The following is a 72,089-nucleotide window of genomic DNA, read 5'->3' on the forward strand; positions in this document are numbered from 1 at the left end:
TGATTGATCTTTATTTAAAGGGGCTAGATGCAAGTTAGTAGAGATGCGCGGGTCGGCATTTTTTCTGACCCGCACCAACCTGACCCACCCGACCCGGAGAAAGGCCTCTCAGTTTGCCGACCCGACCCGCGCACATTAAAAAACTGCTGCATGAGTAACGCTGCAGCTGGATATCACTCAAACGGGAGCGCGTCACGTGACGGCAAGTTTACAGGAGAATTAGCACTTGATGCTTTGTTTTGCTCCTCACTGCACCGCTGAGGAACCTTTGAAATCGCGAATGGACTTATCAGGAAACGAGGAGCAGAAACTATCATGAGGCTTCACTTCCACCACGTCATGACGAGTCTTTCTGTCAAGTATACGGGGTTTGGACTAAAGTGGAGCAGCTTTACCTGACGCTAAGAAGTTGCCCTCCTCAGGTCAGTAAGATGCTATGTCTTTTATTTTAGTTTCACCTTGCTTCTTGTTGATGCATTACTTTCATCACATGTGCGTGTCATTATGTGCTTGGGCACGGCTATTGTGACGCTTTTGTAGCGATGATAAAAGTTATACAGAAGCGATAGGCCAGGTGACATCTAAACATAACATGCTAATGATACATTTACCCCATAAAACTAAACATTCAACTAAACACAGTCGACTTTTGTGGCATTTATGGATAAGAATGCACTGTATGTAGTAAGCCAACAATATAAGGACAAAACCAAAAAAAGTGCGCTTTGTAACCCGACCCACCCGCACCCGAAGTTTGCCGTAATTTTGAGGTACCCAACCCGACCGAATCCGCGGGTTTCGGGTCGACCAGCGCATCTCTACAAGCTAGCCATTTTATGCTCACTACTGCCACCTCAGGTTATACATGTAACTGCACCTTCTATATTAAGCTCGTACGTGACGGCAATTTGGACCCGAAGTAACACATCTCTTTTTCAGGGTAGTCCCGGCCCCAGAGTGGAACCTATTGTACATGGTTTTAGTGGTAGAGGAAACCTACGCAGACATGGGCAGAACATGCAAACTCCACACAGAATGACCCGTCCAGGTGGGAATTGAACCAGGGACCTGTCGTTGAGAAGCACGAGAGCTAACCACTGCGCCACCGTGCTGCCGTAAGAGTGTGGTGACCCCTTCCGTCTCTTGGTGCGATGAACTCCTGCCTCTCGGTCTGTGATTGGACCGATATTGGTAAAATCGGGAAATGATTGGCTGCAGTAATATCTTCACTTTACTCCGCGGACGTCGAAGTGCTCCTACGGTGTTATTACGCCTTACAATATAGTACTTTTTAATCCGCTTAAAAAATCGACACGTTTAATTTTGTGCAACTATACTTGGATCGTGTAACTACTCACGTAACCGTATTTAAATAGGGGAAACGTGAAAGAACTTGGTCGCTTCTACCTTCACCCCCGTTTGCTCCCATAGAGGAGAGGAGGAGATGCTAAACAGGTACGCATCGTCTAAGCTCAGGTAAAAACAAATCTCAGTATGGAAAATCCGCGGCCTGTTCCTTTAAGTAGAAAACATTTGTGCCATTTAGAACATTGGACATCAAAGTATTACGACATACGATGCACAACATATGGCGACGTATTGCTAAAGCGCCATCTTGACCAAACCCTCCAATATCGCCTTTTGTTTTTACAATACTAGGTGAGGCTGAGGCATTGATACAAACCACAAAATGCAAAATCACTGAGGTCTTTCATTTGACTGAAATTTGCACAGTCTTGGCCAACACAGCCTAAAAGAAACATGCATGGTAACTTAAACAATGTGTATAAGTTTACTTTATCACTCAGTTGCCCTATTTTAGTTCCATTTTAGCCTTGAAGTAGTTTTGTCGCTGTTTGGGAAATGCATTGCTTCTGATGTTTACTGGAACACACTGCGTTGAAGCGGTTTAGCAAAAATACGTAAAAAAGCATCGTTACCGCGATTGTTTAACATAATTATCGAATATCGCTTTTTTTCACATTGCATAACCCGACGACTACTGGAACCATAAATGTACATCACGTCCAATCTGTCAAGCCATGCACAGACATTTGACACACTATTGCCTATTTCTATTGTGTGAACTTCGTTTTTTGAGGTTCTTCTGTGCCTCCAGTGCCTTAAAATGCAAATACGAGCCAAAAAAGCAGCGCTCAATTCAGAAATACGACACGTCTATTGTAACAGGAAGCCGATGATTGACATGATAAAGGCGTGTCGTGAGTACAATACGTGACATGGTTATCTCCCCGCGATAACGACCATGTACAGTGGCTTAATAAATAAAACATCGGAATAAATGGCATTGTTTCTCACCTATTGAAGCTGTTCACGCGCCTCATCTTTCCGTTTCGACACAAGGTTTCCATGCACGAAAAGAAATCAACAAACCAGCGAAAAAATACCGGTTGAAAATAAGGCGGAATGCGCAATTAAATGTCCCAAAACAATAAATAAATACAACGCAAAAAAAGAAAAAGAAAAAAAAAAGAAGGTTAGCGTTAGCTCCTGCTTAGCATCGCAGCCTCCCACTACAATCACACGCTTTTAGTCGTTTTCTCAACACCATTATGTGACAAATGCTGTTCATTCCTACGCGGTTTTGTCTCGGGTGTCCATAAAAGAAGCGGCGGTGGTGGTCAGGCCAAGCCGAAAAGAAGCGAGCGCAGCCGGGGAAAGGACTTCCAGACCCCCCCCGTGCAACAGCGAGTCCGTCTGTTCCTCCGAGCCGACGGCAGTGACTGATTTTCGGTAGATGATCTCTTGTCACTCCGTCGTCGGAGAGAGTGGAGATGGAGGAGTGCAGCGGCCAATCAGAGGCGAGGAAACCGGCACACGAGCCAATCAGAGACGAGGTAGGCGGGACTTGGAGAAAATACGGGAAAGTACTGTTATATAAAATAAATTCTAAAAAGATATGATAAAATATAATATAAGAAAGTATAAATAAATTATGGCATGAAAGTAAAAATAAATTGTTCATTCTCCTCCTGTAAGCGCTGTGCAATTAAGTTGAATTATTACGTTTTTAATTTTCTTCACGTGCAGTATGTTTTGGATAAAGGGAACAACATGATGTGGTTAAAAGTCAAAAATCTCGCCAAAAGAGTAAAATATTTAGCTAAGTCTTCGGAAATTGTTAAGTAATTTCTATGTGATGAAGGCGCTCTTTGTTATTCACAGAGCACAAAGTTGAAACTGAAAACAAAAGAAAAACTAAGGCACTTACATTAAAATTTCCCCTATGTACATTTTCTTCTATGATCTTTATTTCAAGGGGCTGATTCATTTAAAATCTATATTGCATGCTGGAGAGCTAAATGTAACTGTCTTTGATTCATAAAAACAGAAAAAAAGAAAAAGAAAAAAAAACCTTTTCAGTAATGCACAGTTAGCACAAGCTATTTAGCCTCCATCGAGCTTTTAAAAATATTCTTTTTTTTTTTTTTAGGAAAATCGATGATGATTTTCTACAGGATTTTTTACTTCTAGCACCGACAAGAGGCAGGACAGTTGAGCTCCATTTGGTATCAAGATGGGGGGGTGCCATTACGAGTTAAGGCGAGACACCGCAGGTGATTATATAGAGATATTGATATCATCGATATCAATGAAACGTTTGCGCAACATTACTGACTTAAATATGACAAAAAATGTCACCTTAATGTGGTGGAGGGGTTTGAGCACCCAAATAATCCTGGGAGTTAAGTTGTTAGGGGCTTCGTGGTAGGGTCTCCCATGGCAAACAGGTCCTAAGTGACGGGTCAGACAAAGAGCGTTTCAGAAGCCCCTTATGAGAGACCAACAGGCCCGGTTAGAACCATGTGTAGCCACCACCTACAGGAGGAGCCATAAGGGGCTGGTGCAATGGCTCCAACGGCTGCCCCCACAACCCGGAAACGAAAAAGAAAATGGATGCATGGATTGCAAGCTTTCTGTCATTAGATGTTATATTTAAGGCATTTTGTGCATAAAAATGGCCAAATTTGCCTATATTTTCAGCGACAAAATAAAAATAATCGATAGATCCAGATTCAAATTTATTGTTTTATTTATTTGACTTATTAGTAACAAAGATTTTGTCAGTGGGGGTTTTGGATCTTTGGAGTTTTTGAACAAGCTAATCATAAGTGAAAAAATCTTTAAAAAGTAAAATTTTGCCTTGTTCAAAGCTGAATAAATCAGGCTCGGAATTAGATATTTAAAAATCCCATGGCGCTATAGCGGAAAAAAAAAGAAGTCATTTGTCATTCTTATACTCTGACAAACTGAGATGTTATGGGAGGAAGCTTGCTACAAAATCTCCACTTCGACCACTGCGTGAATACTCTATACTCTCACCTGCCATGTCTCGGCTTAAACCCCTCCCACTGCATAAGTATGCCATTAGTTGCTGACAAAGCTTCTCAGATGCAAGGCAAGACACAACATTTAAACTACCAACTAGAGATTCAATGAATGCTGTGAACTTTTCTCTCTGAGCTTGGATGTTATAAAAATAGAAATATTGGCTGCAGTGCAATATACAATTCAACATCATGGACTCTTGTTTCCTCTCGTCATGGAAACACAGACAGCCCCATGTTTCCAGTCTGACCCTCAGTGTCAGTTCCGTCATTGATCCTTGTCTCGTCTTCGTTCGGACCTGGTCTGAACTTGATCCCGGGCTGTCCCTGGTCTGGGCAGGACTCGCACTTTGGCGTCTCAGGTGGCGACTGTGGTGTGTTTAAGGTCCACTCCCGCAAACAGAATCCCCGGTTTCACTCACACGGATCTTGTTTACGTAAATGGCCTTTATGCAACGGTCGGACAAAGGAGCCGGGGTCAGGGAGAGGTCAATCTAATTCAGACTCTTGGAGGGATGTGGAAAGCTAAAAATAGCCATCCACTAAAGATCCTCATGTAAGAATGAAATGTAGATAAGAGAGGGGAGTAAGTTTGAGTCAAACTTTTATGTTTTAGTCATAACAACAGAGATCCTTCCTATATAGGCCTACATGAACAAATGTTATATTGACTACACATAACAGAGCAACACTAACAGCAATGCTTTTTGGTAAATGGGTAAACAACGCAATGCTACAGACATCCATGTTGTTATTTGATTCTGAACAGAAAGTGCTCTTCCACTTTGCCTCATAAATTGTCGAGAAGCATTGATTCAGCCAATGGTCGCTTCCATGAGGGCCACACCTCCATCTCAGCCATCAGCATAAGAGCCGCACCTCCGTAGCAGCCAATCATCGCCCTCGGTCCCGCTTTTAAGCCCCAGCAATTCGTTCGCGTCCCAGCTGTGCTGCGACCCGCCTCCGCCCCATCTCCGCCTCTTCCGTCCACGGCTTCTACCTGCTGCCTCTTCACAGGTCTTCCATGCCACCACCAGTGTCCAGGCTCCGGGGGAAGACATCTCTAACTCCATGCTGCTCATCCATAATGACTTTCATACATCAATGTCTAAATAAATCTTCCTAATCGCTGCTTTTTTCTGTTTGAGTCAATCCAGGTTGAATTGTTGTCTGCATAAGAGTCTTGCCTTTTGCGTTTGGGCGCAAACCACTGTTTCCCCCTTTTCCTCAAGACACGGTACAGCAGTAGGACTTGTCTTCCCACCCAGGTCTTAGGGAACAGGATCTTCAGGATTTCAACTTGACCTCAAACTTTAACCCTAACATACATCCGAAAAGAATGTTCTTGTTAAAGGAACAGGCCACCGTTTTTCCATACTGAAATATGTTCTTACCTGAGCTTAGACGAGTTGTACCTGTCTGGTCTTTGTGCGTGCCCTCAGTCACACAAAACGACCAAAGATGTTGTTAGCATTTGGCCTCCCCCAATGTATTCCTATAGCTCCAAACGGGGGTGGAGTTGGAAGCTACCAAACTCTTCCAAGGGCACAAAGACCAGACAGGTACGTATGAACTCGTCTAAGCTCAGGGAAGAACATATCTCAGTATGGAACAACGGTGGCCTGTTCCTTTAACTGTTCCCCGATGCTCCCAGAGAAAAACCCTCTGCATTTGACCCATCCTTCATCCATTAACCCACTGACATCAAACCTGCCAAGAGCAAAGGTCAAGTGGACCAAGGCCCCACCAAGGTGTGATCTCTCGTCATGGAGAAAATCCAAAGCCATAGCTCAAAAAACGGATTGTACAGTCGGACACAGAGCTGTTGTTCGACCAAAGATGACGTGTCTGAAGTTTTGGAACCCTAGCCGCATAAGTGAGCCTCTTCTCTCTGCAGCGTTGATCTCTCTACGACAGACTTTGGTCGTAGCTACAATTCTCTCTTCGACCCATCACACTGCGGAGACGAGGCCAAGTTCATGATTTTACACTCTTCACATCTTCTGCCATCTAAAAATCTGAAAGATGAAAACACTTGTGCTGGGTACACTGGGCTTTAGGGAACCTTACCTTTGCTATAGAAACCAACGCAGACACAAAGAGAACATGCAGACTCCTCACAGAAAGCCCTCACTCGGTTCCAGATCAAACCTCCCGACCTGAGCCACAGTGTAATCCTCGTCCATAAGCCACAGTGCAGTTCTGGGTTGATGTGGGAAACCGATGAAGTCAGAGGAAAAACATTCAGAAACAGGAAGAAAACTTAAACTCTGATCCTGGAATGAAACTGCCAACCGTCTCGCTGTGAACCAAGACCAACCCCTGCTCCACCACAGTGTGAAGCATTTGCTCAAATCCTCTGCAAACGTAGCAGCTTATAGCTTATATTTTTGTCTTCTTTAATTGTTTTCCCTGAATCTTGACATGTTTTATTCCAACGATTATCTGAAAAATTGCGATTGTTCTTTTTCTTTCCTCGAGGTTCCGCGTCCTGTATCGGGAGGAAAGTGTGCGTTGTTATCCGCCCTTGGTGGCGCCCTTTGACCTTTCTAACCGTCTTCATTGACCTGATTAAACTGTAATCCTTCTCAGCAGAGAACACGGGTGGGAGCAGTGACAAACTCGGGCTAAAGGCGCCTGAACACTGTTAAAACGAGCATCGTAAGTCTGTCTTGTTACGTGAGGGAGAACCTGATTTTAAATGTCGACTGAACAACAATCCCCTCCTGGAACCACCACCTTAACGTGGTGGAGTGGTGTGAGCGCCTGAATGATCCTGGGAGCTCTGTTGTCGGGGTTTCGTGCCCCTGGTAGGGTCTCCCAGGTCAAACAGGTCCTAGGTGACGGGTCAGACAAAGAGCGGTTCAGAAGCAGGTTGTGAGAGACCAACAGGGCCGGTTTGAACCATGAGGCCGTCCTTCTGTGGACCCACCACCTGTAGGAGGAGCCATAGGGGCTGGTGCAATGTGATTCCCACAACCCAGCAATGTGGAAGAAGATGGATGGATGGATGGATGGATGGATGGATGGATGGATGGATGGATGGATGGATGGATGGACAACAATGAGGATTTCTAAAGGTCCTGTCTAAGTTTTCCCTATTTCAGTTGGTGTCGAAGTTATTTTGACAAAATTCTCTTTTTGTCTACATACCAAATGATATACCCTTAGTCTTTGTATATTAACAAGGTGGTGGTTCACAACTGTTGGGCCGAGACCCCAAAGTGGATCGTGAAACATTTTCAGAGAAAAACTGCATGATATTAAAAAAACGTATTGTACGGATGTGCAATATTGCGATGACGATGTGAAGAGTTTGTTTTTTGTTACTATATTTCAGAGGTGACACTTGTGGGAGAGAAACTTCGCACATCCATTACCAGAGGCAGGTGCGTAGGAGATGAGGGAAATCCCAGCGTACATGAGCAATAATAATAATAGTTCCCACACACTGCCAACCTTGCAAAAATAGTTTATTAGGATTAGTCAACGTTTGGGTCCTGAGACCTTCATCAGGCAAATTGCTGAGGGGACACTTGTGAAGCTAAAGCTTAATGGATTCGATTCAAAACATGTGACTTTCAGTGTTAATTTTGACAACACATTTTAATTTAGTTTTAGTCTTAGTCTTTAGTCGACTAAAATATCTAGACATTTTAGTCATAGTTTTAGTCTCATGAGAAACTTTTAATTTAGTTTTAGTCCAATTTAGTCATCAAAAATATCACTTTGACTAAAATTAAGACTAAATATTTTAGTCGACGAAATTAACACTGCTGATTTTTATAGCACAAAAACAGATCTCTGGTCATAAAAAACACTAAAAACTGAACCTTTGCGCACTTTCCAAGAAAAAAGTGCCATACAGATATTTCATCACTTTATATTCAGCCCCTCCAGGATTTTACAAGACATTTTTCCAAAAGTTGCAAAAAAAAGTTGTGTTTTTTCCCCCTATCTTAATACAATTTATTTGTACAGTACATCTTTTTTTCCTCTTTTTTCTTGTGCGATACATTGTGCAGCCCCGGTCACAGACAGGGCACCTCATTGATTGACCACATCAATCAATAACGAGTATCTATGGGCTCAGATTGATGTTCTTGCAGTATCAGGGTCACAGCCATTTGTGACCTGAATACGAATGAAACCACTGCTCTAGATCTGTCTCATTTCCCCACAATCTAATACATTTTACAATAAACTGTGTTGCAAAAGGTGACTCTTTACTCTGTCTTCCTCCATAACCCTGTTAACAAAGACTCCACTGACGACACAAACAGTGGCGTGCTGCTGCCGCCGTCCTCCCTCTTGTCGGATTAATGACGCCGCATCTCACACAAATGCTTCTTAAAGAGACAGGAGGGTAAACGTTGGACGGATCTTGTATATTGCTCAGTGAGGCCGGCCCTCTGTGTTCTCCCTATACCGCTCTGCCCTACTTCGACCTGGGCTTTTATGAATGGGCTGCATTTGTAGTTCATTTCTCAGAACTGAAAGGATTACGTGACGCAGCGTAAAGCTTCCTCTACACGGTAAATGTACACAGGAGACATCGGCGCTAATGCTATTTAGAGCTAGAAGAGTTTGTGAGCCAGTGGGGGAAAAAGCTTTTAGTTTCGCAGAATCGCACTCGCGGAGGGAAATCTGAGAGGAATGCATTGCTCTCTGCATAACTCTGAACTTTGGAATGACTTTAAAGCTGAACTTGACGAGATTTGTCTCTGCCATCCCATCCTTCAATGCAACAGTGCAGCACTCACATAAATAGATTTTTACTTTTACTGTTGCATTCTGTTGTGTTGCCATATATGGGTAGTGAGTTGGCCACAATTGTAAGATATTCTACAACTTGCAGAGTCACTGTCAGAGAAGTGTCAGAAAACTTCCCTGTCGCTTTATGACATTGATACGTTTGCTTTAAAGCAGTACTAAGTAACGTGTTTACCTTAATAAATCCTTTTTGTAGTCCCTGTGGGGGTAATACAAGTATTTATGGGATGATTGGAGGGTCTTTCATCTCCCCCTGGTGTCTCTGGACAGAAAACCATGTTTGCAACTTGACTGCCACCGGTCCGGAGAAAGCATTACACGCTAATGGAATCACGAAGAAGAAGCTAACATGCTAACAGGCAAAGCTAACTGCGGGCTAACGTCACTTTAAACAGTATTTACAGCCAAGTTTGAGTGAAAAAAACAATTTCCATTGTATAATTGGATGCACAGTATCCCTCTCTCCCTTCGCCTTTCCTGTCAGCGGAGTATTTACTCTCCAAGACAATTAATAAGTTAAAAAAATCGCAACTTGCTACTACACCTGCAGTTGCGCTTATGGCCTCTAGGGGGAAGAGTTACTTAGTACTGCTTTAAACTTACATGCTCAGTGTATTTTCCCACCAATGTCTGACAATATATAACTGTTTCTCCACTGGGGGAAAAATCAGGTATAGATATGTCTATAGATTGTCTCATTCCCCATGTAAAGCGTCCTTGAGTGTCCACTTATTATTATTATTATTCAGTTTTCTGGCGGACTATGAACATATTTATCACACACCAATAAAGTCAAGCCAAAATCGGGTCCATACGGATGTTTTTGTCACCGCAAATTGTTCATTCGAGGCGAAAAACTGCACTTGTTGCTAACGTTAGCATCATGTAGCATAAAGCTAACATAGCTCCCTGGTTCACATTGCCTGTTTTTTAAGTGATTGTTCATTAGAAGCGCATTTATATGACTGCCCCAACTCAAGTATTGAAACTGCTTGACTGTCTACACTGCTCTGGAAACTCACAGACTCACTCACTGGTTTATGTTCATTTATGAGGGCGTTCTGCGTCTGCTCTCACCATATCTCTGTGAATTTATTCGACCATGAGCGGCTGTTCTCAAGGATCAGTGCTACTGTCTTTACCAAGCGTTCGCACAGAATCTGGTGAGGTGGCATTTCAGGGTTTTGCCCCCACAACATGGAACAATTTACAAAAAAGACTCTATAGCAGGGGTAGGCAACTTCAGGCCCGGGGGCCAAATCTGGCCCTCCAGCACAGAACCTCTGGCCCCAAGATGATTTTGAGAAATGTTATTATGCAAATAAGAGAGGAAATACCTGTTAAAGTACCTTAAAAATGTGAGAAATAGTGTCAGTATTTTAAAAATGTCCTGGCAGAACATCCCACTTGGTCATTTTATATAATGTAAAACAGGGATTCTAGACCCAAACGTGGGTCGCGGAATCAATTTCAGTGATTCGCGAGTCTAAAGGGAACTTTTAGTCAATATTTTCCATCTGAAACTGCATGGGAACACTAACAGAGTTTGTTAAAATGTTGTTTTGATCATAATTTCAGTCTTGTTCAACAAAATGTTGTGTGGGCTTAATAATGGGTCCCGAAGCCATGCCACTTAAGATCCAACCACTGATGTTAAACATTGGTATTTGCAGAAAAAAGTTCTACTTTCGGCTACAATGGTGAGGTTCGGCCCCTGGTGTTTTGGCGAAGATGAAAATCGGCCCTCCACTACGCAAACTTGCTCTATAGGGTTGTCCGGATGGGTGCAACTCATACTAGGAGTGCAGGACGTAAGGATGGATCTGAAATCATTTTCCTTGCTTGTTTGATGACAACCTCCTCAAATATGTGCTAATGATGGATATTCTTTTAGTTCCATCACTGTGTGTGCCGTTGCGCCAGCCTAGTCAACTCTGATTTTTTTTTTTGACTGTCAAATTACCGAACCACACAGACAGTCTGTATCTGATTAAGGTCCTATAGAGTTTAGGGTTGTGATGTCATATCATTGAGCAGCTAGCAGCATTAATAAACAAATACAGATTTTAAAAGGTATCATATTGTGCTACATTGTTCACATTAAAACACATGTATTTACCCATTGGAGCTAACAGAGTTGTTACACTGCTTTTCCTTCACTTTTATACTCTTAGCTGATGCTAGTCTATGGAACATGTGCTAACAGCCACAAACATGGTACCGAAATCTATCTATGTTGCTCCTGCTGAATCTGTACTTTTCCACCACTGTTGGGAAAAAGCCTGAGCATCCGGACACAAGGAGAACATGCAAACGTCCAGAAATCCCTCGCACAGTCTCCGTGAGTCTCACATTGTGACCAGACAGAAAACCCCGCCCATGCAAAGTGGTTCATGCAAACTCCGCACGGGAGGGTCATGCAAGTACAGGCCAGACCTAAATCCCGCTAGTTCTTTGCCGACTGTTGTTGACATTTCTCCGTGTTGACACAAAGCATTGAAATCCACTGAATCCACACCAGACCTGCAGATATCAGGTCTGTTTGCCTTACAGTGGCCCGGAGCTAAAGCTAAACTTCCCAGTAAAGATTACAGAGGCCGCTTTTAAATAAGACTGAGACTCTGACTTTAACGCGCTGGTCAGTGGGTATCATGGCGGAGCAGGAGAATACTGTAGATTACACTCCACATATGCCTGAATGTGCAGCACTGACATCCTGCAGTTACGTAACAAAACCAAATGATGAACAGTAATCCCTGAACATCGGCCAATTCAGAGAGAAAATCTGAAATCGCATCAGAAACATGTCAGAGAGACAAAAGCAAAGATCAGGGCGAAAGAGGGGCCTTTTCAAGCACAAGTAAATATAGTGACTGTATGAAGGTTGAATCTCAATACTTTTTTGCTTCATTTTGAAAACATTACACAACATAATACTAATAAATCTGAGTTTAGTGGATCATTTTCAAAATAATTGGCTGCAGCGTAGAGTTTAGGGGTACTTTAAGTAGAAATGAAAGACTCAAAGGGTGCACGAGACAAAAAAGATTGGGAACCACTGGTCTACAAGGTGGGCAGAATCCATACAATAAATCCTTAAAGGGATGCAGACGGCAACTCGTCATAGAAGGGGGAGTGGCTTCCCCCCTTTGAATATTTTAGCCATTTTCTGGTGGAAAATAAACTTATTTATTACATACAAATAAAGTCAAGTCTAAATCAGGTCCATATGGATGTTTATTCACAGCAGATTGTTCTGCAGAAGTGAAAAAACGGTAGTCGTAGCAAGCGTTTGCATTAGCACGATGCTAACATGTAGCATCATGTTAGCATTCTCCGTTTTTTTATGCATTTATGGGCTGTTGAACCACTTTGCTCCTCTTCATGTCTTTGTATCTTTGTATGTCTTTGTATTTAGTTTAAAACTATATTCATAATTCAGCATTTGTTAAAGTAGTTTTTGAATAATTAGAGAAAATTTAGATTTTTTTCAAAATTGTTTTTCCCCCTTAACTGTTTTCAAACATGACCATATATGGGTATCTATAGATACAGACGGCGTCTCTGGAATCGCCCATATATGGTCATGTTTGAAAACAGTTAAGGGGGAAAACAATTTTCTCTAATTATTCAAAAACTACTTTAACAAATGCTGAATTATGAATATAGTTTTCTACTAAATAAAGGTACAAAGACATGGAGAGGAGCAAAGTGGTTCAACAGCCCATAAATACTTGAATGACGGAGAATGCTAACACAATGCTACATGTTAGCATCGTGCTAATGCTAACAGTTAGCTAGCGCTTGCTATGACTGCCATTATTTCACTTCTACTGATCAATCTGCTGTGAGAAAATATCCATATGGGCCCGATTTAGGCTTGACTTTATTTGTATGTGATAAATAAGTTATATTATATATTCCACCAGAAAATGGCTAAAAAGAGTGAAAAACTGTGTTTCCCAAAAGATTGTTTTCCCCCTCGGCGAAGCCACGCCCCCTCTACGACGAGATGCCGTCTGTATCTATTGCGTTCATGACATTCCAGATTGAAACTCAACAGGTGAGACACAGTTTTGGAAAGAATCGCAAACCTGCCACATTCATTCGACCAACATCGAGCAAATCATTTTGAACATTGTCTCCACTTTTGCACACATTTGTGAGAGAGTCATTCGAGCTCAGCGTACATGTTCTGAGAGAGAAGACGCTGAACTTAATGACAGTTTTTATTTCATGTGGATAAGTCCAGCCGTTACGGAGATGTTAATCGAAAAACAAATCCAAAATTCAGCATTTTGACGGTTACCATAGTTACAATAGAAATCTTAGCTGCACCAACTCCATTTTAAGTAATTAGCTGTTTCTATTTGTGCTTCACTAAAATTAGAGCCGATGTATCGGGCCGATATTTGGGTAAATTTCTATATTGGCTATCGACCGATCTAATAAATATATAAATATATCTCCGGAATCATAATTAATGCAACTTTTTTTTTGTTTTGGAATCTGCTGATTTTTGTGTTTCAAACAAGCTCCCTCTGGTAGCTATGGATATTTGATATATCCATTAACAGTTAGACATTTGTTTATTGTTACTATGACAACAGTTACAATGGGAATAGATTAGAATCTAGCTTCCCGCCTACAGCTATGTACGGAATATTTACAATAATAATAATCAAAGGTTATAGACCCGAGCGCCCCCTGCTGTCATTGTTCAACACTGCCACATTTTACAGTTTAGAAGCTTCATACATAAGATTACAGACGAGACAATTGGAAAAATCAGCCAAAAATATCGCCTGTAGAAAAACCCATATCGGTCTATCTCTAACCAAAATATATTTTTCTTACCGTCCAAGTCTGGTGCGATGCAAATCCAAATGCATCATAGTCCGGTCGGCGAGCTGCGGCGACGTCCAAGAGTTCTCTCACAACAAATCACCACAAGTACAAAAAAAACTCTTATATTTACAAAAGAATCCGCAAGTCTTTAGTTCGCATCGCGCTGGATCTGTCCTCGACCACAGGCGGGTTTTCACGTTTGCTGCATTTGGGCCCGACCTCCCAATGCCGGTGGTGGTTTCTCTGAATCAGGAGCAGAGAACATCCAGCAGAAAGTCCAGAAATGGGGCATGACCAATCGAATCTCCTTTAAACTCTGACCACAGTAGTTTTTAGTCTCTGTTTGGGGCGTCCACTGAATGTCCCAACCCAAAAATTACATTTCCAACATTTCCTACGGGAATCTCATGACATCATTGTGCTCCTGGAAGGTGGTCATCAAGCAAAAGTATGAAAAAAGAAAATGTCGGGACTTCTTCTCCATGAAAACATTGCTCTTGTGGTGTGTTTGCAGAAGAGAAAGACCGATAATCGGGCCGATATTTGCCCTTTGTTGGCTATAGGATATCGGCTTTGAATAGTGTTCTGGTGATTTGAGTGAACCAGATCCACACAGATGAATATGGAAGTGTTACGTCCTCAGTGAGTGCAGAAAAACCCTGCTACTGACATTGCTTTGCCATGTTAATAAACTTTTCTGATGAACTTTATCTACACAAATGTGAATCGGCGCTAAAATATCGGCATTGCGGTGGAGTTTGTTGTATAAATATAGGCGGGGAAGTTGGAAAACGGTACAAAAATAGTCACTCTTGTATTTACATGAAATCCCCCCCCCCCCCCCCCCCCAGAAGGTCCGGCTCAGACCATGGTGGACTTCTTCTCCCTGAAGTCGTTGTGCTCGTGGTAGGTGGTGATCATGTTGGCCGTGTCCCAGCGGGCCACGGGGGCGGGCGAGCTCTGCATCACCACCAGGCGGATGGGCGACTGGGTGGGGGCCGGGTCGGGCGCGTACTCCTTGGTGGGGTCCTTGCCGCGGCAGTCGTACATGATGCAGGAGATCAGGAAGACCAGCAGCAGCATGACGTAGCTGGCGATGAGGATGCAGAGGTTGAGCGTGACCGGGTCGATCTCCTGGTAGTTCTCCAGAAAACCCATGGCGCCGGGAGCATAGCGCGGGGGGCGTGGCTTCCGCGGCCTGCCCCCGAGACGAGACGAGACGAGACGAGACGAGGAGGGAGAGAGAGAGAGCGCCGCGAGGGCCGGAGGGACTGCAGGAGGAGAGAGAGATGGTCAGAAATCAGCAGTAAATACGACGGTGCGTAATGTTAAGCAATGTGTATGTTTTAACCTCTTAACCCCGACCTGAACCGAGCACATTTTCTCCAGTTTGGCTTTACCCGAATCTAAAAGCTTCTGGAAAATGAGCGCCAAAATAGAGATGACAACGTAGAGACGTCAAGTTACAAAAACGCCATAGAACACTTACAAAAAAGCGGCAAAAAATTGTAAAAAAGCAGAAAAAATGATTTTTAAAAAGCAGAAAAATGGTCAAAAAAGCCAAAAAAATGGTCAAAAAAGCAGAAAAAAAAATGTCAAAAAAGAAGAAAAAAAATGTCCAAAAAAAGCAGAAAAATAGTCAAAAAAGCAGAAAAAAATGTCAAAAAAGAAGAAAAAAATGGTCAAAAAAGCAAAAAAAATGGTAATTAAAACTGAAAAAATGGTCAAAAAAGCAGAAAAAAATGTCAAAAAAGCAGAAAAAAATAGTCAAAAAAGAAAAGAAAAAGAAAAAAAAACAGAAAAAATGATCAAAAGCAGAAAAAAATGGTCAAAAAAGCAGAAAAATATTGCCAAAAAAGCAGAAAACGTGGAAGAGCTTGGCCGCTTCTACCTTCACCCCGTTTGGCCCCATTGAGGAGAGGAGGAGAGGCTAAATACCTACAACATCTTTGGTCGTTTTGCGTGAGCGCACACGTAAAGACCAGACAGGTACACATCAACTCGTCTAAGCTCAGGTAAGAACATATCTCAGTATGGAAAAACAGTGGCCTGTTCCTTTAATGGCCTTGGCTGGGAAAACATCAGGTATAGGGCTTTTAACCTCTTAACCCCCACCTGAACCAAGCACATTTTCTCCAGTTTGGCTTTACCCAAATCTAAAAGCTTTTTGAAAAAAGTGTCAAAATAGCAACAAAATTGAGACAAAAACAAGGATGAAAATGCAACAAAAGAGCGACCAAAAAAGTGACAAAAATGTCAAAAGACAAAAAAAGATCTGTTTAGATGAGTTTTGTAGGTCTCAGCTTTCAAATCAGGCATAACACTGGCCTCTTAGATTTGAGATTTTACATTAGATACAAATTACCACATACGACTATCTCTGAGCTAAATGCTAACTAGGGCTGATACGAATATGAATGATATGGACAAAATGTTATACCTCGATATTCATGCCAGATATCTCGATATCGATACGGTAAACTATGGGTTCGGTGAAAACCAAGCATTTTTCAGCCAAATAAAAACATAATACAGAAAATAGTGCAGTTTTATTGATGAAAATCTGTATTGTTTATATTTGGCTTTTTCGATTTTAATGTTTTGTATGTTCATATCTCGATATCAATACGATTACGATATCTTCAGCCCTAATGCTAACTCAAATTCAGCTACGATTTTGCTTTTTGTGGGGTCAGATGCACAGCCAGTGGCCACTACAAATCATCTTATAATATGTTCATGATCAAGAAACCACAGAAAGTAGATCCTGTAAATGCCATGAAAAGGACAAGACATACCTCGCCACACTTCAGTATTGCAACTGTCTTTCCAATTCATGTGTATGAGGGATGGAACGTCTCAGAGCTACAGGCATTTCTGTGATTTCTATGAGTCTGACAAAGACATCGAAATCAGGTTGTGTTTGCATCGTGCTCCTCTGTCCTGCATATTGTAAACTAAACTGCACAAAATGGGCTTTGACTTGTTGTTACTTGTTCTCCTTTCCAGCGTGACTGATGAATTTCCCACACAGACCTTTCCTAAATTACGAACACTTCCACAAGTCAAAACGCGTTGGTGACGTAAATAAATTGCCGATTCCGAGTGCCAGGGGAAGATTCAGAGTATCACGCTCGCCTTCCAGGGAGACTTGCCCCACGAGCCTTTTGTCTGAGCCCTCGGCCTCTTTTCTTCCAGGAATTAACTCCTTAATTCATCTACTGGAAACTCTTAACATCCTGGTGATCTTCAGACACTCCACATCTCTGCAGAACATTCTCTCTCTGTAAAGAAACAAACTTCTGAAGGTGTTTGTAGCCCGATAGTCCTTGATATCTGCGTGATCTCCCTCCCCCCTGCTTGAAACGTTGCGTGCGTGACTTTGTTTTGTGCAATGAAAGATGCCGAGTTGGTCTTTTGTGGATTCTCATTAAACCAATCGCGTCACGCCAAATCACCGCCGCACGTTTCCAAAAACAGACTGACTGTTTGGAATACACAAAAACAGCCGGGTTTATCTTGTTAAAAGTTCACTTTGAGTTGTGTTTGCGCTCTATAAATAAAGCTGAGACAGTGTTCCCTTCAGTTTTCCCCTTTGTTCTTTCTCATTAAAGCAGTTTCCAAAAACAAAAAAACAGACAGGAATATAATGAGTTGTGGTAACAGACAGACATCCTCAGCTGAAAAGACAAAATCCATTTGACTTTTCCAGGGTTTTGATGTGGATAATCAACCCGGGGTGATCCTAATGTGCATGTTTTGACTGATCAGATCCCAGGAACAAACACCAGTGAAAAGTTGGTGCCGATGACTTTTTTTTCTGAGGTGGTCTGGTAACATTTTTATAGCAGCACAACATAAAGTGAGGAATATTAAATTAAAATGGCAGGTTATTTTACAGCTTCAGGTCATATTTTATGGATGAATAATAAAAAAAAAAATAGCCTTTTGGATAATTCTGAAGCATTTACAGAACTGTTCGATCCTTTCCGTCGTCCCTCTGCGGGTAATACAAGTGTTTATGGGATGATTGGAGGGTCTTTAATCTCCCCCTGGTGTCTCTGGCCAGAAAACCACAATTGCAACTTGACTGCCGGACCGGAGCCACCAATACACACTAATGGAATCACAAAGAAGAAGCTAACAGGCTAAGGAGCAAAGCTAACTGTGGGCTAGCGCCACTAAAACAGTATTTACAGCCAAGTTTCAGTGAAATAAAAATATTTCCATGGTGCAATTGGATGAACAATATCCGTCTCTTCCTTTGTCTTTTCTGTCAGAGTAGTATTTACTTTCAAGGACAATTCATAAGTTAAAAAAAATCGCAACATGCTACGACACCTGCAGTGACGCTTATAGCCTCTAGGGGCATGAGTTACTTAGTACTGCTTTAACGTACAGTGATCCTGTCAAATAAATAAAAAAAAACACTGCCCAGATAGTCTTCCTCATGCCTCCTCAGCCCCCCTGAGTGGGGTGGTACCCGGGGTGGCCCAGCAGAAATCAGAGACGCCACTGGTTGGGATGCTTCAAACATAGCCACATTCACACATATGCCCCGGCAGGCTAAAGTCCTTGTTAAGTCTGGATTTTCTTCCAAAAATCCTGACTTCACAAGGACTTTAGCCTGTTGTGTGAATGTGGATATAGTTAGGTAAGTTAGGAATGAGTTTGGACCAACATTTAATTCAGTGTTTCAGTGTTTTCAGGTATAGGGCTTTTAAAACGCTGCATTTTTAACCCCTTACGAGCCCCACAGAGCAGAGAAAATCAGTCAAATCAAATCTTTTTAGCCTCTTTTTTTATTTACAGTCAATGAAAAAGGGAGCGAGTGAATCAACCTGTCTGTGTCCAAACCAATTGGTAACTTTCCTGAGTCTTTCAGGGGAACTGTCATAGAAATGATTCACAAACTATAGGCTGCAAGTTCATGAGTTTCACACTACCGGGGGAAAAAAATAAAATCAGATTCTTTTAAAACACACTTTCATGTCTTTTCTTATATGCAGTGTATTATTCATTTGTTTATTTAGTATTGGTTGCCAATGTTATTAATCTAATGATTTGCTATAATCTGTTTTGTATATAATCCCTGACTGTTTTGCCTGTGTGTTCTTTCTTTGCTGTTTGTTTCATTGATGCTGTTGTTCTGCGCTTTAAAGGAACAGGCCACCGTTTTAGAAGACTCGATGTGTACCTGTCTGGTCTTTGTGCGTGCGCTCAGTCACGCAAAACGACCAAAGATGTTGTCAGCATTTGGCCTCTCCCAACATATCCCTATAGCTCCAAACGGGGGTGAAGTTGGAAGCTCTTCGACGGGCACAAAGACGTATCAACTCGTCTGAGCTCAGGTAAGAACATATCTCAGTATGGAAAAACGGTGGCCTGTTCCTTTAAACTAGTCTTTTAAAAGTGCTTTATGAATAAAGATTGGTTGAATATGCTTTAAGTCTTTACTTCCTTTGCATTTGTGTTAAGAACATATTCATTTTACTCTTCTACATTTCTAAAAAAAAGCTCCAAAGTCCATGTGTTTTGTTTGTTTTAAAAGCCCAATAATGCTCACTTTATGAACAGCAGGTGGCGCTGTGCAGATGTAAAGTCAAACACCACTGACTCACAACAAGGAAGAAGGTTTGTCCCCGCCGTGTTGCCGTACAGACCCTATTTCTGTGTTTGGTCACTTTCCCCAACACGTTTTAAACACGTTTGTACTTTACTTGAACGCTTGAGTATCTACAACTACCAGCCTACGTCAGTACTTTCACTTAAGCACTGATTTGACAGAGCGTCTTTTACTTGTATTGCAGTATGGAGTACATGTACTTTTACCTTGACCCCCTCTGCTTTTGAAAATACAACATATAACACCTCTGCTCCATCTTTGCAATCTACAATCCCAGCAAGTTCACTCAAAGCAAACAAGTAAAGCAAACACAGCACATCAAGTTCACGCAAAACAAACAAGTAAAGCAAACACAGCACATCAAGTTCACGCAAAGCAAAGTCTCACCTTGTAGCGTCGGCTCGGTCGTTCTTCGCTCAATCCGGCGAGCTCCAGTCGGACGGACCTGGATACGACGGTAAAAATACACTAATCTCTCTCCTCTGTCTCCCTCTCTGCTCTGTCCCGAGTCGCAGCGATCAATGTTCCCCTATAATAACTTAATCCCTGTCCTGTGTTGAAATGTGCGCGGATTTGCGGCGGTTATATCAGGGCGGGCGGAGGAGAGACCCCGGCGGAGCTGAGGCCGGGGGGGGAGAGTGAGGCGGGCGGTGTGGTGCGTAGATGAGAGAGTCCTAATCTTGATTGTGAGTGGGATTATCGAGCCATCTGTCTGACCAGGAGGAGCAGAGCGCGACGGATAAAGCGGCCACTCACGGCTAACGCGCTAACCCGGGCGCAGAGGCTAACGCTCAGCTGCTTTTACTGTGACCGAGAGACCAAACACGACAGGACTTTTACTGCTGTCCTTTTCCCCAAAGGACAGCAGCAAATGTCCTGTTGTTTGGTCGCGTTCGAAGCAGCCACAATTAACAAATGCTGAATTATGAAAATAGTTTAAAGATACAGAGACATGGGGAGGAGTAAAGTGGTTCAACAGCCCATAAAACTGGACAATGCTAACCAGGAAAGCTACGTTAGCTTCATGCTACAAGTGCTAACGTTAGCAACAAGTGCCGTTTTTTGCTTCAACTGGTCAATCTACTGTGAAAAAAATTCCATATGGATCTGATTTTGGCTTGACTTTATTGGTGTGTGATGAATATCTTAATAGTCTGGCAGAAAATGGCTAAAAGGAGAGAAAAATTGTGATGAGAGGTTATCTTCCTGAGCCTTTTCCAGGTTTTCTTTCAATAGTATTGTCCTCTATAAAAGGTATTTAAACATCTGAATATGTAAAAATTACAGATTTTTGTTCATAATTTCTGCTGCTGTTTATTATCTTTCATGTTTTTCATGTTTTTTTCGACATTAAAGCCTTTAGTGTTCAGGAATGTGATGTCATATCGCTAATCATCATGGGATTAGAAGCAATTATAAACTAATGGAGATTTTAAAAGGTAAAAACTGGAGTTATTGTACACATTAAAACACCACAGTGTTAGATGTATTTGCCAGCAGTAACTCAATTGTTCCATGGCTTTTTTTCTCCACTTTTTGAACTGTTTTTAGCTAATATTAGTCTGTGGAAAATATATAAGAGCTGCAAACATGGCGGATTTCCATGTTCACTGTGGATTTTCCCAACATTGAAAGAGCAAGACATTAAATCAAAATGTTATTTGTGATCCAAATTCATTCCTAACTTTTCTCGCATATTTGAAGCATCTCATTTCTTCACTGGATGAGTTTGTGAGCACAACTTCCAGGGTCACTTTTCAGGGCCACTTCCAAAGAAATGCTGGAAAAACTAGCCTGAAAGTTCATAAAATAGATGCACAGTAATTTTGAGGCTACATATTTACATATGTTTACTTATTTATTAAACAAATAAAAATGTAAAAAATAGAATCTCCCGCACACTGTGAACCTAGCAAAAAGTGAGGTTTTATTAACAATGGTTCGGCTCTAGGCCTTCAGGCAAATGTGATTTGAGTGGTAAGGAGCCACCTTAAAAGGGGGGGTGGCCGATAACAAAAAAAATGACTGCATCAAAAAGAAAAGGTACACAGGCCATATGACACCCAATACAGTGCATACACAAATACTCATTACATCAATATCAATCATATACTTTATCTATGTGTATATATATTGATATATTGATGTAATGTGTATGTGTCATGAGGCGACCTCCCCCTTTTAAGGTGGCTCCTTCACTCTATAGCCATTTGCCTGAAGGCCGAGAGCCGAAACATTGATTAATAAAACCTCACATTTTGCAGGATTCACAGTGTGCGGGAGATTCTATTTTTTACATGTTATGAGCTATACCCATGACCTCTCCCACGCACCTGGTGTGAAACAGATGTGTGAAGCACCCGCTCTCATCAATTTATTGAACAAATAACATGTTTATATGGTTACTGAAGATATCCAAAAGCCTCTCATCAAAACTCTTTGTATTTAACCGTTTCACCACCAGAGGGCGGTGTATAGCAACAATGACGGCAGGACAATATCGAGTAGGCTGAAGCTGAGTTTCTTTTCCCCCATGATGTGAATATGAATGTTTTAATGACTGTAAAATGAGCACTGACAGAAAACGACAATGTTCGTTGTTGATTGACATGTTATGGATGTGCATGTTTTTCTTTATGTTCTATTTTAAAAAGCTGTGGCTGCAAACTTAATTGCCCTCCTGGGATAAATAAAGGTTTCTGAATCTGAAATGGATTGTAATGCCATGTTATAATTGAGTGGAGAAAAAGAAGAAGAAAAGGCACATTTGCAAATCGACTTCCTAATTGGTCAGATTCATGTGACACCAAAAGGTCAAAATCTTGTTGAACTTTGTCTAAAATACGAGATGCCTTTGAGTAAACTTCACTGTTCTTAAAGGTGCGTTTTGACCTTTCAGAAACCCTAAAAAAACATCCTGGATCCTGGAGTGTCAAGGGGCCACTGTGATGGAAAGTAAAGGTGTGAGAGTCATCATTGATTCATATAATCATGACTGAAGTGTAAAACCTTCCCTCATGTGAAGGCTGATCAGGGTGGAAGTCAGACATGATGATGGAAATGGAACAACCGCAGCCAGAGTCTCCGGCGCACACGGGTGAAGTGAGGGAAAACTGTTCGACATGAGTGCGTACGAGAGGCAGGGGGGGGGGGCGACATCTGGAGAGGTCAGGGGTCGAGGTGACACACTGGAGCTGTTTTCATGTTTCTGCAGCGGTGACGCAGGACGCTGAGGTCGATTACATCAGGACTCGGTGGGAGAGCTCTGGAGCATCAGAAACAGATGTGATGATGCTTCTCAAACCCGTGGGTTTTTCACAGGGTTGTTACAGTTCGCATGTTCTGCTCATGAATCTCCTGGTTTAATTCTGCCTCTAAAAGGTCCAGGGTTTGACAGGTCAAGTGGAGCTTGTCCTCCCGGCGCTCTCGTGCCCGATGGGATAATGTCTCCTGTAAATCGTTGAGGAAGAGGAGGGACTTGAGCTGTTTGTATCAAAAGCAATTTGTTCATTAAACCAATTAAGGGCTGTGTACAGTTAAACAATACAAGTAGAAGAAGAAGAAGAAGAAGAAGAAGAAGAAGAAACTTTATTTATATAGCACCTCTCACAGATAAAATCACAAAGTGCTTCACAGAGAATCACAGAAAACAATACAGAATTTACATAGGAACAATCACAGCATTGTCAACTAAAAGCTCGTCTGAAAAGCAGCGTCTTCAGCTGCTTTTTGAAGGGATCAACAGAGTCGGCTGTACGCAGCGACAAAGGAAGGTCATTCCACAATTTAGGAGCAACGGCTTCAAAGGACAGATCACCTCTGGTTTTAAAGTGGGTTCTTGGGACAGTGAGGAGGTTCTGGCCCGAGGACCTAAGGGTGCGACCCGAGGAGTAAGGGCACAGCAGGTCAGATACATATCTGGGAGCCTGACCATGCAGCGCTCTAAAAGTCAAAACTAAAATTTTGAATTAAATTCGAAATTTGACGGGGAGCCAGTGCAACGAGGATAAAATGGGAGTAATGTGTGACCGTCTGCTAGTTCCTGTTAAAAGCCGCGCTGCAGCATTTTGAACCATTTGAAGACGATTCAAAGTAGGTTTGTTAAAACAAGTAAAAAGGGAGATACAATAATCTAAACGAGACGAGATAAAAGCATGAATCAACAATTCTAGATCAGAGTTGGATAAAATTGGCCTCAACTTGGCGATGTTTCTCAAATGGAAGAAACAGTTTTTCAGCAGGTGCCTCGAGTGGCTGTCAAGAGACAAAGACTGGTCAAACCAAACACCAAGATTTCTGATGCTCGACTGAACCGAGGAGCCCAGAGAACCAAGGTGGTTTACAATCGAGGGGCTTTTCTGCTCTGGAGCAATAATCAAAGACTCAGTTTTTTAAGAATTTAGCTGAAGGCAGTTTTCATGAAGCCACAACTTTACACTTGAAAGACAATCCATTAACTCTGACAGTCTGTGCATCTCTGACTCCTTAAAAGAAAAGTACAGTTGAATATCATCAGCATAGAGGTGATAAGACACATTTTTAAAACGGCTGATGATTTTTCCAAGAGGGCTAGTGTACAACAACAACAAAAATTGGCCCCAAGACGGATCCCTGAGGGACACCATGCAGCAAAGAGTATAGTAAAGTATGTTATAGAAAAAAGTAGGTGGACAAATCTGGTTCTCAAGGACAAAAATCGTTCAGGCATCGGTATCATAAACCAAGTATTGTGACTATACAGAGTTTAAAAATGTTAAAACCAAGTATTTTCCTCTCCCTACATAGGCAACGTCAGGCCCGGGGGCGAAAACCGGCCCTCCATCATCAAACTCTGGCCCTCGAGATGATTTAGAGAAATATTATGATCCAAATCAGAGGTCAAATAGCAGAGCACACGCTTTTAGGCCATAATCCTAAAAGAATATTCATCTATAGGTAGAAATTACTTAAATCTACTTGGATTAAGAGATTAAATCTAAAATTGGAGTAGATTTGGTGTGGCCTTAGAGCAGATAAAACCTATTCTTGCTTTTTTTCTTAATTGTTTTGTATTATTTTAAGTGAATAATACATAATTTTCACAGTAAAAGTTAATTTGTTTGATTTCCAGAGGGATTTCTATTTGTTCCATTGGCATTAGCATTTTTATCTGATCTTAGATTAGTTCAAACCGACTCAAATTTAACATAAACAACCTTTATTCAAGTAATTTTAAGTAATTTATCTAATTTAAGATGGAACATTTTCCAGTGTATACGATGTACAACACTGGCATATGTAGAAAGTGATGCTTTACTTCAACTGCTTTGACGATGAAGAAAACCGGCCCTCCACCGAGCAAACCTGCCGACCCCTGCCCTACATGTTCCAGCCATGTCCTAAGGTGTAGAATGAGCTCAGACCTGTTCACCACAACTGCCTCTAAAATCCTCACTCAAAAAAACGTAGACCTCTCGGAGACCTCGTGAAGACCATGCGGAAACTGCGCTGAAATCAAACCTGTTCATTTTCACTGAGATTACCTTATCTCCAGGGGACGTATCGGAGACATCGCCGTGACCAGTCTCCAGCTAGTCTCCAGGCCGGTGTGATAGGCCCTTTAGTTTTCCCATCTCTGTGGCACATGGAGTCATGCAGCTGGAGAGCTCAGGAACCTGCTGAGGAACATCGGGCCGACCTCGTGACTCACTGTGAGGTCTCCTCGGATAAGACGCAGTCGCACAGGGTGAGGTCATAATGAATTTGACACATACAAAATCCATCCATCCTTTTTCTTCCACGTTTCCGTTTTCGGGTCGTGGGGGCCGCTGTTGGACCTGCCCAAATCACACTGCACCAGCCCCTATGGCTCCTCCTGCAGGTGGTGGGTCCACAGAAGGACGGCCTCACGATTAAACAGGCCTGTTGGTCTCTCAAAAGGGGCTTCTGAACTGCTCTCTGTTTGACCCGTCACCAGAGACCTGTTTGCCCTGGGAGACCCTACAGGGGCACGAAACCCCCGACACCAGAGCTCCAGGATCATTCAGGTGCTCAAACCCCTCCACCACATTAAGACAGCGGTTCCAGGAGGGGCACATCCCCTAAAATTAAAAAGCAAAAAAATATTAAGGCCTTAAAGAGGGGGTATTATGCTTTTTTCAATCACATAGCACCAGTCTATATCACACTACAATGATGACCAAACCTTCCGTTGGTCTGTAAATGCAGTAAATTAGAATAACTGCCTTGTATAAAATTGCTCTCTCAAAATGGCTGTAGTGAATGTCTTGAAATAGGCCTCTGTCTCTTTAAGAACCTCTGAGCCTTTAGACACGCCCCCTCCACACGCTGTCTGTGGCATCAGTGGGGAGGGGGTTCTGCTGAGGAGCAGTGGTTGGTTACTCGGCTGGTGACGAAAGCTCGGAGGCGTCTCCAGGAGGTGGGGGCGTTCCTAGGAGGACTCAGGCAAACCTATCCCTAAAATGGCCGCCATCAGAGTTTTTACAGGTTACTCAAAAATACGTGATTGTGCCAAGGCAACACTTCAGGCATGTTTTTAATGAGGGAATGACATAAAAACATGATGTAAAGCTTGAAAAAGTCGATTTTGCATAATACCCCCCCTTTAAAGCCACAGTGCGTAATATTTTTTATTCTTCTGTTGCAGCAAAACAAAAAATTGCTCCTAATGACCAGCTCGACACAAAATCTAATTGTTCCTCATTCATCTGTGGAATATTTGAACAAACCTTTTGTGTTTGTGAACATGAACATATCTTAACTTGGCATAAAAATGGCTAAAATTATTATATCTGACTCGCTGCTGCCTGCTTTAGTAAGTTATTTAGTGAGTTCAAGCCTTTGAAGCTTCATTTTCTTTTTTTCTCTTTTGATCCAATGAGAAAGTAGTTCTGGCTCAGGCTTGGTCGAGTCCAGGACTGTGGTAGGATTTTATTTATCAGACTCTCCCAGACCCCGGCTCCCGCTGACCCGCCGGCGCTCACTTCAGCGTCTGCAGTGATTTGTGGAGCCCGAGTTTAGCCGCGCTGCCTTCGGGAACAAACGGGCCCCCCTTCTGTGCGTCTGTCACCGCGGCTCACGGGACAGACGGGCGCCGGCACCAGGCTGATCAGCCGCGCAGATACAAAACAATGTGACCCAGCCCCATCCTCCACAAACACATCCTTCACTGGGACAGGTCTTCCTCTGCCCCCTCTGTGCCCCCTCAGAGTAAATCACCTGTCTGTCCCACGGAGATCGAACCGCTCGAGGTAAACAAGGGGACGGCATCGCCAGGACATGTGAGTGAATGCAGTGTGTGTGTGTGTGTTCTTGTAATTACAACATTGTGAGGACATTTCTGAAATTATTTGAAGGATTGTTTGAGGGTCAAGATGTGGTTTTAGGGTTAGGATTAAGGCTAAGATTAGGGGTTAGGATCTGGGTAATACATTATGTCTATGAGTATCCTCACAAAGATAGCATTACAAACATGTGTGCGTGTGTGTGTTCTTGTAATTGCGACATTGTGAGGACATTTTTGAAAAGTGAGGACATTTTGGGTGGTCCTCACTTATTTGAAGGGCTGTTTGAGGGTCAGGATGTGGTTTTGGGGATTAGGGTTAGAATTTAGATTAAGTTTAGGGCTAGGATTAAGGTTAGGTCAGGGGCTTAGGGTTCATGGTTAGGGTCTGGGTAATACATTATGTCTGTGAGTGTCCTCACTAAGATAGCAGTACAAGTTGGTGTGTGTGTTTCTTGTACATCTCACACTGTGAGATGGCCACAGTGTGAGATGGAAAGCTGCTACTTTAGTTTGGGAAAATGTGCCGTGTTTCCAAAGCTCCACCATTTAAACCCGACTCCAGCGTAGAGCAGCAGAGTGAACCTGGTCTGGACTCTGTGGAGCAGGGTCATGGTTTGGTTCTGAACGCTGTAAAATGACAGAGCCCCTGCACCGTGGTCCAGGTAAACCCCGATTCTGGACGAGAACGGACCAGAGACATCAGACTCAACGGAGTTAAAATAAAATGAATGACTGTTTTTCCTTTTGTCGCAGCGTAAGGCCCAGGATTTATCACTGTTTCCAAATCTACTTATATCAGAGCCTTTCCTCTGAATGTCTCCGTATGAAACTGCAACACCAACCCAAGTCCCGCTCCACTCCACCTCCCAGTAACAGCGGCCCGTCAGACTCTCTCTGCTCAGGGCCTGATTCTGCTGACTGAACCTGTCCTGATGATCAGGATAGCTCTGAGCTTCACTCGTTACTGTTGCTCTTCTGTTTCAGACGTGTGTGTGCTGAGTTTGTGTCCAGAGTGAGCTCTGTCGAGTACTGTAAGAAGTCCTCTCTGGTGGTGGGTTCAGCTGGTGGTCCACCCAGAGCCAGTGTGACGTTGGTGGGTTCAGATGGTGGTCCTCTCAGAGCCGATGTGATGTTGGTGGGTTCAGATGGTGGTCCTCTCAGAGCCAGTGAGACGTTGGTGGGTTCAGATGGTGTTCCTCTCAGAGCCAGTGTGACGTTGGTGGGTTCAGATGGTGTTCCTCCCAGAGCCAGTGTGACGTTGGTTGGTTCAGATGGTGTTCCTCCCAGAGCCAGTGTGACGTTGGTTGGTTCAGATGGTGTTCCTCCCAGAGCCAGTGTGACGTTGGTTGGTTCAGATGGTGGTCCTCTCAGAGCCAGTGTGACGTTGGTTGGTTCAGATGGTGGTCCTCTCAGAGCCAGTGTGACGTTGGTTGGTTCAGATGGTGCTCCTCTGCTGCCTGGGCAGAGCGGCTGATGTCCTGGGCCTCCTGCTGGAGCCTCTTCAGGTCTGTCTCTTTGAGCTGGAGGCTCTGGAGCAGCTCCTGCCTCTGGGCTCTCTCCAAGGCTGACACCATGTCATGGCCCTTGTGTTGGTCCACAGAGCAGAGGTAGCAGATGAGCTGCTGGTCAGTGCGGCAGAACATCTTCCTCACTTCGTTGTGTTGAGAGCAGATGTTTTCCTGCAGTTTGTCAGAGGGCGCCACCAGCTGGTGTTTCTGAAGCGCTGCGTCATAATGAGGCTGGAGGTGGCCCTCACAGTAGGAGGCCACACACTGCAGACAGGACTTGACGGCCTTCAGCTTCCTCCCAGTGCAGACGTCACAGGGCACATCCTGAGCTCCAGCATAGCAGCGGTCAGCAGGGGGCGCTGTGAGGCCTTGCTTCTTCAGCTGCTCCACTAAACCTGCCAACATGATGTTTTTGGCCAGCACTGGCCTGGAGCTGAAGCTCTCTCTGCATTCAGGACAGCTGTAAACAGGCTTCCCGTCCTCTTGGTCCCAGTGGTTTTTCACACACCTCAGGCAGTAGCTGTGTCCACAGGGAAGAGTCCCGGGATCCTTCAGGAAGTCCAAACAGATGGGACAGGTCAGGTTGTGTTGGTCCAGGGCTTTCTGCGCCATTTCTCTCTCGAGTCTGACTTTAGAGAGTGTGTGAGTCTGACTATAGAGAGTGTGTGAGTCTGACTTTAGAGAGTGTGTGAGTCTGACTATAGAGAGTGTGTGAGTCTGACTTTAGAGAGTGTGTGAGTCTGACTATAGAGAGTGTGTGAGTCTGACTTTAGAGAGTGTGTGAGTCTGACTATAGAGAGTGTGTGAGTCTGACTATAGAGAGTGTGTGAGTCTGACTATAGAGAGTGTGTGAGTCTGACTATAGAGAGTGTGTGAGTCTGATTTTAGAGAGTGTGTGAGTCTGACTTTAGAGAGTGTGTGAGTCTGACTATAGAGAGTGTGTGAGTCTGATTTTAGAGAGTGTGTGAGTCTGACTATAGAGAGTGTGTGAGTCTGATTTTAGAGAGTGTGTGAGTCTGACTATAGAGAGTGTGTGAGTCTGACTTTAGAGAGTGTGTGAGTGTGTGTGAGGAGGAACCAGGACGTTCAGAGCAAGGCTGAGTTCGACAGAGGGAGGGGCAGAAACCTGGTTAGTCACCACTTAAACATGTTTAGGTTACATATGTGTGTGTTAGATAATAGAGTTTAGGTAAAGTCTATGTGAAAAGTACAGCTTGTATCTGAGATCACTGCAGAAAACTTTGACCAATGTCCAACAACTGACAGATCGACTAGTGGTGAAAAGTCACTTTTAAATGAACGATGAACTTTAGAAACGTGAAGAGTTTTCAGGCGACACTTGACAACAGAGCCAAGTGTCACAGAGAGAAGTATTTAAAGTAGACAGAGGGGTTGGTTCAGATGCCTTCAGAAAAGTACAATGGAAACACGTGACAAAGCTGTGCACAACTTGAATCAAAGTCAGAAACCTATGTTTACTTTGAGTATTGGGACTTTGGGACTTGGAATGAGCTCATCCTGGAGAAATCATGAATCAACACAAGGAACCAAACTGAGCTGCTTCTTTACAGATACAAACTGAAGCATAAGGATCTGATTTGATAGTTGAGCATTGAGTGTGATCATTCAGAATAAGATTTTCACAATAAAAGCATTATAAAAAAGACTAATTGGGGATTCTCACAATAAAAGTGCCATAATAAATGTAATTGGGGATTTTCACAATAAAAGCATTGTAACAAAAACGTTTTTCACAATAAAAACACTATAATAAAGTAATAGGGGATTTTCACAATAAAGGCACTGTAATCAGACTAAATGACGATTTTTACAGTAAAAGCACTGTAATAATAAAGGATTTTCACATTAAAAAACACTACAATGAAAGTAATAGGGGATTTTCATAATAAAAAACACTATAATGAAAGTAATAGGGGATTTTCACAATAAAGGCACTGTAATCAGACTAAATTATTTTTACAATGAAAGCACTATAATAACACTAATTTGGGATTTCACAATGTTTTCTGTAGCGTCTGCAGCAGCATTATTCCACAGTTAATTGCAAAAGTTCCTCTATCCTGAAATGTCTGTCACAGCAGAGGAAACGTCTGAAAGATTATTTTGACACTTTTTCAAAAAGCTTTTAGATTTGGGTAAAGGCAAACTGGAAAAAGGTGCTTTGTTCAGGTGGGAGTTACGAGGTTAAAGGGACTATTTCCCCTTATTTTCATGTCTTCAGTGAGAATCACACAGAGTAAAACTGTAATGCTAATCCAGCATTGCCTCATAACAAAATAAAAGCTTGCATTTATTGAGTGAAATGTTCCGCAGTGTTGCTTTAAAGCGCTCCCCGTCGCTTTAAAGTGTTGCATAAGGCCCCTCTGTGACTTCATGGAACGGCCCCAGACAAAAAGCTCACGTTACCCCTCCCCACCTCCCTCGCCCCCATAACCCCTCACCTCCCTCCTGTCCCGGGACGCCTCTGCGTAACCAGACCGGCCCCACACACTCACTGAACTGCTGAACTCCTGCTCCGCTCAGTGAGAAACTCCAAACGTCCGCAAATATTTACACTCCCACATTGTCCTCCGGGGTTTTTGTCAACATAAATAAAAGCTCCCGACTCGATCCGATTACCCCCTCGTTATGTAAAGCCTGCTCCTCTCACCGTCCCGGGGCAGGTGCAGGAGGAAGGAGGGCAAGTAGGGTCAAAAAACAGCCGTCAATTTACTGTCCTGGGCAGATATATGAAAAACTGAAATACTATTAATTTTTTTTTCTCCCAAAATGAGTGCTAATTAAGATGAGCCCTGAAAAAGATATATCATAGCTGTGTAATTATTTTTTGGCCTTGAAAAGTGGACCGTTTGTCCCTTGATCCAATTTTCATCCATATTCATATTTCATCCATAATCACAAGAAATAATTAATTTGTTTAAATGTATTCATTGTCAAATAAAATATATTTTTTGCAAAAATATTCCTGCCTCTCAGGGTCTGCATCATTTCCATCACACGTTGTGGACTCCAACATTATGAATTAGTTTTAACACTTAAAGTGCACATGGCAGGATTTAATACTTTTGAAAATATGATTTATTTAGACAAAACATCTGCTTCATTGCTATTCCATTGAAGAAATGTTGGGTAGAAAAGTTATTTTTGTTTGAATTTTTAAGTTGCTGACAGGAAGTGTCATAGATAAAGGTAAACTTCCATAGCAGTTTGACTCACTCATTAACACAGGGGTGCCAAAACTTTTTGTCTCCGAGGGCCAAAATGAAAAAGTGCCTGTGAGTCGTGGGCCAAACACGGCGATGTCAAGCACGAAAAACACATTTAACTGCAAATTAGAAAGCTACTTTATTCTATTTACTTTTTATTTTTTCAATAGCCCACATTTGCATGTGATTTTATCTATGCAAATAACATGCTATATCAAAACAAATGGTAACTATAGCAAAAGCCTAGTTTTAGTAGAACAAAACCAACAATTGTAGCAATATAGTGCAACATTTTTTGTTGTTGAAAATTGTCAGTTCAGCATCAATTCTTTTATAAGTCAATTTTTAACATATACTGTTGTTGACGTCAACAACCTTTGCAATAAAAGTTGGAAAACTGTGAAAGTTTCAGCTACAACGCTCTGTGATTGATAAATACCAAGACACCACAACAGTGTTTCCTTAACTTTGCGAAAGGAGTGAAACAGCGCCCCCAATTTGACCCTGGTGGTCAAAAAGTGTACTGCATCCATATTTACCATGAGAATGAATGGAAGAGAGTTGGTATGAATCACATGCAGCGCAAAAGTAGCTCACTCTCTGGCGGGCTAACAGAATTGTTTCGGCGGGCCAAATTTGGCCCGCGGGCCCCACTTTGGGCACCCCTGCATTAACATAACATGGTTGTCACTGCAATTGTTGTATCTATGTATGTCACTTCCTGTCAGTGTCCAACAAGGAAGTGAAACTCTAAACAAAAAATAAAACTAAAGAAAACTGGGTAAAAGTTAAGCAAAATCTTTAATATAATTTTGTTATTTATGTTTCAGCAAAAAATGTGTCTCATATTCACCTTATTCCCCGCCCACTTTTGGCTCATTTTGCGTTGTCTCGGCACTTCCGTTGTACAGACACTTCTGGTCGAGCGCGAAACCCGTTCATTTAAACGGAGAACGAGGGACAATATTCTCCGCTCAAATCTGATGTTCAGTCGATTGATTTGTGTAAAATGGCCAATGTTCATTTACGTTTCTCTGCACGGCCTGAAATCGGCTTTGTTTTCGTAATTGATTTTATCTGGACTTCTCCAGCCCCATGTTAACTGATAGGAGAAAAGGGGCGGGCACAATTCATGGCGGCGCCCACGCGAGCCTCCGGAATAAGGTGAATAGTTCATATGAACTTTTAAGTACATGCAGATAACAGAGGTTGACATCTCACAGGGAAGAAAAAGGAAAAGTTCGGGAATTCAAGACAAAATAAACTTTTGGTCGTCATTTCCAAACACTCATATTTCTTTTGAATTTGCAGATATTGAGAGAAAAAACTTTTTTCAGTTGGTGTATTTTGAGTATTTGAGTTGCTGAAGCTGAGCTAAACTTGCTGACGCATTTGGAGATTATAAAAATAAAGATTCCCATCAGTCTGAATCAGCCCACATGTTCTCCCTGTGTCTGTGTAGGTTTCCTCCAGCTACTCCGGTTTCCCCTACCACCCAAAACACGTGCAATAGGATGGTGGAGCGAGTCACACTTCTGTCTGTCCGCCCCAGGGGAAACTGAAACTACAGAAGTTTCTCACCACCACCATAAACCTTCAGTGCAGTTCGACCCCCTGACCCATCCTCAGGCTTTAGGGCTGGGCTGACCACTCTGAGGGCGGGGCATGTGGACATTTGTATAACATCCACATTTGCTCTTCCTTCCTTCCTCTCCTCCAGCTGTTTGAGTTTCTCCGTTTGATTCTGTTTGTGCCGGCGCCTCCCTGAGCTTCCTCTGATCGGGACGCTTCACACGGGGCGAGCTCTGAGGCCACGGATCAGCCCAAATCAGAGGTTTATTATTGTATTCCAGCATATGTAACCTACTACTTTACCTCATCTGGACAGAGCAGTGAATGTGAGTCAGTTCTTTTTATTTGCCTTTAGCTTCTTTGAGTCTATGCAAGTATTTGAGGACTTTAGATGCAGTTTTACTCTCATTAACCAAAAGAAAATCACAAACAAACACAGTCACACGCTCTAGTATTTCGTTGGCCCGCCTTCAGCGTCTACATTGTTTGGATAAAAGACGTCCGCGGCGTCGTCAGGTTTACTGTTCGCTGTTGCATTAGTGATTGATGACTTTCCTTTCAAAGTCATCCCGGGCCAGAGAATGAAGGCCTGGGAGTCGGATGTGGCCCCCGGGCCTGGCGTTGCTTTCTGAGTGACTGTTCTCATTGTCTGGCTGACGTCAGCAGAGCGAGCGGTCTGTTCTGTCCTCGAACGCATCACACAAACACCACACGCCCAAAACTCCGAGGGCGACTTCATGTCACGGACACGGGGTTTTCGCCTCACGTTTCTCTTTCTTTCCTTTTTTTTTTTCAACAATATTTTTATTGAGTTTTCTCAAAAAGCAAGAATTGTTTTACAGGCTTTGACAGAAGTACAAAATGTATCAAAGTATTCATAATAATATATAAGTATATAGAGGGATACAAAACAGTGGCAGCCCGACCCATGCAAATCGAACCCCGCCAAAAGTGCAATAATAAGAATTATAAAAATAATAATCATCATAAAAAAAATTAAAAGAATTAAAAAAAAAATAAAAATAAATAAATAAATAAATAAATAAATAAATAAATAAATAAATAAATAAATAAATAAATAAATAAATAAATAAATAAATAAATAAATAAATAAAATAAAATAAAATAAAATAAAATAAAATAAAATAAAATAAAATAAAATAAAATAAAATAAAATAAAATAAATAATAATAAAATCACTCCAAAACTCCAAATGCTATGCAATGATCCTGAAGTTACAAATCTCCACTTTCCATCAACACATGACAGATCCACCCTTTCCAAGTAAGTAATAAAAGGTTGCCAAATCTGATTAAAGGATTCCCCTTTACCTAATATAGGTTATTTTTTCAATGCTAGAGCTGATGCTATTTCTCGTACCCAATGCCCTACTTTTGGACACTCAGAAAAGTGTTATTAAACGTTTAGCGTGAAGTAGATCAAAATTGACAAGAGTCTTAGCATTTTTCAGGTATAAAAATATCTGTTGGATAAATTCCTAATATAAACAGTCTGTGATTTCTTTGTATTGTAATGTTTAGCATAGTATTAATAGCCTGTCCAATGCTCCTCCAGAATTCCTGTAGTTTCTCACATTCCTACATGCAGTGGGTACTTTTGCATTACTGCACTTTACACATGTATCTGGGATATTATTGACAGGAGATATATATGTACGCATTATCCAGTTGACCTGTAAGAGATCGTGTATTTACAGTTACTGAAATGTCCTCCCTAAGATCCTCGTTTCTCTTTCTCTGTAATAGTACATTTGATGTCCCAGCTGTGATGATTGGTCTCCAGATATAGTGAAATAACACGTAATTGTGAGACATTAAAGGCACCACACCTGATTTTTCTTTGGTTACACACGATGAAAGAGAGCAAGTACTTTGTATTGTTAGTTTTGGTCTAAACTCAGTCTTAACTTTGCAGACACATCCAAATTCTTAACAGGAATGACTTTATAAACTGTGATCCATAATCTACTCATTATGTGGATCTATGATGGTTTGACTCGGCTCCTCTTTGCTCCAGTCCACAAGCCACAGGTGACCAGTAGAAAAACACGAGTCAGTCTGTGTTTTTGGACTGACAGGTTTTTCTGCTTCAGTCCCGTTACGTCTGAAGAATAATGGTGCGTTCCACTTGATCTCGGAAGTCGGAATTTCCGAGCTCCGACTTGGAAATTTCAACTGGAACCCTCTACAACTCCGTAATTCTGACTCGGAAACTCGGGACAGAATCAGCTCCCCCGAGAAGGAGCACCTGCGCCCCACATGACATGTACTGCATGTAAAGCTTCAATAAACCGCGTTATTTAGCAGATCTTTCCCAAATAAACTTGCTAGATGTCAATGCGAAATGGATAAGCTTCACTGCTCTGTTGCTAGCGTCGTATTGTTAACGGTAAAAACAAAAACATTTAACTACTAGTGCTAAATTATCACTATTTACAACAATTATAAAAAATATTACAATGAAGTTTATCTGTAAACTGAATATGATGCTCGAATATGAGCAACAAAGTTGTAACTTTTACCTCCGATGTTTCCGACCTGGACAACTGGAACGCTACAACTCCGAGATAACGTTTTATCCTGGTTGGATTTTCCTCACACAGGCCTGGAGGATGAATTGCGCCGTTTTCACAGACCTGAGTCGACCCATGTGGACGCTCACATTTACTGAGCTGCTTCAAAGAAAGAAAGTTTCTGAAAACAGAAGTGTTTTGTCTTCGTGTGGAAAAGCCTAAATTGCAACAAAACTAGAGCCTTCAAGTTCATGAAGGTGATGCGGATGCTTTGTTATTCTATGCATAGTTTTTTCTCCACAATTATCTTGGTTTATTGTTTAGCTTTTGAGACACCAAATTGAAATGGTTTGCTCACTTAAAATCCCCACTTTTCAACATAGAAAATACATGAACACAAACAAACTAAATAAGTAAAGTTTATGTAGAAAGTTCTTTTCACAGATAAAAACCACAAAGTGCTCGACATAACAGGGAACAATGACCAACGAGCTTCCCCAGTTCACTTGAACGCAGCATGACCACACTCCAACAGTTAGCATCATGTTGCTAGGCAACAGCCCAGAGCCAAACAGAGGTAACTTCTGTTAAACGACAGAGACATGAGCGAGGAGCAGGGTCTGACCCGGGACCAGGGCGTCCGTGAGCAGCCGCAGGAGCAGCCGCAGGCTGTGGGTCAGATTACAGAGACTGTGGACGACTTTCTGAGGAACTTCCTGCTGAGACTCGGTCTGGTCCGGACTCTGGACCACTTCCAAAGAGAGTGGTACCAGATCGATAGAGGATTTGTCCCGGATGTGCTGACACAGCGCTTTCTCATCCAATCAGAGCTGGAGCAGGTGCGTGTGGAGGCGGAGCTTCTGCGGCGGCGCGTCCTGGGCCTGAGCCGGACTCTGGTGGTTCTGGAGCGTGAGCGGGACTTCTACAGTGATGGCAGTTCACAGGTGGAGGACCAGAAGAGGGCGCTGCAGGACGACCTGGCGCGGCTGAGCGAGCACCGCGGGCGCCTGGACTCCACACTGACCACACTCACCCGGGGCCACGAGACCGCGCTGAGGACCCGCACTCTGACCCAGATCCAGAGCCGGACTCAGGCCGAGATCCAGGAGGAGGATGTCCGAGAGTCCAGTCAGAGAGAAACGCGGCGCCGACAGACGACGGATCAAAGTCAGTCCGTGAGGAGCAGCGTCAGGACCGGCCGCGCAGAGAGAAACAAAACAAAGCTCCAACAGAACCAGAGCTGCACCAAAGAAGACACGTGTGAAACAGGCCCCGCCCACTTCACCCTGACGTGTCCAATCAGAGCTCACCACCAGCCGATCAGCAACATCGAGGTCCATCCAATCAGACGCCTCCTCGCCACGAGCAGCGACGACCGCAGCTGGCGGCTGTGGGCGCTGCCGACCGAGCCGGAGCCGGTAGCGGCGCTGCTGCTCTCCGGAGAGGGCCACTCTGATTGGCTGACGAGCTGCAGCTTCAGTCCGGACGGAGACAAACTCGCCACGACCAGCGGCGACTCCACGGTTGGCGTGTGGGACCTGGGCCGCGGCCTCTGCCTCCTGTCGCTGCGCGGACACCTCAGCGCCACCTGGGGGTGCTCTTTCTCCCGCTCCGGGCGCTCCCTGGCCTCCGCCTCCTCCGACCGGACCGTACGCCTGTGGGACGCGGAGACCGGGCGCTCCCTCGCCGTGCTGCGTCGCCATGGAAACGTGGTCAGCTCGGTGCGCTTCCTGCCGAGCTGCGATCACCTCCTGCTGAGCTCCAGCCGCGACCGCACGCTGCTGCTGTGGGACGAGAGAGTGGGCACCTGCGCCGCCGCCATAACAGGCCACGCCCACCCCGTGGAGCACTGCACCGCGGACACGCCGGGGCGCGTGGCCGCCTCCTGCGACGCCGGCGGGGACGTCAAACTCTGGGACATGCGCTCGCTTCGCTCTGCGCTCTTCTCCGCCCCCACCTCGCCGTCAGGAGCCAATCAGGTGAGCCTCTGCCCCGCGGGGACAGGAAGTGAGGAGGTCGCTGTTGCCGGGGGCGACGGGCTGGTGCGCCTCCTGCGGCCGAGCTCGGGTCATGTGGCTGAAGTGGGCGGGCACCAGGGGCCGGTGTGCAGTGTGCGCTTCGACCACCAGGGGGAGGCTCTGCTGTCGGCCGGAGCAGACGGGCTCGTTCAAGTCTGGAGGCGGAGCCAGTGAAGAAACCTATGAATATGAAAATTGAATAAAAGATTTTTGATCATTGAAAGTAATATGTTTGTGTGAGTGCTTGGTCCAGGTTGTGGTGCTGCCCCCTGCTGCCCTGACTGAATCCTTCATCATTATTGGCCTCTACTGACTGTGAAAACAGTGGAGCACAGCTGCCTCATTAACATGCATGACGTCACTCATTAATATGCATGAGGTCCTCCAAAATATAGCGATATCAGAAAAAATATAAAATAAAACGGTATTGTATCGTCCCGCAAAATATCGCGATACATCGGAAAATCGATTTTAAACGTTTTGCATGGTTTAATTGTAAATGCTAATAACATTTTACAGGAGGGGGTCCCGGGGTCACGGCCTGAAAAGTTTGTGAACCCCCTGTTAGATGATGAAAATACACTTCCTGGCCGAAAAAAACTGGGTCAGGTCTAGGTTGATGGCTCGGGCGTATTCCAAGATGGCATTGTGAAAGAGCAGTTCAGGAAGCATGAGATACAGAAGGGGGCGTGGTCTCGCCGAGGGGGGAAAACAGAATCTTTTGAGAAACACAATTTTTAACTCTATTTAACCATTTTCTGGTGAAATATGAACTTATTTACCACCCATGAATAAAGCCAAGTCTAAATCGGGCCCACATGGATGTTTATTCACAGCAGATTGTAGAAGTAGAAGCGAAAAAATGGCAGTTGCAGCTAGCGTTAGCACTAGCACGATGCTAACATGTAGCATCATGTTAGCATTCTCTGTCTTTTTAATGTATTTATGGGCTGTTGAACCACTTTGCTCCTCCCCATGTCTTTGTATCTTTATTTAGTAGAAAACTATATTCATAATTCAACATTTGTTAAAGTAGTTTTTGAATAATTTGAGAAAGTTTAGATTTTTCTCCAAATTGTTTTCCCCCTTTACTGTTTTCAAACATGACCATATATGGGCGATTATAGAGATGGCGTCTGTATCTAATGGATCAGCCGCCACAGAGTCCATGTCTTAACCCCACTGAGGATGTTTGAGATGTGCTGGAGGAGGCTTTGCAAAGTGGTCTCACTCTCCCATCATCTGGTAAGACGGTCCGGTCATCAGTGATAAAGTTTATGGGATCATTTTCTGGGTGAAAAACAAAGACGTAAATGCACTAAATGCTAAGTGACAATTGATTTATGTTCTGATGCATATGTGGGGCCATAAATATCTGTATCAGTGTTTCAGTCAGATGGTTTTTCGCGCTTTGACCTAAAATAAACCTGTGCAACATTGAGGCGAAGTCCAATAGAAAGTGTCTTAAACCTTTTCCACAGAGCAGAATAACAAAACTCCAGCCGGCCTCCGCGGACAGACCCTCGTGTGTGAGCTCATGGCCGCCATGCCGTGCGGAGAGCGGCACTTCTGGATCTGATTTACAGAGAGAAAACCCGGATCCGCCCAATGGAAATAAATCAGAGGCCGTTTTAATCAGCTGAGTTTATACAGACCACGCCCTGCTGTCGGTCTCTCACGCAGCTCCCCGTCCTGCAGACCGAGAAACCCAGACTTTCCAAACATTCGAACAACGCACGAACCGGCCGCACGCTTTACAACATCCACAAACAAAGCACTCCTTTAGAAGCAGCCGATGTGTTTTAGTAAAAATGTGATTAGAGAGTCTTTGTCACTGGGACTGCGGCATTTTGTTTGAGGAATCTTACCAGACTCTCTTGTTTTCAGTGAATGACAGAAGGAGAGTTGTTACACTTCACAAAAAGCTCAAACCCTTCACTTGAAATAGACTCTTCCTTCTTTATAAATAAATAAATACATTGTTTTTCACCGTCAAAAACAGGAAAATCGTCTGTGACAGTGAGTTGGTCGTCCCTATTGTTTTAATGTTTTTTTTTGTTAACATGAATAGAGATAAGAATGTGTAACTTTTTGTTGCCTGTGGAGATAAAAACACATATAGTTTTATCTTTCTCAGCGATGACTGACTGACTGACTGACTCCCTCTTATTTATCTAATAGGTTCCATTTACATGACATCACAATATTCTAAAGAGCCTAATATAGTTCTTCAATTATTCTTTAAGTTCTCCAATTGTTTTTCAACACCTATTTGCGGGGCCGGCAAGAGAGTTTGTACCCAGGGCCCAGGATTTGGTGCTACGCCCCTGGGAGCAGCTGAAAATGCAGATTTCTAGTCTTAGTTTATCACTAATTTCTCTGTGATTCCTGGGCTGATTCACATGAAGCAGACACCGTCACAAGGTGCAAAGTCCTCTGACCCAGCACATATGAACTATGGTCTAATTATTTCATCATAAAGGCGTCCAAAAGTGGCGTGATGTTGGTCAGTAGAAAAGATTTTCAGCCATAAGATGAATATGTCACATCAAACAATGATCATGGAAAACATTTGGACATTTTCTTCCTTTTTCCTCCACATGATCTTCTTCTTCTTTGACTGCGCTACATGTAAATATTCCCTTCACAGACGTAAAAGCATAATTGGCGGTGGTCCGGAGCTCCGTGAGAGTGATTAGCCGTCTCCACAGCTGACCTCTCTCTCGTCGCTTCCTCCCTGATCCGGGTTTGACGTCACCCAGACCCCGGAGCCGTCGGGTCCACTCAGTCCAGGCCAGACCGGAGCTGCTGAAGTCCCAGCTGAACCGGATCAGAGTCCCGCTGAGTCAGAAATGTGCAGTCGCCGAACAGAGGGATTTCACGCTCGATTTCAGGCGAGAGGAAGTGTCCCGCCGACTTAAAGACATCTGGAACTTCTCCGAGCCTCACATGACCAGCGAGGGGGCCCGGCCGCCGCCCCCCGAACCCCTCACTTACAAATCACAAGTGTTTTATTTCACTTTGAGGAATAAAACTGAGGACTGTGCAGTTAAAACTTTAAAGGTCCTATATCATGCAAAATCGACTTTTTGGAGCTTTTAGCCATGTTGTTATGCTATTTCCTTATCAAAAACACCCCCAGAGTGGTTTGTGGCTTCATTCACGCAGCTCTCAGTAATCCTCCTGAATCCTGCTCTCTGAGCAGCTGCTCCTCCCTCTCCTGGTGAACGGCTGAGTGTTCAGTTGTGTCGTAACAGCGGAACGGAAGTGCTCAACGTCTGTAATGTAATGTCTTAATTCTATGCTTACGGCCTGATTTTAATTTGTAAAACAGCTTTTTCATTATTTCTGTCGTAAGAGAGAAACAAAGAGTAAAAAAAGAAAAAAAAAAAAAAAGAAAAAAAAAAAAAAAAAAGGATGTGCCCGAGGTGCTTCCAGGTCAGCTGTGGCCAAAACAAACACATCGCGTCTGAACAGATCAGTCATGTTTGCGCTGCAGCTGTGAAGATGGAGCTCGTTACCTACTCTGGACACACCTGTTTTTTATTCTTAACTAACGATAATGTCACGGAGAAAAAGAAGCGCGTTTGGCTACGAGGACGAGGAGTTTATATTTCACCCTTTTCAGGAAGAGGCCACTCAGCTGTTTTTTTCTCCGGGATTCAGCGACTATCACCAAAATATTGTTTTTCTGTGACTGTCACTGATGGATGTTTGGGGAACCTTCGCCAGAATCAAAGTGGATTAACTTTTATAACCAACGCGAGTCCCATAATGTAAACAGCGATGGACCAGAGCGGTGAGTCAGTCCAAACGTGTGTTAGCATGTGTGTTAGCATATTAGCATGTGTGTTAGCCATTTATGAAGCTGTGTTGCAGATGTCGACTCCGTATAACTGCATCGTGAAGTGACTTCACTTATTGTTGTTTATTTATATTACGGTAAAGTTGTATGCGCGGAGAGAGGGGGCGGAGTTAACTGAATCGAAGCGTTGTGTCTTCCGGGTTTGAAAAATACCTCCAGAAAACACTTATATTTATCACAAAAATGAGTGCTCCATAGTGGTAGAGGTACAATATATCATATAAATGCCTATACTTAACTTTGGAATGGCTAAAATAGCATGATATAGATCCTTTAAACAGAGCACAGGGTTTAAACACAAACACACTTTTCAGAGACGGCCAAAGTACTTGTTTTCAATATTGTTATACTACTTCAACATAAGCCAACGTACACTGGTTTTAACCCCTTAACTCCCACCTGAACCGAGCACGTTTTCTCCAGTTTGGCTTTACCCCAATCCAAAAGCTTCTGGAAAAAAGGTGTGATAATAGCGACAGAACTGAGACGAAAACAATGATGAAAATGTGACCAAAAAAATTATAAAAATGACAAAAAAATTACAAAAAAATGACAAAAAAAAATTACAAAAAATGATGAAAAAGTGCCAAAAATGTCACAAATATGGACAAAAAATGTTCACAAAAAAATGGACGGAAAAATGACAGAAAAAAGAGAAAAAATGACAAATAAATGTGACAAAAAGTGAAGAAAAAAAAATTACAAAAAAGTTAAAAAAATGAGTTGAATATCTAAAAAAAATGATGGAAAAAAAAGTCTGATGACGTGAGGAAAAAGATCCATTTAGATGAGTTTTGTAGATCTTAGCTTTCAAATGAGGCGTCACACTGGCCTTGGCTGGATTTGGGTAAAGCTGAACTGGAGAAAAATGCTCTCAGTTCAGGCGGGAGTTAAGAGGTGAAGTTGTATTGCCCCGGGACGGTTGCATTTCCACATTGCATCACCAGTTAAAGATATTTCTACCTCTTCCCTGTTGCTGCAATATATGACTTTGATGTACTTTCCGTGTCTGCACTCCAAAAAAGAGCCTTAAAATAACCATACATTCATATTTTTTCTGCTTCTTTTTACAGTGGCTTTTGGGTTATGACCACACATGGGTTTTAACCGCAGACCTGGCAACCCGGATGCTCGTCTCTGCTTCTGTGGGACAAAGTTAGGACGCTGTGTCGAAGGTGGCACATGTATTCAATTCAGTACTTGGATTAGAGTGATTTGTACAGCACTTTTCATATGACAAAAGTCACACCCAAAGCGCTTCACACATGGGAGGGAGGGGGTTCATTCACTCCATGCTGATGATCAAAATGACCCAAAAGCCACAGATTTTTGTAAAAAGAAGCAGAAAAAAATATGAATGTATGGTTATTTGAAGGCTCTTTTTTGGAGTGTACGTTTTTTGACATTAGGCTTTTTAAAGGGACTATACTGCAAAAAGTGGATTCTAAACTAAAAACATGTGCAATAGGTGAATCCTCCAGCCAGGTGATTCTGACCGTCAGCCTGGCTCCACATCATGGAGATGGGTCCCCGGGCACGGGCAATATTTTCCTTAAATATTAGTACTTATTAAGAACAATTTGCTCAAAAATGTGTGTAATTTAGAACATTTTACTTAAATCAAGCAACCACATGTTTTCACTTAAATAAGAATGTTTTCCTTAAATTCAATTTTTCTGAGGACATTTTGCTCAATTCTAGCTATTTATTTGCTTAAATTTACTGCTTCTTTCTTGTTTTATAATAAGACAAATATTCTAGAAATAAGGATTCTTAGCAAGAAAAAAATGCTTACCCCATTGGCAGAATTTTTTCCTTAAAACAAGACAAAATGTCTTATTTTAAGATTTTTTTCCCCTTGTTTTTAGTTGGGTACATTTGTAGTGTATACGGAGTTTAAAAATGTTAAAATTAAGTATTTTCCTCCCCCTACATGTTTCAACAATGTCCTAATGTGTAGAATGAGCCCAGACCTGTTCACCACAACTGCCTCTAAAATCCTGCACTGTCACTCAGAAAGGTGTTACTTCGGGTCCAAAGTGCCGTCATGCACGAGCTTAATATAGAAGGTGCAGTTACACGTATGACCTGAGGTGGCAGTAGTGAGTATAAAATGGCTAACTTGCATCTAGCCCCTTTAAGCCTTGCCACAGGTGAAACAAAGCAATCCGAGCAGTTTTGATGTTTTTTTTTCTGTAATATGGGATCTTTTTTTTTTCCAGAAGCCTCTTATGAGAGACCAACAGGCCCAGTCAGAATCATGAGGCCGTCCTTCTGTGGACCCACCACCTGCAGAAGGAGCCATAGCTGGTGCAATGTGACCCGGCAACGGACAAGTGGAAGAAGATGGATGGATGGGTTATTTTAAACTTCTTTCTTGATGAAACGCAGTATTTGAAAGAGAAAATCTCAAAATCAAGGCAAGCAGAGCTGCCTTTTCCGTGCGAGAGCGAAACGGGCGGTTCTGCCTCATCGAAAGAGCTCATGGGCCCTGGAAACCAGTAAAAAGAATTGAAAATTCCAGCCGCGCCGGATTTTGGCCAGTTTTTCAGATATTTTTGGGCGGGTTTGGCTGCTGAGACCTGGCAACCCTGCTCCGCACCTCTCTCGCCTGACAGTGCACCCCCACCCCCTTCACCTGCCCCGAAACAAGGGAACGCCCAGGGGACAATCACACTTTAATATCTGTCACATTGTAGATTTCCACTGATATTTCCATGACATTGAGCTCTATATAAACAGAATATATCAACATGGAAACTTGCAAACTGCGACGTTCCTCTCAGCAGATTAAGTCACTGTTTTGGGTTCTTTTTCTGCCCCCTTTGTTGCTTGGACTCCCCCCCCTCTCCCCCTCTCGTCCCTCCGGTCTCAGCCGGGGCCGTGTTGTTCAGCTGTATCTGATTACGCCTCTCACTGTGGGCTCCGAGGAAGCACAGCCGTTTTCCCTTCGCATTATTAAACTCTTTCTCAATCGCTCTCCTCCACATGTTTCCTCTCCATCGCTTCATGTTGCAATGCGCCATAAAGAGGTTGTGTGAGGCGTAGCATTTCAGTGTTGCAGTTCTTATGCTGGAGTGGAGTTTGCCGTCTTAGAGCCGAGGAAATTGGAGTAAGTTGGACTTTCAAATAACGTGTCTCTCTAAAACAGAAAAGTTAGGTTAGAAATCTATGGACTCAGGCCTGAACTTAAACAGCCACAACAAAGCAATAGCATCAGCTGCTTTTTACCATCTAAAAAAACACTGCTAAGATCAGAGGAATCGTGTCAAAACCAGACTTGGAGACATGTTTGGATGTCCCGCCCTCATAGATGTTTTGCTTGAGGCTCCAAAGGTTCTCAGTAGGGTTGAGGTCAGGGGAGGAGGGGGTCCACATCATGAGTTTCTCTCCTTTTATGTCCATAGCAGCCAACGAGGCAGAGGTATTCTTTACAGCAGGACATGGTGCGTTGTCATGCATGAAGATGATCTTGTCAAGGAAAACACGGCTCTTCTTTTTGTACCATAGAAGACAGTGGTCAGTCAGAAACTCATCATATTTTTCAGAGGTCATTCTCAGGGAGCCTAAAGGGGCCGACCAGCTCTCTCCCCATGATTCTGGCCCAAAACCTGACTCCGCCCCCTCCTTACTGACGTCACAGCCTTGTGGCCATTCACCAACCATCCACTACTCCATCCATCTGACCATCCAGGGCTACACGGCCTCATCAGTGAACAAGACTGTTTGAAAATGAGTCTTCATGTATTTCTGAGCCACTGCAGCTGTTTCTGTTCATCAGCTTTAATGAACAGTTCAGGGGAGAACGGATAGAAGGTTTGTAGCAGCTGTTCTCTTAATTATCATACCAGCAACTTACTACAACCTTAATTTTTCAGATCTGAGCCTTTATTTTGAAATCCATACCAAAATATAACAATTTATGGACATTAATCTTCAATATCTTCTACATTTGTTACTGAAGTGGCACTAAATTTACACCAGTTACCAATTATTGTATTAGAAACTTACTACAACCTTTACTTTTAAGGTTTGGACCTTTATTTTGAAATGTATATAAACAAATAGGTTTATATACATTTCAAATATGAGAATATTGGATAAATATAATCTTCAATACCTTACTACAACCTTTATTTTTTAGGTCTGAGATTAAATCCATACTAAAATATATCAATTTATGGATATTACTCTTCAATACCGTCTACATTTTTTACTGTAGTGGCACTAAATGTGCAACAGTTAACGGCTGCTCACTGGCCTCTCTAAACAAGCTGTGAAACAGCTGCAGAACATCCAGAACGCTGCTGCTCGAGTCCTGACAAGAACCAGGAAATACGACCATATTAGTCCAGTGCTTCCGGTCTCTGTACTGGCTTCCTGTCAAAATTTAAGTCCATCTCTGACATGTTACAGCCGTATGCACCATCTCAGGTCCTGAGAACCTCAGGGAGGGGGGCTCCTGGTGGTTCCCAGGGTCAATAATAAACACGGTGAGGCTGCGTTTCAGTTTCATGCTGCAAAAATCTGGAACAGTCTTCACGAGGATGTGAGACCGGCCTCAACTCGGACAATGTTCAAATCCAGGCTGAAAAGAGTTCTTTTTTTAACCGTGAATATAACACTGAAAGTATTTTATCTCTCTTGCCTTTTACTGTAATTAATTATTTTTTATATTGATGTTTCATTGATTGATTGATCTGCTTCTTGTAATCTTATGGAACTTTTTCTTTCCCAATTTCTTCTCTCATTTTTTAATACTGATATTTTCCCTATTTACCCACATATTTACCCAATTTTCTTTCAATTTTTTTTTTTTTTTTTTTTCCAAATTTTCCCTTCTTTGTAAAAGGTTCATACTGTCCTCTTAGGTAAAGCCTATTACAGTTTTGCTCTTTCAGTAAGACAGCAGGTTTAGCCTACCTGCTTTACTAGTTTTGATCACTTCCTGTGATCTTCCTCAGAAGCTTCACCTGGTGATGGAGGTGAAAAAACACCAGGAGGAATGTGAAAAGGAGACGGCCAATAGACAATAAAAGATAAGCACTGCAAGAAAATCTCAAATCAGCCACATCAGACCATCAGACCACATCATCCATGTCAAAAGTAACAAGTACCACCGCTGGATCAGAGAAGCCTTCGAGATCAGGAAACGTGCACCGACATCTATGAACCGGGACGACGGACCATACACCTTATCCCACACCTGGGATTCCGTCCTGGAGAAGGCATCAGTCAGTAGGGGGCGTTATCTCTCCCTACTGACAGGAAAATCCATGTAAGCTGCCTACAACACGTCACCTCCACCACCAGGGGGCACTTCTGTGGAAGATCACAGGAAGTGATCGAAACTAGTAAAGCAGGCAAACAAACCTTCTATCTTATTAAAAGAACAAAACTGTGATAGATTTTCTCTTAATTTTTGCCACAATTTCTCCCAATTCCCCCCAAAATTATTCCCCATTTTCCACACATTTCTTGACATTGGAGATGAACTTCATATTCCAAAACATTGTTGTTCTATTTTCGGGTAAGTGTCGGAAAAGTATTGTTCAGGCATCGGTATCGAAAAACAAATATTGTTGCAAAAGAACCCTTCCTTACCCATGATCCAGATCTAAAACCGCTGCTGGAGTCAGAAAGACCCAATAGACAAATATCTGGAGTAAATGACTGGAATTCTTTAGCGTCTCTGTTGGAAACTGTTTCCCTTCAAGTGTCTTGTACAAATAATCTCTCGTAAAATGGAAGTCACTGAGTCACAAATGTTAAGTAAGTCAAACATCTTACTGCCCTGACCATAAATCCTCATCGATTTATTCTCTTGTCGTAGTCAGTGTCTTTTGCTCCGAGAGATCCACAATCTAAACAAAACATTTGCGAAAGAAAAACATGCCGTTGTTTTGTGTCTAAACAGAGCTCATTTTTACTCATTTCGACTGCGGAAGGAAGGAGGATTAGTTTGATGTTTTCGTTGGTCGTTCGCCGTATTCACGTCTGAGTTCTGGCTGAAACCTGTGACTTCATGTGAACAATGCAGATGTGGGGCAGGGTTTTCAGGGCAGAACCTTTAGTTTAGTCTTAGTCTTGTGGACGAAAATGCTTTTAGGGATAATGTATAGAATGCTGGTCATTATCGGGAAAATAAGTACTGCCACTCATTATACGGCCATTTGCCAACTGAACACACACGGCATAAACTTCATACACTTTTTTGATGGCCGAAAGGTTTATTTAATGACTTCCGCGGCAAATAGGTTCTGTTCATTACCTTTATGGACAGAATTTCTCGGCGCAGCCAGGGGCCGGAGGGCGCCCTGTTTGGGAACCTCAGGATCTCTGCTGTTTGCAGACGATGTTGTTCTGTTGGCTTCAACAAATCAGGACCTTCAGCGGCTCTGGGGCGGTTCTGCAGCCGAGTGTGAACCGGGATGAGGATCAGCACCTCCAAATCTGAGGCCATGGTTCTCCACCGGACGAATGTGCTTCCCCCTTCAGGTGGGGAGTCCTTGCCTTCAAGTATCTCGGGGTCTTGTTCATGAGTGAGAGACGGATGGAGCGTGAGATCGATAGACGGATCGGTGCGGCGTCAGCAGTGATGCGGTCGCTGTATTGGACTGTTGTGGTGAAGAGGGAGCGGAGTCAGGGGCAAAGCTCTCGATTTACCGATCGATCTACGTTCCCACCCTCACCTATGGTCATGACCAGGCATGTCCTAGTGGGAAGAGGCCTCGTGGAAGGCCCAGGACACGCTGGTGGGACTATGTCTCCGAGCTGGCCTGGTGTCACCTCGGGGTCCCCCCAGAACAGCTGGAGGAGGTGTGTGTGGATCGGGAAGTCTGGGCATCTCTGCTGAGACTGCTGCCCCCGCGACCCGGCCCCGGATAAAGCGAAAGAAAATGGATGGATGGACTTTTATGTAAGCCGAAAAGTTTATTTAATGACTTCTGCGGCAAATAGTTTCCAAAAGTTTGTGCGTTGCTGGGAAACGTTTGGCGAGGCTAGTAGCAGCAAGGCTAGAAGCTAGCCTAGCTACTTAGCTGAAGGTGCAGTTGGAGGAATGGTGGTGAATCTCTGGGTAAGTTGAAAGTCGGACTCCCGCTAACTTCACGAGCGATTACCCCAAACTTCTCTCTCAGTGACGGGGACAGACAGAGTGTCCTCGACTACTACGTGCGGAGTGATATGAAAGACCTGTATTAGCTCGAACTCCGTTGCAAATGCGACGCAAATGCTTGACGTCACCTACAAGCCCCGCCTCCCCCGCTCGCTGAATGGTAAGTTGAAATTCGACCGATTCGTCTCGTCTCATTGACATAAACTCATAAACGTCTCGTCAGGTCTTTTAGCTTGTCATTGTCACGTTATTGTCATTTAAAAAAGGTTCATCCACAAAGTGATATTGTTATATTAATCGCTGACCAAACCAACACTGTGTGGGAGGATCTGTGAGAGCTAGAAACGAGTTTGGGCAGGTAGACCAGCTTTAAGGTCACTCCCCGTGTGTCAACTTTGCATTCATTCTATAGGAAAAAAAAGGGAAGATTTCAAGATGTCATAAATTGGTGACAATTGGGAGAAAATTCGGGAAAAATTTGGTTTTGTGTTCTGTTCATCTTTTTAAGCGACAAAACGATGTAAATTCAGACGTTTGGCAGCAAATGTTCAACGCAGTTCTGATGGTTTGCAAAAATATCGCTTCATCATTGATATCGAGAAAGTCTCCAAAAATATCGAGGCTTTAATTATTGTCAGTACCGCCCAGCCCTACCTCATACGGACCCCCGTGTGGACCCCCGTGTGGACCCCCGTGTGGACCCCGTGTGGACCCCCGTGTGGACCCCAGTCCCCCCGGAGCTCCGCAGGCCTCTGTCCGTTACATAATCTGTTGCTGTTTACCAACGTCACTCAGTGGAAACTCCGAGTGACGCACTTCGGCCCCTCCAGCTGCCGCCAGGACCCGGGATCAGCCCTGAACCCGAGCGGGACGGGGACTGACCCGCTCCGGCCCAGGTCTTCCCGGGGAGCCCGGCCTCTGACGCAGGCGGAGCGGCAGTAGTAGTGTCCTGTGTCAGTGAGGCGCATAGCGTTGGAGGGGCAGGGGGTATTTTTAGCCCCGTGTGGCTCGTCCCGGGACAGACTTAGCGCCCGAGGGGGTCAGCCTCTTCCTCCGCAGCGGCTCGGATTTATGTGGAGGCTCCTCTGCACACGAAGACTTTGCTCTGTCAAAAAGATTGAAACTCTGTCTGTCAACTTTGAACAGGAGATTCATGTGAAGGTTTGAAGTCAGGGGGGCAGACTTTGTCTTAACACAGTGCTGTCGCTCTAGAATGTAAGTTAATTAATGAACTGCAAAAAGTCATCTAGAAATAAGTTCCTTTATCTTGAAATAACTAAATTTGTTCTTGATTTGAGTCACTAATTTCAAGAAATCTGTCCATAAGGAAAGTTTTTACACTTAAAGCCACACCGCGTAACATTTCACACAATACATAGAATATAACACAAGCATTTAGTTTATTACAGATATTTTTATTGTTGAAAAATGCTTAATAAATGTAACAAACATGTGTTTGCTGTGCCCGGCTCAGTTCTCCTCAGACCTGATTGTACCTTTCCTGCGAGTGGGACGTCTCCAGCTCCATGGATGTGAGACTAAAGACAGGCAAATGTGAAAATTAAATCTGTTAGGTCCTCTTTGATTTCCCCATTGGACAGATTTCTTGAGAAGAGTTTGTCAAATTGACACATTTCAAGAAAATGTGTTAAAATGTGTTTCTCACTTAATTTGCAGTTCATAACTGTGGACAGTGATTAATTGCTTTGGACAAGCCTGGGATAAGTCATTTCACAGAAAGAATAGGAACACTTTCCGGACATCTCTTGACGTCAAAACTTTTGTCACTGAAAGGGGCCACTTAACTGCGATCAATGCAAGGAAACTTGCATTATTTGTTTCTCGTTTGTTCCCAGGATGTAAATGCTTATTTTGAAAGACTGTCACACACATACACAGCTTCGTGGCAGGATCATGGATCTTGGTAGCCTGGCTAACGGCAGACTAAAACCACAAGTGGGCGCTACGAATGTCTATCATGCGTCTGCACGTGGCCACAGCCAATCGTATCATCGTGTCCGATGACGTATTTGTACCCGCTGTAAACTTTTGAGCTAAAGTATTTAGAACACGGTCTAAAGCTTGATCGAAAAATAGCGCCGCGTCTGCTGCTGCCATGTTGGATCCGCAAATAAACATTTTATTTTATTTTATTCGTAAATAAACTACAAGCTTCCGTATATCGAATAGCGCGTCATCGTCTTGCCGTCCCTCCTCGTTCTGTGATTGGTTCCCAAATCCATGCGACGATTTCGGCCATGGTCCCCAGGCTGCTGTGTGCGCTCGAATAATTTCGAGCGTTAGCGAGGCAAGGATTTTGGTACAAAATATCCAGATATGATAAGGTTGACAATGAACATTATTGGGTCTGGTGTGTTTTCAAACGATTAAAATTTTAACAGCAAAAAATACAGACAAAAAATGTCTGAAAATGTGTTATTTTCCACATGGAATAAACTTGCGTTTTAACTATGGTGAAAATGCAGAATTTTGGGCTTGGTTTATGGTTAATATCTCTGTAATGGCTGGACTGATCCACATGAAACAAAAACTGTCCGAAGTCCTTCTCTCTCATATGAACTAAGGTCACATGACTGTCTCATAAAGGCGTCCAAAAGTGGAGAGAGTTTTCAAAACTATTCACTTAGGCACTGTCCATAAGAAGTCAAGCTGAGGACCAAGAAATTTGTATCAATCCAGTGCATCTTCACGTTTTGGGGGTCTGTAAACGAACATTTTTCAAACTCGGTCCCAGAGTGGAAAGATCTCAAAACGCCGTTTACGTGGCGCCGTTGTTACGATGTCTCTGCAACTTTTACTAAAGCGATGACATCACAGCATCAGAGTGATGTCTGTGATCCATGATCTACTGACCTTATAATGAGTCTATGATGGTTTGACACCGCTCCTCTTTGCTCCACTGCAGTCAAGTAGAAAAACACGAGTCAGTCTGTGTGTTTGGACTGACAGTAAAAGTCACTGACAGGTTTTTCTACTTTAGTTCCGTTACATCTGAAGAATAAACTCGCCTCTGTTGTTGTTGTTCTATTATCTGTGTTGGCATCACAGCGCCTCACACAGGCCTGGAAGATGAACTGCGCCGTTTTCACAGACCTGAGCCGACCCATGTGGACGCACACATTCACTGAACTGCTTCAGGCTTACAAAGAAAGTTGCTGAAAATATAAGTGCTTTGTCTTCGTGTGGATAAAGCCTTAGTTGGTCCAATCAGACCCAAATAATGATCAACAAGAACACTGGGACATTTTCTCTTTGGACATTTGTTTTCCATAACTGTGAGTTGCATCGGCTCCTGCTCCGACTCAAATGAAGGCATGACGATCTAGAATGTCGTCAGCACAACCTAAAACAGTTGGTCATTGAGGGTGTAGTTCTGAAATGAAATCTGAACATGTCATTGTCCCATCGGGAAATTGGCCCACTGCAAACTAAGGATTGGCCTCTTGTACATGTTTGGGGCGTTTTCGCTGTGAGAAAGACCATTTTTGCACTTACAGTCTCTGATGTTTGAAACCACACCTCCAGAAGACAGCGAGTAATCTTTGCGACTCATTTATTGAGATAACATGTCGGATACAGTAAACAGAGATGATTACATACACATGTGCTACATTCACTGACCTCTCGCAGCGTGGGAGTTCTCAGTCTCCGGTTATGAATCAAAGTGCTTTAGGTAAATACGGTTAAACACAGGAAGGAGTTCCAACAAGATCCAACACAGTCTTTGTGTTTTCGTCAGAGAAATGATGAAATGATTGTGATTCGGGGGCGGCAGCGGTTCAGGGGGAGCAGGTCGTCTTAGTGCTGAGAGTTTGACGGTTCGAATCCCGGCTCCGGCACGTGCAGATTGTCACTGTGTCCTCGGGCAAGACACTTCACCCACCGCCTGTGTTGGTCGACCCCACGGCGGCTGTGGTTTCAATAGTAGCTTAGCACCACGGCGTATGGAGTGAATGAGTGATAACAGAAGCTTGTCAACACAGGCTTGTAAAGTGCAAAACAAGTGTAAGGCATTATTATTATTATTATTATGGATTTGGTGGTTGTGAAAATAGTGGAAACTGGCACAAACGGGCGGCTCCCTTTGCCGTCATTAGGTCTGTTCATCACAAGGAGCCGTTGAGGCGAGACACTGCAGGTGAACTATTAGGTTATTCATATGAACGTTAGAAAGTCGTCTTGTGACCAGAAGGTCTGTGGTTCGAATCCCGCAGGTGCACACTGTCGCTGTGGCCAAGACACAAGACACAAGTATGAGTGGGTGAGTGGTTCATTGATGTAAAGCGCTTTGAGCGACAATTTAGGTAAAAAAGTGCTATATAAATGTGACCATTTACCATTTATTTTATGTTTTCATATAAAAATAAGGTACTTGCATTAGCGCTGGGTCGAAATACCGGATCGATACTGTTAGAGGATAACATTGAATCGCTATTTATCATACTGGGTCAAGCTGTACTGTCAGAGCCTTGACTGTGGTGCTCAGACTCTCAGCCACTGAATGTTTGCTTGCATATCAGCCTGACGCTAAGAGAGGGTATTTATGCCTCTTCTGTGGAAGCATAGACAGACTTGAATAGTAGGACTAGTGCAATGTCTCGAGTTCATGTCTCCGGGTCCCGCACCGATGGTAAATAAACTTCTTCTTGATGTTGCGTTTTAGCGGTTTTGCGTCAGTATTCGCGGATTATGAATCATGAAACTCACCTGCTGTCGATGTGTTTTTGTTCATTTACCGCCGATTGGAGAAAAGCTATTTTTCTCTCTCGTGCGCCATTCGTAGTTTGGTATTGGGGAACTTCTGTGAGTCCCGTGAGTGATGCTGCTCATGAACAACACGTGACGCAAATAAACAAATCTGATTGTACGGGCTCGTTTGATTTTTCTGATGCCGCCAACAGGGACAGGGGGGTCCAGACTGATCCCACTCTGTATAAGAAACTATAGAGGGGAATCATTCTGGTCTCACCAGGCGAGACATTTTTCTTCTTTTCCTGTCCTGTCCAGTAACAGCACTTTGCTACATTTTGTGCTAATACACTTTTCAATTTTAAAGCAGTACTAAGTAACGTGTTTACCTTAATAAATCCTTTTCGTAGTCCCTGTGGGGGTAATACAAGTGTTTATGGGATGATTGGAGGGTCTTTCATCTCCCCCTGGTGTCTCTGGACAGAAAACCATGTTTGCAACTTGACTGCCACCGGTCCGGAGAAAGCAATACACACTAATGGAATCACGAAGAAGAAGCTAACATGCTAACGGGCAAAGCTAACTGCGGGCTAACGTCACTTTAAACAGTATTTACAGCAAAGTTTGAGTGAAAAAAATATTTCCATTGTATAATTGGATGCACAGTAACCCTCTCTCCCTTCGCCTTTCCTGTCAGCGTAGTATTTACTCTCCAAGACAATTAATAAGTTAAAAAATCGTAACTTGCTACTACACCTGCAGTTGCGCTTATGGCCTCTAGGGGGAAGAGTTACTTAGTACTGCTTTAACACTTCAATTAATGTCGAATGGCATTTGGTTTATAAACTTTGGACACATGACTGTTGACATATTACTTATCATAATGGGGTCGTGGATCGTCCCAGCCCTAATATTTACAAACACTTTGGATCTTGTTTAGATTTTGAATATGATAGTTACGGTATTACTGGACCTAATTAAAGTTATTTTTGCCTTGTTTTTTACACTTCAAAACTCAATAAATCAGGCCAAAAAAACAAGGGGGGAAGGGGGAACTATATTGTAAGGCGTAATAATACCAGGAGTAGTTTGGCATCTGCGCAGTAAAGTGAAGATTACTGCGCGGATTTCGAACTACTCCTGGTATTATTACGCCTTACAATATAGTTCCCCCTTTTATCCGCTTAGAAAATCTACATTGTTTAATTTTGTGTAATTATACTTTGTAGTGGAACACTTCACGTAACCATATTTAAATAGGGAAAACGTGGAAGAGCTTGGTAGCTTCTATCTTGACCTGTTTTGGAGCTATAGAGGAGAGAGGGAGAGGCTAAATGCTAACGCCGTCTGCGCTGTGTTTACGTGACTGAAGGCACGGGGGAAGACCAGACAGGTCCTAAAGAACTCGTCAAAGCTAAGGTAAGAACATATCTCAGTATGTAAAAACGGTGGCCTATTCCTTTAAGTCCTCGACTGGAAAGTGTGGAGTCTGTAGGAGCGGCTAAAGTGGAGATATCGTTGCAAGAGTGGAAAGAAAACCTAGTTTTCAGAAAACAGGTCCTAAAGTTTTATCCGCGGCTGTCTCCCAGGACAGTAATGACCATATTTGGATTACAGCATCGTCTTAGTCACAGGGTTTTGTGCTACAGTACACGTGGATACCAAACGTATCAGTAATTGTGAATACATACACGTGGGGAAGACGAGAAAGCGCCGCGATGCTGTGCTCGTTTAGAGTCGAGGAAAAAGTCATAAGAAAATCACTGTAAAGGGTGAGTTTGGTCTTGTTTTTGCTCTGACATTAAAGGGATGTTTTTGGGATTTTTGACATAGGGCCTCATTTCCTAGTTGTCCGGAGGTTTGTTTATTTCTGGAGATATATATTTTTAAATTCATGCAGTTCTTATATTTGAAGTGTTTAGTGGTGCTAGGCTAGTGCTAGGCTAGTGCATGTCTATGGTAACTAGTAGCCTGCATTAAAAACCTCTTCAAAATCATGGGGTCGTCCTCCAAACGTTGCCAGATCTGATTTGTCGAAAGCTCCTTTGTGAATCCCACGTGTAGAAATGCGGCCACTGATAAACAAACTACTGTAGATCCGGCAACCGAGCAGATCACGCCGCCACCAGGAAGCTGATGCTGCTCAAATATAAGTTCTTTTAAATACAAAATGGTTATATTTCAAAAAAATATTCAGTCGACACAGACATTTATATGGTCAGTCTGGTGTTATAAGTGATTTGCCTCAGGTGCACTGTGCTTGGGTCAGGCTGTTTTTAATGGAGGCTACTGGTTACTATAGATATGCGCTAGCTTAGCACTAGCCTAGCACAAGCCTAGCACCACTAAACTCTTCAAATATAAGGACTGCATGAATGGAAAAAAAATCTCCAGAAATCAACAACACTCTGGACAACTAGGAAATGAGGCCCTATGTCAAAAATCCTAAAAACATCCCTTTAAGATGTTAAGGGGTAAAAAATAGCAACAAATCTCAACCACCTGCTGTGTCTCGCCTTCAAAGCTATGACTTTCGCCGTGTATCTTGTCCTTTTCCAAATCAGTCACCGAGTCCAGCCCATGGTTCACTCTGGGTCACGGAAACACCCCCAGAGCAGAGATTAACCTCTTTATGGAAGGCAGGATAACCACCGTGCCACTCAAATCAGTCCATAATCCGTCATTCTGTCCATTAAAAGTTCGTCCTGGCTTCAGTACCTCTGACAGTACGTCGTTGTGGCGATGAGAGATTTAAAGTATGTATCTAACATCGTTCTGTGGTAGTCCTGTTACGCATCCCTCCCTTTAAGTCCTTCCAAGAGTCTAGTTTTGCTTCCTCGTAAAGTTTAAGTTTCATTTCCTCCTCAGCTCGTTCACGAAAATATGCTCCTCTGATTGGTCACGAGCGCCGTCTGGCTCTCCCGCCGCCGCTCCTTCTTGCGCTCCATCCTGACCTTCCAGCAGATGGCGCTGGACGCGAGCAGCACCAGCCCGGCGGAGAGCAGCACCAGCCCGAAGTAGGAGATGATGGAGCCGTGCGAGTTGAAGCTGTAGGCCACGGCGGTGACCACGATCCCGGCGATCAGCACCACCACGCCGAACGGGACGGTGCAGCGGTAGCAGGAGAGCTCCGCCCCCCCCGTCGCCGCGGTGAGCTGGACCTCGTTGACCAGCGGGACGTTGACGGTCACGTGGCGGTCGTTCGGCGGCGGCGGCGGCGAGCAGGACGAGGCGCCGTTGGCTTTGTCGGATGCGGCGGGGGTTTTCATGGCGGATTTGGAGACGTGGACCTCTTCGGGCATCGCAGGGGGAGCAGGCAGGGGGCGCCAGAGCAGGGGCGGTGCGGAACTACGGGGCCTGAGGGAGAGAAGAAATTAGCACACTTTAAAGCAGTGCTAAGTTTAATTTAGTAAATCCTTTTCGTAGTCCCTCTGGGGGTAATACAGTGTTAAAGCAGTACTAAGTAACTCTTCCCCTAGAGGCCATCAGCGCAACTGCAGGTGTAGTAGCAAGTTACGATTTTTTAACTTATTAATTGTCTTGGAGAGTAAATACTACGCTAACAGAAAAGGCGAAGGGAGAGAGGGTTACTGTGCATCCAATTATACAATGGAAATATTTTTTTTCACTCAAATTTGGCTGTAAATACTGTTTAAAGTGACGTTAGCCCGCAGTTAGGTTTGCCCGTTAGCATGTTAGCTTCTTCTTCGTGATTACATGTGTGCATTGCTTTCTCCGGACCGGTGGCAGTCAAGTTGCAAACATGGTTTTCTGGCCAGAGACACCAGGGGGAGATGAAAGACCCTCCAATCATCCCATAAACACTTGTATTACCCCCACAGGGACTACGGAAAGGATTTATTAAGGTAAACACGTTACTTAGTACTGCTTTAATGGGATGATTGGGGGGTCGGTGTCTCTGGCCAGAAAACCACAATTGCAACTTCGCTGCCACCAGGTCGGAGCCACCAATACACACTAATGGAATCACGAAGAAGAAGCTAACAGGCTAACGGGCAAAGCTAACTAGCGCCACTTAAACAGTATTTACAGCCAAGTTTGAGTGAAAAAAATGATCTCCATTGTGTAATTGGATGTACAATATCCCTTTGTCCTTTTGTCTTTCCTGTCAGTGTAGTATTTACTCTCACGGACAATTAATGAGTAAAAAAAAAACGTAAAACATGCTACGACACCTGCAGTGGCGCTTAGGGGCATGAGTTACTTAGTACTGCTTTAAAAAGGAAGTTTTAACAATGGCTGCTGGTTGCACTGCTTTATGACCGCGACGCTAGGGGCCGACATTGCCCGCCATTGTTGTAGTATATGGGCGGCAAAACAAGCTAGTTTTCCATCAGATAGCATTGCACTTTGCACACGTTTTAAAGAGGGGGTATTATACTTTTTTCAATCACATAGCACCAGTCTATATCACACTACAATGACGACGAAACCTTCTGTTGGTCTGTAAATGCAGTAAATTAGAATAACTGCCTTGTATAAAATGTCTCTCAAAATGGCTGTAGTGAATGTCTTGAAATAGGCCTCTGTCTCTTTAAGAACCTCTGACCCTTTCCGACACGCCCCCTCCACACGCTGTCTGTGGCATCAGTGGGGAGGGGGTTCTGCTGAGGAGCAGTGGTTGGTTACTCGGCTGGTGACGAAAGTTCGGAGGCGTCTCCAGGAGGTGGGGGCGTTCCTAGGAGGACTCAGGCAAACCTATCCCTAAAATGGCCGCCATCAGAGTTTTTACAGATTACTCAAAAATACGTGAATGTGCCAAGGCAACACTTCAGGCATGTTTTTAATGAGGGAATGACATAAAAACATGATGTAAAGCTTGAAAGTCCATTTTGCATAATACCCCCCAGTAAATCCTGGTTTCGAAAAAAAAAATAAGTTTTGACAGCTAGATATTGCTCCTGTGATAACGCTGGGTTAGTCACAATTAAATAAACCAGGCTGGTTTTCATAAGGTACATTTTAGAAATCTCATAATGATGGCCGGACTTTGATTGACAGGCCGTTAGCATCAGAGCTAATGGCTCGGGTGCAGCTACGACTGAACTACGTGCCCCACAAGGGCGGAGTCTACAGTGAAGATCCCTTATGCTGTTTTTAGGAACATGCCCCGTCAGAGCTGTGGAGGAGGAGTCTGTAAATCCTAGTCTATTATTTATTAAGTCTATGAGTTTTACGCTTTTTGCAGGTATTTGGTCATCATCTCTTATCTCAACACATCTTTATCCCTATCTTACACTTTGTCGATGAGAAAATGCAATATTATGTCACTTCATTGTTTTCAAGTGATCTCCACAGAAGCTCCTCCCATCTCCTCTTGCTCCCCTTCTCTGTGCAGCTGTTTCCATAAAGAGAAAAAAGAGAAAGGAAGGCATTTCCTGGATACGCAGGACTACACAAGCTGCTTTTGGAATCTGCCACGACGGAAGAACAGCCACAGAAGAAGATTCTAAAGGCTCATTTATGCTCCCATTTCGTACTTAAAGGTACACTGCGTAACATTTTGGACTACACTGTTGCCGGCAAAACAAAACATGCTCCTAATGACCAGCTCAACACAGACAATGTTGTTACTGCAGTGTGTAATAAAAGAATGGATTTGGATGAGATGAGCCTGTTTAAATCTCAAATTCTACTGCCTTTAGTCACATCTCCATGGAGACGAGCTGGAGACGTACCCACTCCTGGTAAAGTTTACAGTCATATCGTAGGAGAGGTGAGCCTCATAAATATTTATGAGGTATTTTTCAATGGTGAAAATGTCCGTCATAAAATAAATGCTTGTATTTGAATTGTATTTATTCGGTAAAATTCTACGCGGTGTAGCTTTAAAGGGACTATACAGAGTTTAAAAATGTCAGGCTACATATGTCACTTTGCATGTAATGAGTCTATCATATATTAGTTTCACAGTTTAAGTTGAAAAACAGAAGTAAATTCACTTTTTTTATGACGAGTACCTGTACGTATGTGTTGGTTTTGGAGGACGTAGAAGTGAATTTACAGCATGAAAAAGTTAGGCCCCATGTTTGATCATACGCCCTGTTCACTTAAAGGGACTATACAGAGTTTGTTCTGCTTCACCTGTTGAGCTGTGTGCAGAAGCGCCCCCCAGTGGTAAGCTCATTTACTGCTCACTTTAATTCATCAAACTTAAAATGACCAATGAAACCTTGTATCCAGATCGTTCAGATTTGTCTCCGCTCTTCTGGCCGATGCTTCGTAAAACCACTAACCTCCTTGTTTACGAAATACTGTATGAGTCATATCCGGCTTTTCTCTGATTGGTTTATACGCTTGTCAATCACGCCCATCAGGAAATTGAAGAAATCCACTTTGTAAAGGAAAGGAAAAAGCCTGGCTGGACAGGACTGCTGTTCGCCAACCATTCAATAATAACTCATAGATTCAAATGATCTTTATTTACTTTGCTGTTGCTGACGGGTGAAGATGGGACTTTCAGCGGCGCCTGACCGACTTTCTACTATAGGAAACGTTCACGTGTCACGTAAGCCCCGTCCCTCCATCATGCGTGTGCGCCGTGCGGTAACTCTATAGCGGCCGCGAACATGTGTTTCCTCCACATGATTCCACTTTACTCCTCTGCTCCACCGCCCGGCCTCTGATGACGCAGGCGGCGGCTCCTCCACGAGCTGAGACATTCCCGGGGAGCGCGAGCATGTGTGCGAGCGTGTGTGCGAGCGTGTGCGAGCGTGTGCGAGCGTGTGTGCGAGCGTGTGCGAGCGTGTGTGAGCGTATGCGAGAGTGTGCGAGCGTGTGCGAGAGCGTGCGCCACAGCTAGTGTTTATTTATATTTGTATTTGGTTCAAAAGGAGCTGAAGTGGCTCTTTGGCTGTGGAAGGTTCCAGAGCCCTGATAGACATAAACCACACCAGTTAAGAATATACAGTAATCAGGGAATAAGCAAGAAAAGGAGTGAAAATTACCTAAATATACACTAAAGTACGATACAGGGTGACCAGATGCCCCAGTTTACCCGGTGTAACCAATGGCCGCTGGCTGCTCTGCTTTATGACCATGACACTGGGGGCCGCCATTGCTGTAGTACCTACATATCGCCGCTAGTGCCCCCATTTTTACATACTGAGATATGTTCTTACCTAACCTCAGTCGAGTTAATATATCCCCGTCTGGTCTTTGTCCGTGCGCTCTGTCACGCAAACGGAGCACATACGCAGCCTCTCCCACATGTCATATAGCTCCAAAAAAGCTCACGATAGAAGCTACCAAGCTCTTCCACGTGTTCCCTATTTAAATAAAGTTACGTGAAGGGTTTTCCTGCGAAGTATATTTACACAGAAATGTAGCATGTCGATTTTATAAGCAGATAAAAAGGGGTACTATATTGTGAGGCGTAATGATACGAGGAGCACAGCGTCCGCGCAGTAACTCCTAAAGACTTCCCCCGCTCACTTCCGTCAATAGAAGTTGCGTGACTTGTAGAGAGCCTTTTACAACGAGCAGAAAATATATTATCGGAAAGTGCTCTCGCATTCCTACCTCATGGTCGAGGTCCTGAGTCCTGTGTCGTTGTCCGGGGTGAGTTGGAAATCTGTGAAACATTACTACACTATATACTTTCTGCTTGTTATCACAGCCCGGCACGATGCACGTAAAAGGCATTGTTCACAAGTTATCGACGCTTCTTCAACTGTTCTCTGCTAGCTCTCTACAAGTCACGCAGCTTCTATTGACGGAAGTGAGCGGGGGGAAGTCTTTAGGAGTTACTGCGCGGACGTTTTGCTCCTCGTATCATTACGCCTCACAATATAGTACCCCTTTTTATCTGCTTATAAAATCGACATGCTACATTTCTGTGTAAATATACTTCGCATGAAAACACTTCACGTAACTTTATTTAAATAGAGAACACGTGGAAGAGCTTGGTAGCTTCTATCGTGAGCTATTTTGGAGCTATATGACATGTGGGAGAGGCTGCGTATGTGCTCCGTTTGCGTGACAGAGCGCACGGACAAAGACCAGACGGGGATATATTAACTCGGCTAAGGTTAGGTAAGAACATATCTCAGTATGTAAAAACGGTGGCCTATTCCTTTAAAAACAACTTTAACGCCTGGTTTCATTTTTTTCCAACACTAGACTAGGCTAGATATTCCTCCTGAGATAACGCTGGGTTAGTCACAATTAAAGAAACCAGGCTGGTTTTCCTAAGAAGAATTTTTGAAATCTCGTACTTAATGAGGGTCGGACTGTTAGCATTGGAGCAGCGCGAGCTACACGTCACGCAAGGGCGGAGTCTACAGTGAAGATCCCGCCCTTATGTCCTTTTTAGGAACATGCTTCATCAGAGTTGGGGAGGATGAGTCTGTAAATCCTCCATGAATTCCGCTCGAGCGTGGTCATTATGGTAAACGGGGAGGAGTGAGCAGAAGACGTCCATTATTGTTTACAGTCTATGGGTGTAACAGGCCAGAGTATACCCCCGATTTGGACTATACCCGGAGTTAAAGGGGCCTAGGCTATTTTATACTCCGGGGTATATTATAGCCCAGGCTATTTCATACCCCCCCAGGCCAGATTTTACCGCCAATGATGACAATTATGTTAAGTGATATACCAAGAATTACACAGTAGTCTAGGGTGATAGAGTGGGTTGTCCTTTAACCCCTTAACTCCCACCTGAACCGAACACATTTTCTCCAGTTTGGCTTTACCCCAGTCCAAAAGCTTCTGGCAAAAAGCAGTGAAAATAGCAACAAAACTGAGACGAAAACAATGATGGAAATGTGACCAAAAAAGTGAGAAAACATTGACAAAAAAGTGACGGAAAATTTATGAAAAAGTGGCAAAAATGTCACAAAAATGTCACAAGAAATTGACTAAAAAATGACAAAAATGTGACAAAATGTGACAAAAATGTGACAAAAAATGTCAAAAAATGTGATAAAAATTGGACCAAAAAAAATGACCAAAATGTGACAAAATGTGACAAAATGTGACAAAAATACAACAAAAATGTGACAAAAATGTGACAAAAAAATGACAAAAAAAATGACAAAAATTGGACCAAAAAATGACAAAAATGTGATTTAAAAAAATTGCCGAAAAAATTACAGAAATGTGACAAAAAATGACAAAGAAATGACAAAAAAAGTTACAAAAATGAGTTAAATACCCAACAAAAAAATGATGGAAAAAAAATCTGATGACATGAGGAAAAAGATCCTCTCGGTTCCGGCGGGAGTTAAGAGGTTAACAAGAGGTTGGCAGTTAAAATCCATGCTCCTGCAGGTACAGGCTGTTGTTATGTCTTTGGGCAAGACACTTTCACTAGGCCTTATCACAAATGCATGCATTTTTCTTTCTTCTCCTTAATGGTTATTTAGTGAGAACATACCAATAACAATAAGGACTTTGAGAACATAACAATAACATCTGAACATCTGTTCAGATTGTGAAAAGTTAGACAGTTATATTCTGTTACACCGGGACAGTCCCAGTTCCGAGGCCTTTGTCCCGAATAGATTTAACCAGAACCATTGATTAGTCCCGGTTTTACTCGGTCTCGGTCCCAGTTGTAGTCCCCAAAAATAACTTGATATAACTTAAAGGAATAGGCCACCGTTTTTACATACTGAGATATGTTCTTACCTAACCTTAGACGAGTTAATATATCCCCGTCTGGTCTTGGTCCGTGCGCTCTGTCATGCAAACGGAGCACATACGCAGCCTCTCCCACATGTCACATAGCTCCAAAAAAGCTCACGATAGAAGCTACCAAGCTCTTCCACGTGTTCCCTATTTAAATAAAGTTACGTGAAGTGTTTTCATGCGAAGTATATTTACACAGAAATGTAACATGTCGATTTTATAAGCAGATAAAAAGGGGGACTATATTGTGAGGCGTAATGATACGAGGAGTAAAACGTCCGCGCAGTAACTCCTAAAGACTTCCCCCACTCACTTCCGTCAATAACCTTTGGGAGTTACTGCGCGGACGTTGTGACGTGACAGAGCGCACGGACAAAGACCAGACGGGGATATATTAACTCGGCTAAGGTTAGGTAAGAACATATCTCAGTATGTAGAAACGGTGGCCTATTCCTTTAATGACTTAAAAATGAATGGTTTTGACCCATGTGAAAATCAATTTCAATCTCAATATTCGTATCTCCTGCAGAGACAAAGACTGTTGTGGAGCGGAGGGAGCTGCGCAGGAGTCAGAGGAAGGAGGAGGTGGAGCTGACCAGTGCAGGAAACCATGCTCTGAAACAGGGACAAACCCAGGAGACGCTGCACCGTTTCAGAGGATCAGAGGAGACTGAAGGCAGCCAGGTTTCCTCCAGGTGCAACAGTTTCCCCGACCTCCAAAAACAAGCTGGTCAGGTCGGCCCACAGTGGCAGCGGCTCAGTCACAGCGGCTCAGGACTAACACCTGAACACAATTTAAAGCACTTACTTACTTTAGCTCATAAGCCAGCTGTTTGCTTATGGAAGAGACCATTATGGACTCTTTGCAGTAGTAAGAAAAAAAAAGTCCACCGATCCCCATAAAAACACGGCAACGACAAATGCAGATCTCGGAAAAAGGCAAAAATGCAGCTGTACCAGAGGGAGGTTGCTGCTTGTTTATGTGTCGCTTACAACAAATGTTATCCGTCTACATAAGTAACATTTTCAAAGCATTAAAACCTGTCACTTTAAGGAAATACCCGTTGTCGTTCTTTAACGCTTGGTCTGAACAAAAGAGGACATGGTCTGTTTGGTTTTTAGGGCAAGTTTAGGGAGCAGTTTGTACGACGGTCTTGGAGGTTATTAGAGTCAGGGGAAGATTTTGGAAAAACATGAATCATTTTAAGGAAGAAATGACATAAGAGATTAAATCTACAGTTTGGGGGACTGGGAAGAGGTTTGCATCTTTCAATGGACTTCCACCAGTTCATTGAGCTGGAGAGAACACTGTTGGAAAAACTTTTTATCTCGCCACCAAGGCAAATTTAGGAATAAAACGGCGAGTGTTGGAGAAAATGTGGTTCTATGGAGGCACATCAGCACTTCCATATATTCTGGGAATGTCCCTCACTACAACATTACTGGTTTGGAGTTCATAAAACCTTAAATGAGGTGTTTAAGGTGGGAGGTGGGATCTGAAGCTGTTGCAGGCACTTTTAGCTGCTAGCAAGAAATCCATCACTAGGAGATGGAGGAATTTAACCCCACCGTCACTTGACGATTGGCATGGAACAATTCTGGAAATATTTAAAATGGAAAAATTAACACACACTTTAATTAAGCTCAATTTGGAACAAATGGATCCGTTTTATTTCCCCAATCCGGAATGACTTTACATAAACCCGATGTATGTCAAATAATCATCATATGGATGTGTAAGGTCTGTGAGCTCCCGGTTTATTTATCATTATTATTTCCTTTTTTTTTTCCATTTGATTTATTTATTTTTGTTTTCCGTTTGTTGATGTATGAAAGACTACGACGCAAATAGGAATGATGGAGCATTTTTGTAATGCTAAACTTTTTCAATAAAATTCGAAATATAAAAAAAAAAAAATCTACAGTTTGGTCCAGTCAACTTTTTATTTTCAATGGAATGAGCACATTTTCTGTTCATTCATTTTATTATGTAGAGCTGCTCGATTATTGAAAAAATAATAATCACGATTATTTTAGTCATAATTGAAATCACGATTATTCAAAAAAAATATTTGTTGCCTTTTAAAAAAAAGTATTTCTTTTATTTATATATTTATTAAATTATTAAATTAAATTACAATTATTATTAAAAACTATGCTGAATATTTTCTGTTTTCTGAACAACTAAAAGTACAACCTGCCCCCTGCTGGCCAGCCCGCACACCTGCGCAAGCAAACTGAGCAGCGCGGCCTGATGACATCATCACACAGCGCTGTTTGTTTTTATGTCAGGCAAAAGCAAGAGCCATGGCATGTGAAATGCAAAGGGAAAAAAATAATAATTATAAAATAAAACATTTCTTGAAATTATGATGCTAATTTTGTAATCGTTTAGTGTAATAATCGAAATTGTAATCGGATTTCGATTAATTGCACAGCCCTATTATTACGTGTCATTATTTTCTGCTTTTGAGAGGGATTTCTGCTTGTACCATCGGCATTAGCACTGTTACCTTCTCCTAGATCAGTTAAAACTCAATTTCAACATAAAAAAAAAACCTGAATTCAAGCTGTTTTAAGCCATTTTTCTGATGTTTTATTATTTAATCCCTAGCCCCATTTATTGAGTTTTGAATGTCAAAAAATGAGGCAAAAATTACATTTTTACAAATCTTTCCACAAAAAACAGCTTATTTTAAAACTAAACAAGAAATCCAAAATCCCCTCTGAAAAAGTCTTGGTAACTCATTTATCAATAAAATTAAACCATAAATTTGAATGTAGCTCTATCCATTATGCAGATGTTGTTGCCGAAAAGATGGGAAATTTGGGACATTTTTAGGCATGAAACACCTTGTTCTTATATGAAAAGATAAAATGACAGAAAACTTGCAATGTATTTTTTTCTCACATTTATGCCAGTGATCTACAGCAAAAGTTTCAAATTGATATTTGTAAATATAATTTTTTTCCCTATTCGCCTGCAGTGTCTCGCCTTAAGACGGTCATTTTCCCAGTACGACGCGTGAGTCGAAAGCAGAAGACAAACTTCCTGACAATACCATATAAAAATGTTATTGCTTTATTATGTGGAAGATCTGGGGCCGATTTAGACGCCGAAGAAAAGCAAAGACGTGTTTTCCTGCCCGTCAAAGAGCCTTTAGGAATCCAGACATCACGGTCTCATCACAGACGCTCATTTCCTGATCGCCTGACAGTGCGTCCTGAAACCTCAGCACTTTCCTCTGCTCTTGTTTACAAATAACACTCGGGCACATGAGGGCATTGGCTGGAACATCGCAGCTTTGTGGTAAAAGGCCTGAACAATGTGTTAAAGCTGCAATGTTGACTGAAAACAACAGATTAAAGAGAACAAGTGGATTTTTCATGCTTGCTGAATGTTAAAAATGTGCACCGATGACAAGAGAGGAGATTTGGATCAGCATCAGCCAAACACTGGGGACATTTACAATCTTAAGTGAGATAAATGATTGTTTGAATGACTTTATGTTGAAACTGAGTCATTTAAGAGGAGATAAAAATGCAAACATCAAAGGAACAAGCATGAATTCCACTCGAAGTCAGACACTTTTAATCCAAGTAAATTCTTTTTTCCCCCCACTGAACTGTATTGTTTTGCTTGACCCTGATTAAGCTACTTTTTTTTGATCAATTAAACCTGTAAAAATTCAAATTCCGCCTCATCTTTCGGGGTTGAAAGATCAATAAATCTGGCTCAAAAAAAGAACCTTAAAGTTGTATGTGTGAAAATCCCATCTCCTCAGAGCATTAGTTCAGTTTCGGCACTCACCTTGCAGCTGTTCCCCATGTTTCTCCAGTCCAGGCTTGGGACAGTCAAGTCAAAACAACGTGGAAGAACTTCTCCAAACGTTCGGAACGGTGATGAACCTGGGGTGAAGTGTGACGGCGCGCTGGTCTGAGCAGAGACTGATGAGGCAAAGTCTTCCTCTGTCTGAGCTGAGCTTCAGACTGTGGCCCATTCACAAAGAACTTCTCCAGAAATGTCACTGCAGAGAGAGAGAGAGAGGGGGAGAGAGAGAGAGAGAGAGAGAGAGAGAGAGAGACGGGGGCTTCCTGTGGGGAGTTTCAAAATAAAACTGAAGAAAGTAAAACGGGTGATTTTTATGCTGGAAAAGGATGGGAAAGTCGATAGTCAGAAAAATAACAGAGAAAGGTATACAAAAAAACAATAATAAGTATAAAACCAATAAAAAAAAGTTGATCAAATTAAAGCAGTACTAAGTAACTCTTCCCCCTAGAGGCCATAAGTGCAACTGCAGGTGTAGTAGCAAGTTACGATTTTTTAACTTGGAGAGTAAATACTACGCCGACAGGAAAGGCGAAGGGAGAGAGGGTTACTGTGCATCCAATTATACAATGGAAATATTTTTTTTCACTCAAACTTGGCTGTAAATACTGTTTAAAGTGACGTTAGCCCGCAGTTAGCTTTGCCCTTTAGCATGTTAGCTTCTTCTTCGTGATTACATTAGTGTGTATTGCTTTCTCCGCACCGGGGGCAGTCAAGTTGCAAACATGGTTTTCTGGTCAGAGACACCAGGGGGAGATGAAAGACCCTCCAATCATCCCATAAACACTTGTATTACCCCCACAGGGACTACGGAAAGGATTTATTAAGGTAAACATGTTACTTAGTACTGCTTTAAAATAATAGTACTCTTCAAAATAACTGAAAAGACACCAGGCATAGTCCATATGTTCTAGCTCAGGTTAGGTTTCGTAAAGGCCATTGATGATTCTTATTTATTCTCTTCATCGAGGGAAGAATCCAGATACAATTCAGCATTGTTTATCCAAATGTGGTTTATTCTTCAATCATACTTTCTCCTCAAGCTGATATTTTATGGGTGTAAAACTGTGATATTTTCCTTAACACGGGTATTATCCAACCAAATCAAGAAGAATTAAAAAAACTTGACAACCTGTCATATGCACTTTAACCCCACAACCCCCACCTAAGCCGACGCCATGGGCCACGGTGACGGCTGTGGCTACAATAGTAGTTCACCACCACTGAGAATGGCATGAATAAATGACTAAACTTGGTCACACAGCCTCGTCATTGTGTCCTTGGGCAAGACACTTCACCCGCCTTGCCTCCAGTGTCTGCATACACTGGTGTATGAATGAGAGCATGAGTGGGTGACTGGTTCCTTGATGTAAAGCGCTTTGAGTGCCTAAAGCAGGTAAAAAGGTAAAAGTTGTGATGTCATATCGCTAAGAATCATGGGATTTGTAGTAATATTAATCTAATGGAGATTTTAAAAGGTAAATCCTGGAATTATTGTTCACATTAAAACTCTTAGACACAACTTAACCAGTTGTTTTACAGTTTTTTTTTTCCGACACTTTTCTACTGTTTTAAGCTCATGTTAGTCTATGGAAATGTAAGCTAGCATCCACAAACATCACAGATCTCCATGGCAACAGTGAATTTTCCTGAATTATGTCAAACGCACTATTTGCTATAAAATACACATCTCCATTGACAATGTGCTCATGAGATTTACTTTGAATCTACCTTTTGTATTTTCTTTTCATCCATTTTTTTTGGTTTTGTTTTGTTTTCTCACCCGCCTTTATTTTGAAAGTCGTACTTCCGGTCGCCTCTGACTGACTGCAAGTGAAGCACAAACCCCGGACCATGGCTGTGCTGCAGTTCACGGACGAGGACTTCCAGGCGGCCTGGAGGGAGCTGGACGAGCCGCAGCTGGACGGAGGATGGGAGAGCTTCACCGAGACCATGGGCGTCAAGATCTACCGGCTCTACGACAAGGTAACACCCCGGGAACCGGCGCTCTATACGCGGATACGGTCAGCTGGGAGAGCCGCTGTTCTACTCTTGCTCACGGAGGACATTCACTACGAGTTAGCGCTGTTTTTTTAGATTTATTTGACAAAGTATACCATTGCAATAACCAACAAGATTCCGACACGTGTATATAACATTGTATTACCAGTTATTCGTGTTATTTTTTTTGTTTACTTAAGAGGTGAACGTGGGAATAGCCGGAGCGTCAAACCTGTCCAACCAGCCGCCAAACCTGCCCCGAAAAAAGTGCAATTCTGAACTCACCTCGCCGTAATCTTTCAACACGTGACCGACATTACGGAAGCAACGTGTGAAATAAACCATTGATGTGTACACTTTAAAACGGCAGTGATAATAGCACGAACAAATAATGTTTTAATTCATTTATGTGTCATGATGACTAAAGCACTGCTGACAACGCCTGCATTCCTTTACACTGATCCGCTTATTATGAACAACACGGTTTTCTAAAAGTGAAAACAAAAGTTAAGAGAAATAGTTTAAATGGTTAGTATGATATAGCATAATGTAACAAGTGTGTAATACAATGCCATTTCTTAGCATTAATTTGTAGTTTATTACTTAGCTTGATCCGTTTGCTGTTTACTGCTGCAGCAACACATGCTTTATTACAATGTAGCAAACTTGTATGTCAGATAGGGCTGCGCAATTAATCGAAATTCGATTACAATTTCGATTATTACACTAAGCGATTACAAAATTTGCATAATCTGAAAAAAACCCGATTATTTTTATTATTATTTTTTCTATTTTTTTTTTTTTTATCAATTTTTTTTTTTTTGCAAAGCAGGCTTGCATTAATTCATGGCGCTGGGATTATTTTCCCTTCGCATTTCACGAGCCATGGCTCATGCTCTTCCCTGACATAAAAACAAACAGCGCTGTGTGATGATGTCATCAGGCCGCGCTGCTCCGTTTACTTGCGCAGGTGTGAGCGCTGGCCAGCAGGGGGCAGGTGTGAAACAGAGACCTCTCCTTAATCGAGACATACTTGAAATCATTTGTACTTTTATGACTGTTCAGAAAACAGAAAATATTCAGCATAATTTTTAATAATAATTTAATTTAATAATTTGATAAATGTATAAATAAAATAAAGATTTTTTTTTAAAGGCAACAAATAATTGTTTGAATAATCGCGATTTTAATTATGACTAAAATAATCGTGATTATTATTTTTTCAATAATCGAGCAGCTCTATTGTCAGATGCCCTTTCTGTCAATAGTGGCCACAAATCTAGGATTATCGTTTATAAGCGATGACATGTCCGGAGCACGATGTCTGTTTAATAATGGACAGTTAATGAAACACTCACTTACAGACTGCCCTACAGTCAGCTGTGAGGATACAAGAGGGGATAGAGATACTGTTTCTCTCATACTATGAGGCTTATCCTTTCTTGGAGACAAATAAATAATCTACACAAGAATCTGTTTTCCAACTTTGCTCCATCTTCACCTAAAGCGGTGGTTCTTCTCACTGTGTAGTTTGAATGGAAACGTCTGCAGTGGCGTCACAAGATACAATACAAGGCCGTGAATCACCAGAGGAGGGTAGAGACAAAATATTTACTCAGTTACTCAAATATTTACTCAAAAAAGAGCAACGTTCCTTAAAAATAATTGTGCTCAAGTACAAGTAAAAAGTAAAGACCCAAACAATTACTCAAGTAAGAGTAAAGAAGGACTTTAGAAAATGTTACTTGAGTACTGTGATATTTTCAATGACGCCATAAATTGTGTGAAACAAAAGACAAAATCATGTGGAAATAGTGCTATTTAAAAAGAAAATGGCATAAAATACCGAAAAACGAAATGATTCTAAAGAACAAGGTGCACAAGACGAACTACATCTACTTTATAAATACATTTAAAAATATGAAGCATTTCAAGTAAGAGTACAGATACTTCATTATCATATTATCAAGTAGAAGTAAATAGTAATGTATAGTAGGGCTGGGACAATCGACTTTTCGATCACAATCCACGATCCAATACGTATCACGATACTTGGGCCGATCCGATACGTATTGCGATATAGAAAGTAATTATGATCAATAATATGTTTAAAATGTGTAAAAAGTCATGTGACTAAAGTTTATAAACCAAATGCCATTGACCTTTACTGAAGTCTTTAGATTGAAAAGTGCATCAACTCAAAATGTAACAAAGTGCTGTGTAACTGTACTGGAAAACTAAGTATTGAAAGTATTGCGATCCTTGATAAAGTATCGATACTTGGTCTTGCAGCACAAAGTATTGCGACCCAAGTCCGATATTTTGTCCCTACTTTAAGAAGTACAATTCAAAAAGTTATTCAAGTACATGTGCTTGAGTAAATGTAACTAGTACTACCCGCCTCTGTCACCACTGACCTAAAGTAACAACAAATTAAATGTTCCAAGTATCATCAAAACATTTTTTATATATTTTTTCTGTAATAAATAGTTTAGTCAAGTTCAACATATTAGAAAACAATATCTTTGCATCTTATGTCAATGTAGTAAACCTATACATTAGGGCTGGGACAAAATATCGGATCGGACTTGGATTGCAATACTTTTTGTTCCAATACCAAGTGTCGATACTTTATCAAGTATCGCAATACTTTCAATACTTGAGTTTGGAGGCATTTTTATCATCACTCTTTGTTTTTCAGTAACAGTTACTCATCCCTTTGTTACATTTTGTGTTAATGCAGTTTTTCAAACATAACACAGTACATGTCAAATGGCTTTTACTTTATAAACTTTGGACACATGACTCATGTACTGTTTTTGATGCTTTTTATTGTGTTTTTAATGCTTTTTATTCTATTTTTGCTCTGTTTGGTGTTACTGTGAGGCACATTGAATTGTCAAGTACATGAAATGTGCCATATAAATAAACTTGCCTTTATTTTTTTTATTTATTTAACATATTACTTATCATAATTACTTCCTGCATCGCAATACGTATCAGATCGGCCCATGAGTATCGCAATACGTATCTGATCGTCCCATGAGTATCGTGATATGTATCAGATCGGCCCATGAGTATCCTTATACATATCAGATCGGCCCATGAGTATCGTGATACATATCTGATCGGCCCATGAGTATCGTGATACGTATCGGAAAAGTGGATCGGCCC

At 42.6% G+C, this 72,089-nt stretch overlaps 5 protein-coding genes and 1 pseudogene across 6 annotated transcripts in view; 2 read left to right on the top strand and 4 right to left on the bottom strand.

Moving 5' to 3' along the window:
- mmd (monocyte to macrophage differentiation-associated) overlaps nucleotides 1-2,760 on the bottom strand; it is a 15,125-nt gene extending 12,365 nt beyond the window's left edge. The window contains exon 1 of the mRNA XM_079564591.1: nucleotides 2,320-2,760. Coding sequence (XP_079420717.1) covers nucleotides 2,320-2,372 — 53 coding nt within the window. The 5' untranslated portion in view covers nucleotides 2,373-2,760. The remainder of the gene's footprint in view (nucleotides 1-2,319) is intronic.
- A 12,071-nt stretch (nucleotides 2,761-14,831) lies between these two features.
- LOC306969353 (small integral membrane protein 36-like) lies at nucleotides 14,832-15,128 on the bottom strand (the record flags this gene model as incomplete). The annotated part of the gene is made up of 1 exon (XM_079564971.1): nucleotides 14,832-15,128. One exon carries the CDS (start codon nucleotides 15,126-15,128, stop codon nucleotides 14,832-14,834), a length of 297 nt encoding a protein of 98 aa, XP_079421097.1.
- A 12,253-nt stretch (nucleotides 15,129-27,381) lies between these two features.
- Nucleotides 27,382-29,001, bottom strand: LOC306969114 (tripartite motif-containing protein 16-like; annotated as a pseudogene). The gene is made up of 2 exons: nucleotides 28,307-29,001; nucleotides 27,382-28,037 (listed from the first exon to the last, which is right to left on the bottom strand). The product of its transcript is annotated as a tripartite motif-containing protein 16-like (transcript).
- Nucleotides 29,002-36,323: 7,322 nt separating this feature from the next.
- Nucleotides 36,324-37,926, top strand: spag16 (sperm associated antigen 16; the record flags this gene model as incomplete). Its single annotated transcript, XM_079564716.1, has 1 exon — nucleotides 36,324-37,926. One exon carries the CDS (start codon nucleotides 36,324-36,326, stop codon nucleotides 37,911-37,913), a length of 1,590 nt encoding a protein of 529 aa, XP_079420842.1. The 3' UTR covers nucleotides 37,914-37,926.
- Nucleotides 37,927-56,280: 18,354 nt separating this feature from the next.
- On the bottom strand, nucleotides 56,281-66,923 carry tmem100a (transmembrane protein 100a). The gene is made up of 2 exons (XM_079564632.1): nucleotides 66,897-66,923; nucleotides 56,281-56,788 (listed from the first exon to the last, which is right to left on the bottom strand). Exon 2 carries the CDS (start codon nucleotides 56,731-56,733, stop codon nucleotides 56,305-56,307), a length of 429 nt encoding a protein of 142 aa, XP_079420758.1. The 5' UTR covers nucleotides 56,734-56,788; nucleotides 66,897-66,923; the 3' UTR covers nucleotides 56,281-56,304.
- A 1,820-nt stretch (nucleotides 66,924-68,743) lies between these two features.
- Nucleotides 68,744-72,089, top strand: part of pctp (phosphatidylcholine transfer protein) — an 8,886-nt gene continuing 5,540 nt past the window's right edge. The window contains exon 1 of the mRNA XM_079564604.1: nucleotides 68,744-68,900. Within this exon, the coding sequence (XP_079420730.1) occupies nucleotides 68,769-68,900 (132 nt within the window). The 5' untranslated portion in view covers nucleotides 68,744-68,768. The remainder of the gene's footprint in view (nucleotides 68,901-72,089) is intronic.

Source organism: Gobius niger (genome assembly GCF_951799975.1).
Source record: "Gobius niger genome assembly, chromosome: 10".
NCBI classification, from domain to species: domain Eukaryota; kingdom Metazoa; phylum Chordata; class Actinopteri; order Gobiiformes; family Gobiidae; genus Gobius; species Gobius niger.

Coding starts and splice junctions, on each gene's coding strand:
- tmem100a (XM_079564632.1), bottom strand. CDS start 56,733: ATGCCCGAAGAGGTCCACGTCTCCAAATCCGCCATGAAAACCCCCGCC.